The sequence below is a fragment of the Ambystoma mexicanum genome, chromosome 3p (genome assembly GCF_040938575.1).
Source record: "Ambystoma mexicanum isolate Mex_15411 chromosome 3p, UKY_AmexF1_1, whole genome shotgun sequence".
Classification (NCBI taxonomy): domain Eukaryota; kingdom Metazoa; phylum Chordata; class Amphibia; order Caudata; family Ambystomatidae; genus Ambystoma; species Ambystoma mexicanum.
The window spans coordinates 980,881,358-980,953,446 of NC_090925.1; positions in this window are offsets into that span (position 1 = coordinate 980,881,358).

Below are 72,089 nucleotides of genomic sequence, written 5' to 3' on the forward strand. Positions count from 1 at the left end.
CGTCCCCCACCAGAGTCTAGTGTATTTGTGGCCACGGCTAGTGAACCAGGTGTCAAGTCCTATGGTTCAGGGACCAAGGTGTTCGTGATTCCAAACCAGTGCCAAAGGTAAAGTCCTCCTGGTAGCTTGGAGGATCAACTGGTGGGAGTTGTATAGAGATCAATCCTAGGTCACAACCCAAACAGCTGGACCGATTTGGACAAGGTCCAAAACAACTTGGGCATGAAGCATTGACTTGCACGCCATGCGTGGTTTGGGGTTATTCCGTGCTGTGGTTATTTTAAAATTTGATGGAGAAGGGGGTGCCCCTTCCCCAAAAATGTAAGTTATATTCCCATGGTGTATTGCACAATCATGGTTTTCAGAAATGAAACAAAAACCATCTTGTTTTTCTCTCAATGCCAGAGATAATCGCGTCTGTAGATGAGGATATGCGAAAATAAAATGCAGTAAAAAGCTATTTGCAGGGAAAAAAATAATACAAATGCCATCAGGGTAGAGTTGGGGGGATGGTTAGAAATCAGTGAGTGAAATTTGGGAGTTGGAGGTGGTCCAGGGACCGAATTTGCAACACAATGCTTTCTGTAGCCTGGACTATACCCACAAATACCCGACGTCTGAAATTAAACTGCGTCACAGAAGCAGCGTGTGCTCTGGGGTGAAAAGGAGAGTGCCTGAGAGGCGAGGAGGCCATCTGTGGAGTGGGAGAGCTAGCACAGATGAGGGGGCACTTGGTGATGGCCTGGGGGGGCAGGGAAGTATTGTTTTTTTCAGCTGTCTTGACGATATTTGCGGCTATATCTGACGTTACAAAGGACTACAGATAACCACAGGTATCTGTAGTTCAGTACCCGCGGTTACTTTTTTTAACATTATTTTTTTGAAATATATTTGTTCATCTATAGTGATGTCAGGGGTAAAAAAACTCTGACCAAAGGACATGGGCAGTGACTCAATTGACATCCAGGTCTCCCATTCATGCAGTAACCAAGACAGATTCTGCTTAGTTTTAAAGTGCGGAATGCAGCCAGCCTACTCAGGCCATGTTGCTTGATAAATTAGTTATACTTACAAGACCACTTAGAGGAATGGGTCAGCCCTTTTCCTGCTTCGAAGCTAAGCAGGGTCAGCCATGCTTTGAAGCTAAGCAGGGTCAGTCCTGGTTACTGCATGGAAGAGTGACCGAATTGGCATCTGAATAATTCACTTTTTTTAAACTTTGCTGCTGATAGGTCCTTGAAGGTTTTGTCCTCAGACACCATTGTTTGCCTTTTGCTGAATTGCATTCTGGTATTTGTAGTCTCTCAGTAAATGATAAAAAAACAGATATTTTTACAGCAACAATGGGTTTCCCACCCCTGCAGTAACTGGGATGAACCCTACTTAGCTTCAAAGTGAGGAAGGGGTCAGCCCACTAAGGCCATGTTGCGTAATATATGAGCCCCCCCCTTAGAAGAAGACTTAGAGAAACATTGCATAAAGGTGCTTGATCCTTCCTCGCTTTGAAACTAAGCAGGGTCGGTCCCGGGTTACTGCATGTATGGCAGACAGTATCTCATAAAACACAACATCCTAATTTTTATAAAACAGAAAAAATGAAATCACTTTTATGCTGGACGATGCTATTAGAGAACTGTGGCTGGCCTAAATTAGTTTGAGACACAACCCATAACCATTATGCTACAATGATGTTACTTTTTGAATTTTCACAAGTTTCATACCTAGCCTTTTATCATTGTTCATACTACTAATACTAATTATAGGCTAAGTATGAAATGTATGCCTAATGAAGCACCAAGCCCTTGTGGCCTAGTGGTTAAATGCTTGTCCTCAAACACTAGCAGACCAAGGATACAGGCTGTATTTTTTTAAAAATTAAAATTTAATTAAAAGAAAAGCAATGCAAGTGGGAGGTGGCGAGGTTTGTTGCAGTGCAGTCCTGCAATCTTAGTTATCTCTAGCTGAACCCGGCCACGCGTTGCTGTGGCTCTGTATGGTTAAATGGAAAAGAAAGAAAAGAGAAAGTGCACATTTCTAATATGTTTAATTTCACAATTCATGTGGGTATGGAATATTTTTTGTTGTTCCATTGTCTGTGCAGATATAGAGATTGCCTGGTTTGCGGACCATAGAACTCGCAGCATATAAATGTCCATGTGAGAGGCAATTCTGTGTCTAGATCTAAACCGCACAATTCTAATGATTGGCCTTGAGCTTTGTTGATGGTGATTGCAAATGCAAGTTGGCATGAATTGAGCTGTTATGATTTCTGCGCCAAACAACGTCATTTGGAAGCATGAGTTCTATTTGTATTTTGTATTTATGAAGTTTATATAGCGCTTTACGCCAAAGCGCTTTACATTTCAACAGCAAGAATACATAGGATAATAGAAGCATAAAATTACAAGACATGATAAAAACCATCAAACACAGTAAACAGAACAATTGCGGATAATGTAAGAGATATAGATCATGGGAAGGAAAGAGGGATGAAGTAAGGGAGGTCGGGGTAGGGGAGGAAGAAGCGATTACAGGGGAGGGTAAGTATGAAGGAGGAAGAAGGGAAGTTGTAGGAAGAAAGGATGGAAAGAGTGATTAAGGGGGGGTTAGGAGAAATTAAAGAGGGATGTATTCCCTGATGTTAGATAGGAAATGGTTGATTCGGCGGTATATCCGGCAAGCAACGTTTTTAATGGCTCTGGCGGTTCTCCAAGTTGAGGCAGTTTAATTTTCCCGGCGGCGCAACACATTCCTTTAGTTTCTCCATTAAATTTCAGAGCCTTGCAATAAGGATACACTTCAGTCATGGTGCCGTTGAGAACATGCCGGCTCGAACTATAATCATCAGCTTGGTTGTACCGGAATACAAAGCGATTGTAATCATGTGATTGCTGAGCACGAAGTTGTGTTAGACATTGATCTGCTGTTTCTCGTTGACGTCTTTCAGCCACTCTCAGCCTGTCACGTTCATTCTGTTGAGAACAAAGCAGATCTGAAGCTGCAGAACATCATTGACGTGTTCGCAACCGTGCATCCTGAAGTCTGGCTGCACGTCACTCTGCTGCTTTGCAAAATATTCAGTATAGCGTGTGTTGCTTTTACATCCAAAAGATGGCGCTGTTTTTCAGTAAAATATTTAGTATAGCATGTGCTGTTTTTAGATGGCACTGTTTTTCAGAAAAAGCATGTTTTTACCTGTCACAGGTGTGACATCTATGTATAGTAGGTATATAAAAACACGTGCCTATTCGAATGCAATGTTGTGTCAAAAATTCAAAGCAATCAGTGAAGAACTTTCTGCGATTTAAGATTTTGAACAAACAAACATTTACATTTTTATTTATATCGATGAGGACATTTAGAGATGGCTGCCTTGTCATCAAAATAACGGTGCTCAAATGGTTTTGCGTCAAAAAGGGGGTGCCGAAATGGACACTGTGGCGGAATGGGCGTACCAAATTGGCCCGTGCCAAAATGATGTTGGCGAAAATGGGTGTACCGCCTGGAGAACGCTGCTTAACCAAAGTGTGTGCTCCATGGCAAATCATTAAATCTCACTGCGCATTGTCTCAAAACATTGTGAGTTCTCAAAGCCTGCAATCCGATAGCCATGGCTGGTGGTCTGGTAGCATTTTAAAATGGACAGTGAAGACGGCCAAAGGCCATGCCCACTGACCATGGCCGAAGACCATGCTAGTGTTCTGGAAGCGTTCTAAAATCCATGGAATAACAAAACCCTTGAAATTCAAAGTAAAAACTTTAGTTGCAGGCACGTTAAGGTGATAACTTAATGCAGCACAACACATGGAATTCAGCTAAAGTCACCTTAACGTTGCACACCCTGTTGCACAGCCTATGACCACAATGATGACATCACTGATGACTTCACTAATTACACGTTGTATGAGAACACTGATGACATTACAAATCACATCACTGATGCCATCACTGGTGACATGGCTACTTACATTACAACAATAACTGGACTTAAGCATGGCCTTCAGCCATGGTCAGTGTGCATGGCCAAATATATTTTAACAAATGAATAGGTACTAGTCATGGGCTTCAGTTATGGACAGTGGTGGCAACCTTCACCCATGTGTACTAAATATTTTAAAACACTAACGGTCTACCAACTATAGATTTTGGTATTTACCAGTGGTACAGCTTTCAACCGTTTGTACTATATATTATACACTGGTCAGGCACTATCTATGGGCATTAGCACAATACAGGCCAGTGGCCACTATCTTTGGCTGTGCCTACTATATATTCTAACATATAAATGGGCCACTAGCCATGGCTTTTGACCTTGAGCAGTTTGTACATCTTTTGGCCATGTCCACTGTATATTTTACAATAATAAAATGCAATAAGTGATGGCCTTCGGCCGTGCCCACTGTGCATTATACAATAATAACCAGCCACTAGCTATGCCTTCAGCCGTGCCCACTGTAAATTGTATGCACAAACCAGCAGGTAGCCATGGTTTTCAACACAATACTAGCCAGTGGGTCACTGTTTTGCGCTATGCGGATGGTATTTTCTGACATATTAATGGGCACTAGCTATGGCCTTTAGCCATGGTCACTGACTACAGTGTTGAATGTTGCCCTCTGTATATTTGAAAACAGTGATGGGATACTAGGAATGGCTTTCACCATGCGCATTGGTATTTTTGAACAGTAACCAACCACTGGCTATGGTCTTTGGTACTGCCAGTGAACCCAGCCTTTGTTATGGCCAGGTCAACGGCCTAAATTGTTATTAAGGTAATTAAACTTTTCATGAGCTAACTTATAAATGATGTTATGTGTAATTCCATTTTGATTTAATCAGTTATATTCAATGTAATTAGTGTTGGCATCAGTGATGTGATTTGTAATTTCATCAGTGTTCTCATAAAACACATAATTAGTGATATAATTAGTGATTTTATCTGTGATGTCATTATTGTGGTCATAGGCTGTGTAACGGGGGGCACAAAGTTAATTCTATAGTTAAGCCTATTGTTACCAGGTTCACTGTAACCACAAACCTGAGTCATGTCAATTTGCTATTTTTTTCCTCTGCTCCCTCCCCAGTAGGTCTCTTTTATGTAACTAAGTAAGCTTGCTTGTACCAGCGCCACAATGCCCTTGGGCTGCATTTGTGGGGTTTATAAATGTAAAGTGTTTTCCTTGAATTTCAAAGGTTTTGTTACAATGTAATGCCCACTCTTAACGTCCCTGCAACTAATGTTTTTTCCATGAATATATATATTTATATATTCTGTGAGAAAAAAAAAACTTGGTAAAGGGACGTTATGGTTAAGGTGCACAAATAAAAAACATGAAATTCAGTGAAAATCTTTGTTAAAGGGACGTTATGGTTAAAAGTAAAACAGAAACCCGCCAGAAAAGTTATGATAAACTTAGCAACCATAATAATAATAATGTGCATTTATATAGCGCTATGAACTTGAGCAATGCTTATCACCCACACTGTGTGGTGCTCATTTGTCGGCCTTGGAAAGGCTGAGTTTGGCATCGTGGTATTTGAACCTGCATCAGCAGGTTCTGCACGTATTTCAAAGTGAGTGCTCTACTCTCTGAGCTATGTGACCGGCTATCTGACCATAACTCGTAACACCATACTGCACTTCTAAGACTAACACCCAAGACATCAAATATGACATCACAAATGTCATTGATAACATCACATGTGTGGGCCACTTGTTTTTGTTTACTGACATATTTAAGCTAGGCTATTGCATTCACTGACAGTCAGAATATGAACATTGAAAAGGTGCTATATATCTAGATGTTAACCTTTTTGTATGTTCTTAAAGTACTTTCCATAGGGTTTGGTCTCAGCTCATGGTGCACATATATGGGGCAATAAGCAGGCCTCAAACACACAATTCATTTGTATACATGGTGATGAACGTCTGGTGATCTTTCTTTATTTCTTATTTTAGTTTCCTTGTATGATCCTCTGATTTGTATGCATTGTGGGTCTCCATGTGTATTGTTCGTACTAACACAAGTATATACTAAGTCTTGAATTATTAGCTATTTATTCCATGTTTAACATTACTTAAAACTCTAAGAAGGTAGCATTCGTTATTTTACTATCTCAATTACCAGTTTAAAAATATTGTACTTTCATGGTGCATGCTGCAGCCATTGCCTATCTGAATGCATGTTTAGGTTCCTGTATTAACAACACTTCCATATAGGACTCGATTCATGGAATTGTATGTACGGGTCAAAAATAAACTTTGCACAGTTCCATGACTCAGGTTTGTGTCAGCACTGCTGAAAAGTGACTTTTCACTGATGACACAAACCTGAGTCATGGAACTGCGCAAAGTGTATTTTTGCCATGCAAAATCAGTACAAAGTTGTGTCGGCAGTGCAAAGTCACTTTTCAGCAGTCCAACATCACTTTGAACCGTGCAAAACATTCCATGATTCGGGCACAAAATATTGAACTGAACCCGTTGTAAAATTTACAGAGCAATTATAAAAATATGCCTTTGCATAACACATTTATTTATGTATCAATGTTCATTTGTGCAGCGCAAATTGAGCACTAGCTATGTCATGGGACCATTTAGGGGCATTGGCGGTAAGATAAGACAACAAAGGGGTTACGCCGAGCTGCTCATTCACACTCCATGGTACATCCAGGCCACTATAAGAGCAATAGGAATACCAGGGGAGCCGAACGCCAGTGCACATACGTAGCAGCAGCTAAGGTAGGGAAGTACTGAAAAACGAATGGGTAAGCGGGTTGTAGAAGAAAAATCGCTCTTCATTAGTCAAATCTAACAACCTATATGGCCAGAAAGAAAGTCTGCCAGGCAGGAACCTATAGTGGAATGTACCAATACCTCGCATTCTCTGCAGCAGCAGAAGGAAGCATCTCTTCTGCTCTGGTAGATGCCATTCAGAGGGTAACATTTCTTCTCAGAAGGTTTTCTTCCCGCTGAGTATAGAGTGGAAGTAAGTTTCACAGGCAGGCACCTATACATTGAACTGTACATTCCTGAAGCACCAAGAAAATCAGTAGACCGACACAAGTCTACTTTTCACAACATCGCTGCAGACATTTCAGGAATAATCTCTTTAATTACTGCATACGGGTGCATATTGTTCTCAGTGTCCAGTGCAGTTGTTGCACAAATCATTGCTCCTTTCGTCTGTGTAGCACACATCTTTAGAATTGCACCATGTCTGCGCTTGTCCTGTGTTTGCACTGATTATCCGTTCTGGCGCCTGCCGTCGTGTGCACATATGTGATGTAGATAAGGGGCACATGCACCTCACCCACACTGTTGTGAGTTTTAAATCTGGCTCACTTATTTATATCTATGGCCATGTCATGGATTAGCACTTTCATAGAGATTGTAGGTATTCTTGTTACCAGGTCGAGCACTTGCTCTGGCTTGTTTATTTAACTCCCACAGGAGGGAGAACTTGGGCAGCACTTTAGTCGTGCGTGCGGCTGCACATGCATGTCTCACATAAACAACACAATACTGCGTAGGAAATATATAGCAGAGTTGAGATAACCAGGTTCTCAGCGTATTGCTAACAGTATTACTATCGTCCCTAGCACCGGTGTGCATTTTATGCATTGAATGTATGTGTCCACAATGTAACTTAAATATTAATTATTTGTGTGTCTATGTGTTGAATTACTTATTTTCTAATGTGTAACCATGCATGTATGATTATATGTTTTCCAGTAATATATTTAAATACATATATTTTCTGCTAGATCCAGTTGTGATGTATATCTACCTCTGGTTGCCATCAGGTACATTTTTAGCTATTTAAGCCTAGGTTTCACTATTTATTTCCCTTTTTAAAGCACTTTCCAATAAATAGTCACCCATACAGCGAGTGCGTGGTTTAACACATGTCCCGGATCTAGGTACTGAATGTTCTACTTTTTTAATACGTAGTTCCAATAATACTTGCTTTTTATTTGACTGACAAGAAGCTTTAATCAAGTCTAAGCATAAACGACGAGCACACTCGTCCTTAGCACTTAAAGAGTTAAATTCCATATCGTTTCAACACAGCATCCTTTAATCTCGAAATTATCCCTTTAACCCATGCACCTCAATCCCAATATGTTTTTATTGCACCACGAAAGTATCTACGAAAGAGCAGTGAAATTCATCAGGTACATAAACAATGGAAATATAAATTCTTCCTCTCCAGGAAGTCCACTAATGACTAACTAACGGCAGGCTTCAACAAAGCCCTTAGCCCTGTAGCATGTTCATTTTGAGTCTGGCAGCTTCATTAGTAGTATGGTGCTAGCAGTAAAAATGAAAGATTTTAAATAGTTCCCTTAAAAATGAAACCTAATTATGAGTTGGGATAACATGCAGAATTTCCAGTCTGGGGTGCGCAGGAATTACTCCATGATGAAAATAAGCAAATGATAATGGTCAAAGGATCAACAACTAAAAATGCCCCATTTGGAGTTATTATAGATTTTGCATCTGCTGCTTTATTGGCATATAGGCAGTTACCCAGGGGCCCCTAGTTATTCAAGTTCCCCTTTCAAGGAATATGTGATATCTTAGTAAGTTGTAGCAGATGCTAGAGTCGTATGTCTCTAATGTGCAGACCATTGTTTCTAGTCCAATCACCCTCTGGAAAATGTGCGGGGCTAATTTGCACACATATTCCTCTACTCAATGCACAGCATCCGCACAGACCTGTGTACTCTGGGTCGACACAGTCTACAAGCATTGTCCACCCAGTAATATTTTGTTGGGATATATGATATGATATGATGTGGCATTTATAACGCGCCTGTACACAAGTGTTTATAGGCGTGACAAGACAAGGAGGGGGAAACAAATGGCGGACAAAATAACGATTTTACTAGGCCATGTGTCATTCAGATAACGCAAGTGCAGGGAAGAGGGAAGGCGAGAAGTGCCAAGGGGGAGTGGAAGGGGTGTGAGAAATTCGACAATCCACACAGGGAGTGTACGCTCGCCTGGACTTTAAAAGAAAATTTGGCAAAAAAAATGAATGATGGGATATCAACCTCCGAAAGTGTGTGCAGCCATTCTGAACACATTTTCCCTGCTCACTGCATGAAATGCATAGTCATGTGTACTCTGGGAGGACACAACCTACAGGTGCCGTCCTCCCCTGTCATGTTCAGCTGGCATGTGACAGCCCCGGGTACATGAAAGCATCTCAAGACGGAGAAGCCACACCTTTTTCCAGCCATGGGCAGCCCAATCAAAATATAAAAGGCCCCATGGATCTCTATTGTCTAGTTCGGCTGGTGGCAATGCATACTAATGAGAAATAATTAAGGCAAACCTGAAAGGACTTGGTCACAGGACGCACAAGAGGAAGGCAGAGCTAACACTGCTTTGGTATGCAATGTGTCAACTTGAAGCTACCTCCCACCCCTCTGTAAGAAAGGCAGCGAATGGCATGTCTGCATCCATTATTTACCATAGCAACCCCTGCAGAGCGGACCCCTTTCAGAGGGAAAAGTATGTGATGTAAGGGAGACAGGAAGTCTGCTCTCATCAAAAACTTCAAGTGAGACCTGCGCTTCGATCAAGAGTCACAGAGTGCTCACATATCCATAGAGACTCTTTGATCTACAACAGACAGGAATATGGGTGGAACTTAATGGTATATGTTGTCACCACTTACCTTTCCTGTTGCAGAGCACTCTGGTTCTGACCTTACACATAACAGAAGATTGTTGGTGGGGACCCAGGATTGGATCATTAAGGTAAACTCAGCCTGCACTAATCACTGGGGCCCATTTCACTTTAAAAGAGGGCTGAACCCCTCACTTAGGAGATCACCTGACAACTTCACAAGGAGTAACAAGAAAGACTCATTTGGACCCTGGCTGAAGGCACAGCCTACCTTACAGCTTGCACGAGTGAAGGAAGGCTAGGATTTCGCGCCTTGAAACAGTTGTGTATAGGCGCGTTATAAATGCCATATCATATCATATCAAATCAGAGGGAAGCACGATCCCTCGCCTAAACATCCCCCATGGACCAGAAGGAGGTACCAGACTCAGAGGACCCATTCAGCAGCTCCAGAACCGGTACCCAGCCAGCACATAGCTTGCCCTTCTAGGTTCTGCCAGCAAGCTTCCAAGGTGGGAAGTGCCAGATAGTCTCTACCCCAAAACCAGTGGCTCGAAGTGAGCGGGAGCGGTCGGGAGCGGTGCTCCTCTACTTTTTTAAATTAGGTTTTACAGTTCCTATACTTTTATTTTAAAAGGAAACTGTTCCGGAATGGTTTCGTTTTAAAATAAAAGTGTAGGAAGACGTTGCAGCACTGCACTGAATGTTCCCTTAAACAGCAGGTACAAGTGTTTGGGGGTTTGTATTGTGTGTGGGGGGAGTGGCAATGGGGTATGTGGCGAGCAGGGGCAGGCCAGCAGGGAACATAGCTCCACTACCTCTTTCCGTACCACTTCGACCACTGCCCAAAACCAAGAACAAGGCAGCTGCTGCCTGCAAACACTCTCCTCAGCTTTGGCCGTCTGCCTTGAAAGGATGCCACAAGCCATGTGAAGAAGCTAGGAAGAGTGGCACACAAGCATTAACCATCGTCTATCGTCTATCTTTTAAGGACATGATCGAGGCAGTTGAGCCCACGAACTGCGACCAGTTGCACCACTGACTGTTGTCAGGATGCAGACACTAAAGCCATCCGAGATGCCTCGACTGGCATTCCTGATCTGTCAACCAGCACAGAGACAACGATTCTTGACACCGAGATGCGGTGTAGGCCAGCCTGCAGCTGCCCATCCAGCCTTGCTTGCTGAACTGCATGCTGCCTGATACCTGCAGCTGCCACCCATGTTGAACTCTGTTGCAGGAGCTGCAAAGCATCCTGGCACTGACTCGATGCTGTTAAGCATCAACAACATCTCAAGCACCAGGTACATTGAGGTTCTGTCACCCTGGTCCTTCTTCGCAGGCCCCTAGTGACATGTATGACCCCTTGCTCCCTCAGTGCTGAAACCAAATCACCTTGAACAGTTAAGACTGATTGCTTTACCGCCTACCTTCCTGTCAGTATCCAGAGTGCTTCCCTTTCCTTTGTGAAATTGTCTGTCTTCCGAGTTCCTTTGCAGTGTGAGATGTATTTTGTAGTGGGCTAGAACCAGAGGTCGAAGTGTACGAAAAGGAGTAATAGAACTATGTTCCCTGCTGGCCTGCACCCTCTTCACACAAATCCCATTGCCACGCCCCCTTCCACTCACAATACAAACACCCAAACACATGCCCCTGCTGTTTAAGGGAACGTTCAGTGTAGGACACTGAAAGTGCAGGTTTCAATTTCATCCTATAGTTTTATTTTAAAACAAACCTATTCCAGAACAGTTTCTTTTTAAAATAGAAGTATATGAACAATAAAACTTAATTTAAAAAAGTAGAGGGGCACGCTCACTTCCACCACTGGATATAACTGTTTGTTGTAATAATAATAAAGTAGATATTTTTATACAACCTTGATTGGACAGTCCCTTTTATCCTTGGGTAATAATTGCAGTTTCGCTGTGTTGCAACTAACCAATGATCTTCAACCTTGCAGAGATAAGCCTGCCGTTCTGTTCACGTTACCAAAATTGGACAAGGAGGATTACAATTTACTTGTGTTCCAATTTGTTTGGATCCCTTCTGGTGTGCTAGAGGTGTGGGACTGATTGATGGTTTAGAAACCAATATTCATCCCTGGACCACTGGTGCCCCGGAAGTTGATTCATCACAAGGGAGAAGTGCAGTTAACTCACAAGTGCACCAAGCAGGTGGCTCATAAGTACAGGGAGAACACACTGTAGGGTTACAGATACAGATACCTTAAGTGCTGGGGAGCCAAAAGGTCGTGGGAGGGCAACTGGACACACAGGAGCCTAAATCCGAATTCAGGGGGTGACCAGGTGAACATTGTGCAGAGCAGTCAGGTGTATCAGCAGGTGAGAGGAAGAAAGAAAGCAGAAGAGAAAAGGAAGGTCTTGAGTTGCTTCCAGAACCAGAGGTGGTTATGCTCAAGTTTGAGAGAGGCAGGGAGGCTTTTCCAGAGGGAGGCCCAAGCTGAGGAGATAGATCTGCCTGCAACTCTCTGCTTGGAGAAGCGGCTGGCCTTTAGAGAGTTGGAGGTGGATGAGCAGCAAACCCGAGAAGGTAGATGTTTTGAAAGAGAAAGTTGGAGCTAGAGCAGTCGCAGGCCCCAGAAAGCCTTTTGGATGATGCAGAGGGTCTTGAAGTGTATCCTTGCAGCCATGGGGAGCTAGTTAAGAGATTTCAGAGCTGGAGAGATATGATCCCTGGGCTTGAGGCCAAGGACAAGACTTGCAGTCTTGTTGTGGATAAGTTGTTAACGTCAAAGAGTATAGGCAGGAAGATTTAGAAAGAGGCTGTTGCAATAGTCCAGCCTAGGGAAGACCAGGGCTCTGGAGATGGTGAGCTTCTGGGGTAAAGTGAGAAAAGGATGAATACCTCTGAGGAGGTGCATCTGATAGTTTGACTGCTTAGAAACGTCAGAGATGTAAGGAGAGAAGGAGAGGATGGAGTCAAAAATGACACCAAGGTTCTTAGCCTCACAGGAAGGAGCAGGAAGAGGGCCCAGAGTGGGTGGCCAGAGGGATAGAGAGGAAAGGAGGGAGCAGGTGTCCCAATGATGAGGATCTCAGTCTTACTGGCATTAAGGCAGAGATCATTGGCAGCACACCATTCCTGAATTGCGGCCAGACAGTCTGATATGAGAGAAGAAGCAGAGGTGGCTGAGGGGTGCCTGAAAGAGAGCTGAGTGGCATCTCCATAACGTTGAAAATTCAAGTATAAAGTAGCAATGCAGTGGGCAAGAGGTTCCAGGTAGAGGTTGAAGAGCCAGGGAGAGAGGTTAGACCCTTGGGGAAAACCACATGTAGAGAGCGAGAGAGAGAGATAGAAGAGAAGAAAGACCCCAGTTGGACCTGAGAGGGTCGTTCGGTGAGAAAGGAGGTCAACCAGGCCAGGATTTTATCAGTAATGCCAATGTTGAGGAGCAGCTGCATGCCTCTGCAGGAAACCCTGCACCCCTACCTCCCATATGTTGTAGACCTCAGATCATGCCGTGTTTGACACAAGCAGTTGTGCTGATACCGCAGCTTGTGTTTGAAAGATGATATGCATTGAGACAACTGTACTGAATATATCCCGGAGCAATAACAACCTAAAGGAGGAACTCCCTGAAGGAATATGAAAAAGAGCAAATAAAGAAGCTAGAGACATCACAAGGGGCATATACAACGTCCCGAGATACTGGCTGAAGAGGATTTATGGATCCTACAGAAACTAATGATGAAGTAAAGAAACAAGTGAACTTTTAAATACGAAAAAGAAGATTACACCTGCACGAAGTGCTGTAGAGAATCAACTGTTCAATAATTGTACAGACGCTGAAACGCAAGTAGACTAAGTCATCATAGAAGCTGGATATAAGTAGTGAATAGAATGCAGGCAAAGCCGCCATTGTCTAGAAGCTGTACATCAGTATAATGCATTTAGTAAGCCAGGACTCATGAAGAGGAAAGGGAAAACTGTGTTGCAGCTAGAAAACGCTGAATCGTGGAGCAGCATGGTCAGGTTGTCCGGCCTGGATTCAATACCGAAGCCGCCAAGGTCAAAAATCTTTGTGCGAAGGATGAATCATCCCTTGTTAAAGTGCAAAGAAAGAATAGCAAGAGTGCCACGTTTAATTCATTTGAGGCATTTAAAATCTGCAAAATGGACCAAATCCTGGTCCCCTGCCACGTGAGCCAAGTATGAAAATAGAGTTCGCACTCCCATGTATTCTGAAGACAAACGTACTTTTGCAAGGGCAAGTTCAAAGACAATCTTCATGGCAGACAGCATGGGTTATGAGAGATGGTGGGCTAATTGGGTGGGGAGGTCTTACGTGCTGCTAAGTGAACCGAATGTTCCAGACATGACACAAGCGTGCCAACCAATTGCAGTGGTCCATATAACAAAGGACCTTATAGTTTGAAAACCAATATGAAACTATTTATCTAATGTTTCTGAAGATGACATGTTTCAGAGGTAGTCATATATTGTCCACCTGACAGTGGGCAGCCAATCACAATCTGAGTTCCTATAGAGAATATACTTAGATGTTCCCCTTAAGCCAATCCCGACCCTTAGTAGGTTTTTCATTATTTGCCGCATAGTATGGCGTCACCCCTGACGTATTTTTAATATATAAACTATATTTTGTGAAAATGAAAAGATTGTTGAGAGAACCTGAGCATGCGTCCGTTGATGTTGGTTGTAAACTCCCTGTTTTAGATAATTGTTAATAAAACAGTACTTTGCCATCTTCCTAAGTTGGTTCGGTTATTTGGACTCAAAGTTATTCTGTGTGATCCTATCCATTATATGCACATTCCGAAAGGGCCCTAAGCTCATGTGGTAGCGGTGCAGAGAGTTCAAATGATCCAAACTAATTCAGCTCCAGATTTTCAGACGATCAGGCATCCTCTGCCATTAGCAGGAAGATTGCACAGTTTCCTGTGGAGAGCAGCTGAATATAAATAAACTTGCAAGAAGAACCAAGACGGTGGGCAGGTCCCCCTTTGAAGAAATCCCTGTCCAGTTTCCAGAGGTGTTCTGCCGATGGAAGGCAAAGTGGTCGGATTGGAGGAGGAGTTGATACTGAAGGCCTCAAGTAGATTAACGCATTGTGAGTCGACTAAGGGGAATGGAAAATAAAGAGACAGGATTGTGGTAATTTTGAGTAACAGGGAAATATTGTAAAGATAAAGAGATACTGCCTAGAAATCCTAACTCAAGGGAATTAGAAGGAAACATTTCAAACTCCAGTGGGAGTAGGGTGAAATATAACATGCACAGTCAGGACGGTGTAAGATAATGTTTCAAACCCTGTACAGGGTAAAAAAGGAAAGGCTAGGGTGATCATAGTGTTTTATAAAGTGTAAATGTCTGGCTAGTCTAAATGTTGTCTGTTGAGTAAAATATCGAGGAGTGATAGAAATTGTGAAGAGTTGACAAAGTAACAGTGAGTAAAGATAAAGTGTATTAAAATGATTGGTGCCAGTCAAAATAATATTTACAGTCAAAATTATAGTTAGGCCATTGAAACAAGAGGTTTGTGCAGCAATTGATGGTTCTTGCTCATGTTTATTGTTTTAAAAACGTTGAAAAGTGGTTATGTAAGCCAAAGTAAAAGGTTTATTTAATAATCTGGTAACCACTGACAGTCAATTGAGACTTGTCATTATGGGGATACTCCTCTCATGCACCTATGCAAGAAACTCCCAAAACATAAGCTCAAGCTCAAATAGTACAGTGCAGAACGGGTAAAGGGCACAACAGATGAAGGGCCTGATTCATGGAACGTTTTCCTATGTGATTGTGCCATTACAAAACACTTCCATAAATCAGGCCCTCAATGTTCATGCCTGTCCACAAGGGGGGTCATTGTCAAGAGCAGTATTGTAACACATTAATACATACTTGCATGCTGCGTACACAGGGGAGAAACTAGAGAAAAGATGTGCGATTTTAGAGCTGTGGAATATTTATCAAGAGGAAAGAGAAGACCCACCACCTGAGGAGTGGATGCTTAATCAGCATAAGGGGGAAGGTGTTGAGCCCTCAGCTCCCCTTACCTTGCCTGAAGCAAAGATTGTTGCTAAAGAAGAGATAGGAGTGTATCTTTTTTTAAAGGAATTAAGAGCAGCAACGGGGTACAGTAATCTGATATATGAACCCCCGCTTACAGTAGCGATGATAATCTAGAAGAGAATAAAATAAAGGAAGAGATTTAGAAGTTCATACAAGACAAGGAATAAAAAAGTGAACGGATGAATTTGTCGACAGAAATAGACAGGGCGATTAAGAGATGGAAAGGAGAAAAGAAAAAGGCTGTGAGGTAGCACTCATGCAAAATGAATGGATGGGAGGACAGATATTCCTCAAGATAGATGGGAAAAGTATCAAGGAAGTTAGGCAAAGAAAATATAAGGACGAACAAGAAAGGAAGGATAAGGCACAAGAGACAAGATTGAAAGAAGATGAGCAAAAAGTAAAAATAGGGAGCGACAAGAGCAGATATATATAAGGAGGAGCACACAAAAAATGGAGAATGGGCAAAAGAACAAAGAAAGTATGACAATAGACACAAATCGATAAAAGAAAGGGACAGAAAGGAAAGAAAGAGATAGGAAGAAGCACAAAGGCTAAGGGACAAAAGATTACAGAGATGAAGAGAAGAAGAGGAAAGGAGGGAAGGAATAAGGAGAGAAGAAGAATAAAGGCAAGAGAAAGTAAAAATGAGAAGGGATGCAAGAAAGCAAAGGGAAGTAGATGAAGAAATAGAATTCCAGTTGTATCCAAAAGGAACAAATGCGGCTGATCCCAGAAATACAATGGGACAGAGTATATTAGATTCTTTCCGATAGAGGTAGTAATGCCAGCAGTACCTAAAGTAGCGCTAGAAGAAGAAAGATTTGAGGCAGAAAGCATTGGAGAAAGGATCAATAAGGTCTATCCCCAGTTAAAACAAGGTAGCAAGTATGGAACTCGAGGGAATGGTGATTGATGCCCATTACCACAATCATGAAGTGAGGAGGGAAACCTGTTCAATGATAAATGTCGGGCATATTCTTTGAGCAGACTGAACTTAGACAAGGGTGAGGGGGATGATAGTCAAGCTAGTTGTGGCCTAGACATATTGGATGAAGAAAGAGAGTTTGGTCTTGGGGCAGAAGGAGGGAGTATGTGGAAAAGGAATTGAGATGGTCAGATATGGAACAGCCTAAAGATAGAACACCAGATCCATAGCATATCCTGAGCGTCCCTGAGAATAATCACATATTGAGAAGGGAGAGTCTCCCCCATATGTAAGCAGGTTAAGGTCATTACCGACAAGGAGACAGGTAGGGACGATTATCCCTGCCATGCATAGACTAATAGTGGGATCCGACTATGGGATAGGGTTCACACAGTTCCCCTTGTTAGAGAAGGGCCGACCAAGACTGCAATACCTTCCATGGCCAGAGATTGAAAAGGATAACTTAAAATGCAAGCTCCCTAGTTTGACTTTGGGTACTGGGAAATGGATATACGAATTAGAGAAAATGACAGTCGGAAATACACTGGCCAAAGGGGACATAAAAGTTCTCCTCATAGCCATTCTTGGAGATAGGGCCGATGACATATGGAATAGAACGGGATATTGAAGTGTGACTGCACAAAGCACAGTGGATGATGGAGCGCCATTTAATAATTGTAAAGTAGATGTTTGGAGGGCTCTCAGGGTACAATATCCTGACACATCAGATATGTGTGCAATTATGACACGTAAAATGAAGGAAGATGAAGACCATAATGCTTACATTCAGGATATTCAGAAGAAATGGCAACTTGAAACTTGCGAGCTGTGGGAAGAGACAGTGGCATTGTTCTACCACACTTTATGTCAGGTTTTGCCTGAACCGGTACAGAGGCAGATGAAATAACAAAACAAGTAGGTATAGAAGCGAAGCCATGGGCTGAGATATAGCTGATGATAGTGCACCATTGTTGGTTATTTCAAGAGAAAAACAAGAAGAAAGATGAGAATAGGAAGATCGAGAAACCCAAGTAAGTTCAGAAAACGTTGTCAAAATTTGCCATAGAAGGGGCAGTACTGACAAGCGAAGAAGGGTTGGGAATGCAGGAAGCAATAGGTACATCGCAGGTGGATACTCCGCACCAGATGTACCAAGGTGGTATGGGTTTACGCCACGAGGCAGAGGTATGGGCTATAGGGGAAGAGGATGCAGATTTCAGAATAACCAAGGTGTGTGTCAAAATACACAGAATGGGAAACAGAGTGCTCAGGGAGTATCTAACCAAGGAGGGATAACCGGAGGGTTCCCCTAGTATGTTGGAATTGTTTAATGATAGGACATATTGCATGCATATGTGGGAGCCAAGGAATGTACAAAATTGCCAATTTTCCAGAGGGGGAATAGCTTATCCTCTGCCATACAGTATACAGACCAGAGAGGGCTTTGGTCAAGATCACACATCTTATCAGGCACAAGCACCGCAAGACATATAGAAATGGGTACTCCCTTATTTTTGTTAACGGGGGTAAAATCTGTACAAAAGGGAGTGTATACAATGTAATGAAGTAACAAACAGATTGACTGCCCCTCTCTGAGTAGTCCCTTCCATACAGCAAGGTAGGGTAATGTGGGTCAAATTGACCATAAAGGGAATTTAATGTGCTTTTCCCATGTCTATTGATTGTTATGCTCAAAGATAAACAAATTTAATTTACCACATTATTGTATAAGTATATGTCGGATGGAAGTGGTGAATGATGATCAAAGGATCACATGTTTAAATGTTTTTTAACATGTTTTTATGAAAAGTAAATAAAGATAATTGTTTTGTTTTTTTTGTAATGGAAGCTGTCTGACAAAATATTTAAGTCTATCCTGTTGATCCTTCTACCCATTAATAAGGTAGACCCACATTACCCTACCTTGCTGTATAGAAGGGACTATTCAGAGAGGGGTAGTCAATCTGTTTGTTCCTTCATTACACAAGCACCGCAAGTACAGCAGGTGCAACAGCAGGGACCAGCACAAATGTATCCGCCATAAGGGCAGTCACAACAAGCCCCTATCCAAACACAGGAGTATGCAAATACAGGACAAGTATTGACACCTATAATAGGAGGTGTCACTGTGGTAGGAGGAAATCCTTTCACAGGGCCCTGGGATGAGCTTGTCTGTACAATAAGACAGCTCACAGGGTGACTTGATGTGTTCAGTACTGTTTACACCTGCTTACCCCCCTGCTGTATTTGACTGCATTGAAGACATTAGTGACTGGGAGAAAGATTTTATCACAGCCTACCAAATGTTAGGATTACTTCTGTCACAGGAAGGCTGCCTTGCATAGACATTGGTGGCTTGCATATTGAGTCTCACCTGCCCACCATAAAGAACCAAAACCTTCCGTAGGAAGTCATTAAAGCTGCCATGCCCCTTGTCAACCTTTGGGAAACTCTTATTTCGTCCGGTGCTGAAACGCTAGCATCCTATAGTGTGGTTATGAATATTCCTCTACACGTTCAAAAAGACTTTGAAAAATCAACTGAATACGCCCTGAAAATCCTGTTCCAGTCCTCTAATGTATTCATTCCGCCTTGCCTAAAACAGCCTTCCTGAATCTGAAACTTTGTTTGGATCACCTCTGAAAATCATGTAATTGCCTGGCACCTGCCCCCATGAAATGCCATCGTAGGAGCCCCTTCATGATTGGTGAACCTACCAAGGTACTTTAACAGTGGCGTAACACAAAATGTGGGGGCCCCCCTGCGAGCCATGCTGAGGGGGCCCCCCAACTCGGCAACAAATCACGGGTTGCACCACACTCTGGGCCGGCCTAGACTGTCACGCTTGCACAATACGCATGAACGTGCTGCTGAAGGGGTATGCCGCACACTGCACTAGGAAAAAGATATAAATATGTGTTTTAATGCAATATACAGCACACTTTCTGAGATAAATTGGCTATAAAGCCAGAGTGTTTGCAATTGTTTTGTAGGGTAACACAATCCAATACATGCAAGTCACCAACAGTGCACAGGAACATTAATGCTTCCAACTGGCTGCACAATGTAGACCAGTGTAAACACGTAATAACATTATAGTACAGAATGCCAGGCCACATTTAGACATACCTAGACTGTTTTCAGCAAAATGCCAGTCAAAGCAATAACACTCATCAAGAAGAGAGCACACAATAAAGCATGTGTCTCCATGGCCTCGCACAACACGGCCAAACTCTTTAAAATCTGCAAGGAACTGGTCAATCCTGTTGTGGTCTATACCTCTTCTGTTCCCTCCCATGGCCTCTGTACAGCTCTGGCCTCTCATTTCTCTGCTAAATCTCAGGACATCCTGTCCTCTATGTGCTCTTCCTCTCTCGGCCCATTTTGGCCATCTCTTCTCTCCTCCTCCTTTTTCCTCTTTCTCTCTGACAACACCTGACGAGGTTTCTAGACAAGTCCGATCTATGAAAGTGTCGTCCAAACAGGTGCTCCGCTGCTCCTCCAGAACCATCAAAGCCCATATTGACACCCTCGCTCCAGCCTTGACTGATTTCTGTAATCACTCTTTCGCCACTGCAATGTTCCCCTCTCCCTTTGAGCACTCCCTTGTGCACCCACTCCTCAAGAAAGCAGTCTGCTGATCCTACCTGCTGGAAAACTATCGCTCAATCTCCACCTTTCCTGAGCAAACTCTTGGAAAAGCTTGCCATCTCCCAGCTTACTCTCCACACTGAATCTGTTGGTTGTCTCCATGACCATCAGTCTGGCTTCAGAGCTGCCAGAGGCATGGAAACTGCTCTCCTTAACACCTGTGCTGCTCTCTAACCTTGATTCTAGCATTCCTTCTATTCTCATCCTTCATCTTTCCTCTGCTTTCGACAGGGTCAACATCGCCATCCTTATCAATCGACTCTGTGAGAACCTGGGCATCACAGATCAGACCCTAGAGTGACTGACCTACTTCCACTTGGACCGCCACTCCGCTCCCAGGTCGATCGTGGTCCCATTCCTCTGCCACCTCTCTCTACCTGTGGCATTCCCCAGGGCTCTATCCTCTCACGCTGGATTTTCAACCTCTACTTGGCCACTTTGGCCTCCCTGATCTCTACCTTATCCTCTAACGTTCAGTGTTGTGCGGATGACTCAGCTTTCCTTCAGGCTCCCCTCATCCTCCTCTCCTCTCTTGCTCATTCCTGACTGTCTATCCACGATTCAGGATTGGTGCGCCTCCAACAATCTCTGCCTTAATGCCAGTAAGACAGAGATCCTTCTCATTGGGACCCTTGCCACTGTGTTTCCTCTCTCACTATAGCAGACCACCTTGGGCCCTCTTCCTTTGCCTTCCTGCGAGGCAAAAAACCTTGGTGTCATCTTCAACGCCACACTCTCTTTCTCTCCTAACATCTCGGACATCACCAAGAAGTCCCACTACCAGCTGCTCCTCCTCAAAGGGACTCTTCCCTTTCTCACTCTCCACCAGAAGCTCACTGTCTCTAAGCTGGACTACTGCAACAGCCACTTTCTCAATCTGTCTTCCTCTAGTCTCCTTCATATGCAAATAATCCAGAACAGGACTGCAAGACTTAGCCTTGGCCTCAAGCCCTGGGATTGTATTTCTCCAGCCCTGAAATCTCTCCACTGGCTGCAAGGATCAAGTTCAAGAACCTTTGCATTGCCCACAAGGCTTTCTGGGGCCAGTGCCAACACTAAATCCAATGCCCTCTTCCAAAAAAACCTTCTTTCTCTAACCCTTCACTCAGCTACCTCCAACTCTCTAAGGCTTAGACATTTCTCCAGGCAGAGAGTGGGGGTAGACCTCTCTCCTCTGCTGGTGCCTCCAACTGGAATGGCCTCCCTGCCCCTCTCAAACTTGAGGCGGACAACCTGAAGTTTCGGAAGCAGCTAAAAGCTTTCCTCTTCTCTGCTGTTTTCGCTCTCTCTCCCCCCCCCTGCTGACCTACCTGACCTACATGTCTGCTGTACTGACTGGCTGCTTGGCTACCCTCAGAGTCTCTCTGAGTCCAGGCTCTTTCTTGATTGGTCACCCTTGCACTGCCTCCGGGCCTACCATGCACTTAGGGGCTGTAACTGTAACCCTGCAGTCCATTGTTCTCCTTGCACAACCAATAGCTGCTCTGCCCTGGCTGCACTTACTGAGAGAATTGCTGCCCTGTTTTCCCCTCCCCTCTCACTTGCACTTCCCTGCTCCCTTTTCCCTTGCACTTCTCGTTCTCACAATGACACAAGGCCTAGTGAGATTGTTTGTCTTGTCCTCCCTCTATCATCCCTCCCTTGTGTACACTTGTGTACAGGCGCATTATAAATGACTTCAATCACATCATATCATTTTATCACAGATGCCCAGAAAAATATACAATGCCGCAGTAAGAAATGGCTAGACTGGCAGCACCCAAATGCCAATCTAGCCAGGTAATTAAAGTTAGCAGGACTACTTTATCAGAAATGTCCAGTTAAAAGAAAGTCATACCAAACTGAGGAATGACTAGACTGGCTAAATCAAAATGCCTCTCTAGCCACTAATACCACATATCATGCCTGCTTAGCCTGGACATGGACAACCATTATGATTTATCACACAATCCTGCCCCCCCACACATCCACTCTCCCTCCCACCCACCACCCCAACCTCCACAATCAGCTCCTTGGCCCAGAATTACCTCTGCGTCCCTCTTCCTTGTCCCAGAGCTTTCGTATGAGGCTCCTTGCCTCATAGGTAAGTACTGGGATGAGGAACAGTGGGACTAGGAGTGATGAAGATTACAGGTAGCTAAATCAGGCATTACCTCCATGTACCTCTACCTCTTCCCAGTACTTTTGTATGAGGCAGAGTGCCTCGAACACACGTACTGCCTCGTATATAAGTACTGGGACGAGGAAGAATAGGGCTAGGAGTAAGCAAGGCATTAAACACAAGTAGTAGCGCAACACCATTGAGTTGACTGGGCTTCAGCACTACCCCCCCTGACATTTTGGGCTATATTGACTCAACTTGGCTAACCTTTAGAGCAGTTGCCAGACAGAACAGGACACAGATTTTAAACGGCACCTGGTTTTTGCTGTTAACAAGAACCCAGCAATTACCAACGTAAAGCATTTCACTGTTAGTACCTGCATTCAAATTCCACATTGTTTAGGCGATTGAAATCGTGATGTGGGTTTAGTACTTGCATGCCAGGGGAGTGATTGGAAGGGTAGAGAGGGAACAGGAGACTTATAGGAGAGAGCTAACTGCTTGTAACGTTGAATCTGCACTAGAATAGTCTCATTAAAATGCGTAAATAATTTGGATGCGCCCACACAAACAAGTTTCCCCCTCCCCACCGCATGTGAAGTTAGCGCCTCTCCCAACATTTGAAGGGTTAGCCCCCCCGAAATGAAGGTTTTCTTGTGCCCCTGTACACAAGCACACACACCATTCACCTTATACACACCCAGTCATCCACACATTTAAGTGTGCACCCTTTCACCATACACTCACACAGGTAGCCACCTATACATTTATGTGTGCAACCTTTCACCATGCAGGCACACCCCCACAGCCACCCATACATTTAAGTGTGCACCCTTTCACCATACACACACAGGCAGCCGGCTATACATTTGAGTGTGCACCCTTTCACCATAGACTCATACACGCACACCTCATGGAGTTGAGGGGGGGCCCTATTACTTAAAAAAGAAATTGGGGCTCATTACGGGTCCAGCGGTAACCGTGCCGGTGCTACCGGCGGGTTGCCGCCAGACCCATAAAAAATTACTATGGCCTGACTTCCCGGTGCCACCGTGCTATTTCAAGTCCGGCGGCTGGGAAATCAGGTGCCGGTAATTTCGTTAAACCCCAGACTCCACGGGAATGGGGACACAGAAGCACCTGCACCATTGTTAACGGTGCCGGTGCTTCCGTGACAGGTCTGCCTACCGTGGCTGCTGTGTCTGGCAGGGTCAGACCTGTCGGGCACGGCAGCCCCACCAGGCAGACCTGTAATATGCCGGTCCGGAAAAAACAGTGCCTGTAAGCTTACCAGCACCGTTGTTTCCGGACCGGCATGGTCAGAATGCGCCCCATTGTTTCTTTTTTAAGTCACTATAACTTCATTAAGAAATTATTTCAGTTAAGGACCGAACCATAATCAAAATAATTTCTTTATGATGGCTGAGTGGCTTCAAAAACAAACAATTTCTTTTTGAAGGCATAGGGTTCCCCACCCCCCCCCACCCCATGACATGGAGGGCTCCAGCCTAGGGTCTTCCATGTCATGGGGTACGGGGGCCCTCAGACTTCAAAAAGAAAGTGTCTTTTTGTAGTCACTCTGCCTTCATAAAGAAATTATTTTTGTTACAGAAATGTTCTTTATGAATGCAGAGTGAATTTCAAAAGAAACTTTTTTTTTTTTTAGAAAAAAATATTTTTTTTTTTATTTTTTTTTTTTACTGGGGCCCCCTCCCAGCCATGTGCTGGTGGGGCCCCCCACACCGCGGGGCCCCCCGCACCGCGGGGGCTGCGGGGGCCCCTGTTACACCACTTTAAAGAGATGTCTTCCTTGCTGAGCCCTTTATGTTGCTTTGTCTCCTAGTGCATCACAGTGCTTGAGGGGATTTCCCCTCACCCTTACTGTTGCGTAAAGTGTGATCCACCCACATTGAACACTGCCTTTCATGACAATGACATTTCTGTTGTCAAAACACTAGGCACTAGTCATACATTTCTAACACATCTCTTATAAACAGGGGTCGACTGGGAACCAAAAGAGGCCCTGGAAATAATGTTCAAAGTGGCCCCATGTGCACATTTTCAGCAAGCCCAACCTTTTTCCTATGAGAAAATGTGGAAATAAAATAAATTACCAAACAAAAGAGGCGCAGGGTGCAGAGATTTCCTACTGGGAAATCTCCAGAGTTCCCTTTAGGCCGGCCCACTGCTGCTTGTAAAGCTGGATATGTAAGATCTTTAAGGAAGTCCAGGTTTGTTAGGCATTGTCTGGACTTTGCAGAACTTGTTGCAGATTCAGAAACTGCCCAGTCAATGGCCCAAAGCAATGTGCACAAAAGTCAATACAATGTATGGGCCATGCACAATACTATTAGGGTCTCCTCGAGACACCAGCCATCAGACCATATGGCATGACCTACATCAGCTTGAGTAACACTAACTTGACTATCCTAAATATCCTTGGGCCCGATTCATGAAATTAGTTGCACGGTTCAAAGTGACTTTGCACTGCCGACATTAGTCTCCAGCTTTACTAGAGATTTTTTACAAACGAATAACTGCCTAGAGAGATCAGGAGAAGCTATTCGCACATGCTTTGCTTGATTGCATTGGCTCTTGCATTTTTATAGTTTTAACCTCATTTGTTCTCTTGCTAGGCGATCAGTCAAAGCGTTCCTCTTGTAAAGTCTTTTGAATATATTGTGAATATCCACAGCTTTGTTAAAGCGTTCTTTTGAGCATTTTATATATGTATTTGCATGATGGCCCTATCTTTTCATAAAGATTTCTTCTTTGTTCTGTGCTTGGTCAGCCTCGCTACCAAACAGTGAACCAGTACTTCATGTAAATGCATTGTTTAACTGTAGATTAAGCTGCGCGTATGCTCGGGCATCAGGGGGTTTAATGAAACACTGCCCCCTCCCCGCCCCCTTTCAATCTCTGCTCATCTCCTTGAGCTTACAGAACAAATGCTATTCTCCAATACCGTCAATGTGAACCAACGATATATAGCAGTTCAAAGGACAGATGGTGCTCTCGTGGGGACGGTAGTTGCAAGTGGACACTGCTTACTGAAGAGGTTACCTCTCCCTGTCGCAAAATTGATGTCTTTGGTCTGTGCAAAGGATGTTTATTTAATTACCTTGTTGGTACCCAAATAATGAATAATTGCTTCTCAGATGAGTACACTGCTGCATATGTAGTATACATGATGACACTGCACTGATTATTGTTTGTGTGGTGCCTGTTGGGAGGGCTTGGTGTGTCTATATTTCTTTAGCAATTCCCCTGCCTAGATCCCACTTCATTTTACTTGGTCATTCTCTCCCAGGTCCGTCTGGCGAAAGATGTGAGGCACACACTGACCCCCTCACACACTGGAGCAAGGTGCCCTGCTCCAACAGCTCACTGTGTCTGCTATTGACTCACCATCCACTGCTGTAGACCCAAGGTCGCCCATCTATCTTTGGGGTCACTAAACTCGCTGAGGGCAGCCAATGAAGGTCCTCTGCTCAACTCTCTAGAAGAATAAAACTGTCAAAGCCACTGCCCCACAGATGTCACTGACAACTTTCTAAGATCAGAATAACACATCCTCTAAAAGGTTCAATGGTTGAAGAAATTGAGTATTTGAGGAAAGAGTTTCCCTTCTGGAAGGTTAGAAAGTTAGGAATACTTTCTACCTTTGCTAAGGCATTTAAGGAGGTGGAAATTCATGTCCCAGCAGGAATAAGGAATGTCATCGCTTTTTTCGATTGATCTTTTGTAGGCAGCAAGGGGCTGTTATACCTCCGTTTAAATGTGTCCTTACTTGTCAAGTAAATTGGGGTCCACCAGGCTCTTCCACACAAATCACAAGACCACACGTCCTTGGCTATATCTCGCGTGCCCAGGGCACCCCGACATGTACTTGATGTAGAAATACGTAACAATGATGATGACTTGGATTAGCAAAAGAACTGAGTCTTCAGGTTGAGAAGTCGCTCAACGCAAACCTGTTGCACATCAAATGGAAATATAGGGGAATCCTGTGGTTGACAATTTCTAGCTGTACCCTGCCTTTTAAATTGGTGTATTTTATTTCCTTCTAGAAAAAATAAAAATAAATAGGCAGCGGAGTCGCTTTTCCCTCCAAAACATGACATTATTAACACTAGGGCGGCAGAACCATTTCTTTTTGGAAAATGTTTTTGTATTGTTTGTCTACTGCCACCAAGGCTTTCTTTCTGGTGGAAATTACCAAATTCCTTTCGATGACTCCCTCCGCCGCAATCTAAATTAGGTCACACAAAGGAATACAGCACGCGGGGAGCATCGGGGGTCGCGCAGTTATTTGTGGAATGAATATGAGCCGGTTCTTTGCAAACCGCATGATGTATGAACTGTATACTTTCCGTTGATAAATTGTTTTTAAATATTTCCTCCTTTTCATTAATTGACTAAGCAGGCCATGTATCACTGCCACGCGCAGCCGCCTCGCCCATAAATTACTTTCCTGGCTTCTTCGTTTTTATTATTATTGGCGATATTATGGCAAATACATATCTTTTTTTTGTGCCTTGCAAACAAGATTTTGCTTACAGCTAAATGAAAGGGAGTAAAGTTAATCACATTGAAATAATAGGTTTAAGAAGGTAATTCAGCGCTCTTAGGGTGCTGTTTAATCTTCGCCAATAGAAGCCACGCTGAGAGCCGTGACAGAAAACTCTTGTTCCGTAATTAAAGGGGATTCATCATCGAAGAGGACAAAGCAGCGGGATGAAAAGAAACAGCCAGGCCAGGCGCTCCTCGCCAGCGCCAGGCGCGTCTCTTTCTATTAGCGCCCTGTGGTGATTGGGAGAAGCACAGGGGTTTGACTGCACCAGAACCTCCTCTCCTGGAGGAATGCATTTTACTCAGGTGTACCCTCTGCTGTACCAGGCAAGAAAATATCGGATGAGTGAAATCTTCCAAGAGTTAATGGGGAAAGAGGTGAAGGGTTGGGTTCCAGATCCTACTCCCCAGTAGGGTTACACAATACATCTAACTTCTAGAATTGGGAAAAACAAAGTACTGAAAGAGTCATGTTCAGAAAACCTAATTTGAAAATGGGAAATATATTTTTTTAAAGAGTGATAATTGCTGTCTCAATGATTCAACATTATAACCTCCTAGCGCTCCTCTTATGCGTAATCCAAATGAAACTTCAACCTTCTCAGCTTCATTCCTGAATCCCTTTACAATTGGACCATGAAGATCCAAACCAAGAAAATTTCTCAGTATTGAAGAGGTAGCCTATTGCTGACCATGGCAAATCATGGTGTGCACCCACAGAGAGGGATCAACTTGGATCAACATGATCACTATCTGTAGATTTTCGGGATGCAATATGGCTGGAGCTGTCGGTGACATCTGTCATGCCCTATTGGACTTTCAGATGCAGTCATATGTCGGGAAACTTTGGATCTCCCTATTGGCCAGGATTATGTTTTGGTGAAGGAACCCTTTTTTGTGGCAGGAAAAGGATACTTTTGCAATGTCAATGGGATTCACTTTTTGTGAGCTACCACTGCATTCTGGTCTTAGACCCTGTCAAGGAGTATGATACTCATGTAGCCCAATATTCTGTAACCTTAACCTGCTTGGCGATATTTCATATCCGGGTGCTGCATTTTTTATTCACAGTGAATGGCTGTTCTGGACAATGTTATCATTCTCCCCATCACACTTAAAAATATTTTGCAAGACAAAAGAAAATTAAATTAACGTTGTGAATATGGTGGGAAGAAAACATAAATGCTGGGGGTGGTTCTTCGCTTTCATTAGTACAAATTGAGTAAAGTGAGTAAAAATTGGAGAAAAAAGTTTGATGGATAAAAAGTGAAAACATAGCTGCATTGCCATTGTACCCGTTTTAGCAATACTGCATGATGCCATATGTCTGTCATGTATTTATTTAGCTTTTTTGCTTTTTTTTTTATAGCGCAGCCATATAACTAGATTATGATTTCAGAGAGCGGGAGCCAGAAAAAAACTGCAGCCGAAGAGTGGAGGTTACAAGATTCCACCAGCATGTTGATCTGGTTTGTGCAAGATAATTTTTCCATTAAAGTGCAAGTTGAGGTGTTGCATTGATTTGGAGGTTGAAGTCAGTGGGCCTATGTCAGAAGGTCAGGAGAGGGGAAAATGATGTGGGTTGGAAAAGGATATTGATTTGTATTCGTTGAGTGTGAGTTTGCAGAAGTGTACCGGTTTCAGACAGGTGTGGAGAGAGAAGAGGGCACGATCTGGGCAGTAAGAATTTGTTCAGTGTGGCATTTAGCCCTTAAGACTAGTTAGGTGCAGGTGAATTTAGGATATAGTAGGTTAAGCCATTTGAGACAAGTCACATATAGCACAGCGCCACCTAGTGACCATTGCTGGAAGTTCACCTCCAGTTCAGAGCCATATTGGTAATGCATTGTGTGTATGCCAATTAGCTCAAATGCCAAGCCTTTGCTGCAGGAAAATGTATTTTTCTGTAGGGCACTGCTATATTAAAGATACCATTTTTCATCCTAAAATAGACAGTTCTCAAGGCTGCAGACTACTGCATACCAGTTTCACCCTTATTATATATAGCTCACCAGTGCAGTGCAGTTGAACAGCCTCTGAACTGGAGGTGAACGTCCAGAGATCGCCACTGTGTGGTGCCGTGCTGTATGTGACTTGGCCTTAAATGGCTTAATCTACTTTCACATTTCAAGTGGAAGGGGTTTGTTCATGCCTTTTTTTAAACCCACTATAACTTTCCTGTAATATTAGGTTGATAGATCTGGTGATACGTTTGAGAGGTTTCATGTAAGCATTGAAAAGGAGGGGAAGTGTCATTAAGGTGTGTTTCAGTTAGTGCCGAAAGCAGTCGACTTGCCATGACTTGTTGACAGTGATTGAGTGGTTGTGCATCAGATGTTCTACTAAAATAATGGAAACAAAATCAGGGCAGGGGTTTGAGGGGGGTCCTGAATTGACAGCAGCCCTGATGGTGCTTAGATCTTCAGATGGGAATGATCTAAAATTGGGGAATTGATTCATAAAAAGTGAGGGGGAGGTAGTGGGGAATAGCTAAGGGGCAGGGACAAAGACATTTTAATTTTTACATTTTGAATGTTGGAGGTGAAGACATATTGTAATTGATTTCAATTTCATAGATCTTGAGAAGGGGACACAGTCTATGGCAGAAATGGGCTTTATGAGATTATGGAAGGTACTCAACTTTTTGGTTGAAAGTGAAATGGTCAATTTTCTTTACCTAATATTTTACTGCTTTTTTAACTGTAAAATGGCAGATGTTAGGCTGGGAATAGCTATGCAGTAAGGGGGTGGGGGTATGTGAGGGGGTTACACTAAATTCTAACTTTTTGGGGGAATATGCATTTTTCTAACATAGAACCTGATGGAAGACTTTTAACAGTTTTGGTATGCTGATCTTTGGGTAATGGATGGTGTTGGAGAAAAATGCTTTTTTGCTTTGTCAATTTCCCAATGAAGTCCTCTAAGGTGTATTCGAAAGGGATTTTGTCTACCAGAGAACCACATTTCTCCGACCTTTTTACTTTCGAGCAATAAAATGCGTTTCTCTAACGTAGAACCCTTGAACAAGGTTGGTATGTTGTTCTTGGGGGTTATTGATGGCGTTGGAGAAAAAAGCTTTGTTTGCCCTGTCACTAGCCAAATTAAGCACTCTAAGGTGGATTTGACAGGGGTTTTTGTCTACCAGGGAACCACATTTCTTGCAGAGTCATTTCAGCCACCAACAGTGCCTTCTAATTTGAATGAGATCAGTGGAAAACTACTTGTTCTAGGTTCGAGAGGGGCTTTTCAGGAGTTTTGTGTAGGGGCAGTGTAAGAAGATTGAGCGAATCTTTGAAGGATTATAAGTGTTTTTTCATGCAGGTGTTTGGAATTCAGAGTAATGACGAATCGAGGGGGGACGTGAGAAGCAAATGCAGCTGTTCATAAAATGGTCATTAGCATCTGGAGGAAGTAAGTAAGCTCAGTAAAGTGAAAAACGGACACATGGTCAGCGCCATTCAGAGTGGTGATGCAGTCCCCTGTGACGACTTCTCATGGAGACTCATTTCCCGCTCCTGAGCAAAAAACGTTTGAGGGTAACCACTCCAAACATGTGGGCCTTCTATTGGTTCAGTCTGTGACGGCCTTCACACCCACAATTGGCAGTTCAGAAGATACTCAGGGCCTGATTCATGGACCGTTTTCCTATGGGATTGCACCATTATAAAACACTTCCATGAATCAGACCCTCAGTGTCCGACTTTAAAGCCTCTCTAGTGATCCATTCACCTCTGACTGAGTAGTGGCGCTTCTGGTGGAACCTTCATTGATAAAATCGAAATCACAACAGATTAGCGGACAGCACTTGTCATGAATCCCAACCAGTTTTCTCCCTATAACAGTATCCCTCCTCACTATCTAGCAGTGTCTCATTTAGAATAACCTGTAATGCTACTAATTTCACTTACACAAACAATCACTGTAACTAATAGCAAATCACTTGCTCAGAATGCTCCCCATGACCAATCATACAGAGGTGGTGCTAGACATATCTTCCTTCATGGGGACGCAATATCACATGTTTACATACATTTAACATTCATTGGCAAATGTTGCACCCTTTTGCCGGTACGTCTTGTGCATCTTAGATTAGAACATTCAGCTGTCCTTTTCCACCCCTGTGTGTAATTGAGCAAATCTGGGGGCTGACGGGGTTTTCCGGGAATTATAATAACAGCGTATTCACAAACGGATACATATGTTGTTGTCTAGGGAACACAGGCATTATTATGTGCTTCGTCAGAGCAGGGCAGGGAAGTCACAATGCATACAGGGGTGGACAGGGAACCAAAAAGGGCCTGGAAACAATGCTCAAAGCGACCCCATATTAAACATTTTCAGCAAGCCCAACACGTTTCCTATGAGAACATTTGGAAATAAAATAGGTCAACACACAAGAGGCCCATGATACAGAGGCCTACCGGGAAATCTCCAGAGTACCCCATAGGCCTGTCCAGCCCTGAATGCACAGCAGGGTTTCTATGTATTTTAATTACGCAGGACGTCACATATGTGATAGCTATCCCACATGTATTTCCATTCATTTTACAGAAATAGAAATGCCTTTTATATATATTTTAAAAAATATGGACATAGTGTTAAAACAAACCAAAGCAGTAGTGTTTTTCCCGCCTATGTTGGATCTAGCAGCTGATTTTTGGAGAATGAAGACTGATTGTAATTTCTTATTAACTTATGACTGCTTCCATCAGAAGCCCCTGAGGGACAACCTGCCCTTTAGAAATTTTCTATGATTACACATCAACAACTCAGCCAATGTCACTTCCAGAAAGCAACAGATCTTGTCCAGAGGAAACTGATTAAATATGTCTTCCTTATCACCTACTAAAAAGAGAACAAAACAATAACCTTGGTGCATTACTGGAAACGTGGACAAGCAAAGGAGCAGATAATAACTTAGTGTGTGTTACTATGTTAGGTAAACTAAACCCGTTAGGCACTAACAGGTGATCCAATGATGCACTCCTGTGAGGAAAGTACCCCAATACAATGTTGTCAAAAGTTTTGTGAATGTTGAAAATGATCCATCTCTTTTAGTCACACATGCGTTGTTAACTTTCCAAACTGACCGCCATATGGACAGACCCAGGAATGCAGCACTCTACTAGAGATACGTAATCCCTCCTGACCATGGTTTAAATTAATGAGATTCCTTGAAGGTTGAACAATAATGCATATTTGTTATTGGTGACTATCCGCATGGTGGGTTAGGCATGTCTTGGCCTTCCTTAGGAATTTATGTGCAGACAGATTTGAACGGGTTTTACATGTATTCTTTTCAATGCACCGATGCTAATTTGGATTTGTGTGTATCGCTTTTAGGACTTTTTTCTTGCATACAATGTACTTTGAGCAGCTTATTCCCTCGGCTCCTCATACGTTAGCTCTGGAGTGACGGATATAATGTTTCATATTCCCCCCTCTATACAATAGGGAGTGAGCACTTGAGCAGTAATATCTGGCTCAGGGCCAATACACCTAGCACCCACACAGACTATAGCGGTCTCCAAACAAATGTGTTGGTATACTTTCCAGTACTCAGCACAAACATAACAGGGAAGGGGCACCCGACTGACTTGGTTCGGAACAATGCCACTCCCCCTGTTAGTCCCAATCCCATACACCCCTGGATGACTGCTCCACAGTCCCAGTGGGATGACTTCGGCATTGTCTGTGAGCCATTTGACTCCTGCAGCAAATGTAGCAAGTTGCCTCTAGCGTAGGACGTCGCCATTGAAGACGTTCCCACACCAAGATGGCAACCCTCGGTACCTCTGCGCATGCGTGTGATTTACCAAGCAACCAGACCAAATACCCAGCATCATCCGACAGAGCGCCTTCAGAGCATATCTCAGTCACCTGCAGCCACCGTGTATGGAGGCAAGATGTGTTTCCCTAACCTGTACTAAGGCCCGCCACCTTCACGATTATCTTCACATCCCTGGAGATTTTTACCCTACCTGCTGTATTTTTTGTGTTACGGTTTAGGTAGCTTACATTCCCTGCACGCGGGACTGTTCTCACTATCTTACTATCATGCCATAACTTATACATAGACTATGTAAACACATCACGCCCCACCTAGACTGGGGAATGCAACACATGAGATATTCCGTGGGGCTATTGTCTCAGTATGACTTTGGATTTAGATCCTCAGCGCGCCAGCTATTGTGCTGACATACCCTCTCTACTTTATGTCTCCTACAGATCACCTCCGCCTTACAGCAGGGGCTAGAGACATACACGGATTTCTGGCGAACGAACAGCATAACTATCAAGTAGGTACTTTCCTTAACGGACTTCTGAAAGTCTGCAAATATTATGCAACCCTGAGAAACGTATCCAACCTCTTTTGTGGCCCTGAGGTTAGTTAATTTAATATCTCTCTCATCAAAATTGTCATTTAATTATGATTCACATTGTTACATTAAAACTGCAGGTCTATCTCCTGACACTAAGCTTTAAAAATATATTACCTCTAGGTCCTTTCCTCGGACCATGCCATGGAAACCTGAATCATTATAGCTTATGAAATAATAGGCATCCAAGCCCTGAAGACGGATTCTTGTAAATCCGAAATGTGTCAGCAAAACATTTTTATCACCCAAGGAGCCTATTAGATTTGTACGAAGTCATGTTCTTGACACAACAATTCTGTAAATTTTGTTTTGCATATGAGAAGGACTGTGGAGTGTGAAATGTTAACACAACTTTTTTTGTTGATTAAAATTGAATATTCTTTTACGAATTTACTTGTATTAAGTACAACTTTATGAACCAGAACAGTAATATGGTATCAGATGAGCCTTAATTGGTTCACAAAGCAACGTTTGAATTGTACCTATTGAATATTTATGCACTAGGAGTTCACAATCCTGTATCTAATATTCACAACACTTGTGACAAAATTGTATTGGGGTACTTTCTCCACAGGAATGCATCACTTGGTCACCTGTTAGTGTCTAACGGGTTTAGTTTGCCTTTTCCTCTTTTCACAGTCTTGGGTGGCCTTAAGACTGTTCAGCCCATTTGCACCTGAAATATATTTTCACTCTTTTGTACATACAGTTAAATACATTTATTGACATAACATATACAATCACTCAGCAGCGCCTCCCTAACTCCCCCATCCATGTTACTATGTTAGGTAACCTTTCACTCAAAGACATAGAATGTCACCATGCAACACCAGAGATACCCTGCAACTTCATCAGCAAGCACACACCATTCCCCTTTCTTTTACCTTGGCTTTCATCAACCCCACGATTGATTTCACATGACCACTTTTGATGCAGAATTGTAAACCTCCTCATAAATGGGGTTGAGGGGGGATAAAAAAAGGCATATGTGTATAAATATATTTACTGTAGCGAAAAAGGGAAAGGATTTCTTGTTTGCTCTATCTATTGGTACAGCTACTGTGGACTGTAGATAATGAGGTAGCCCATGTCTCATAGAGCCTTGAGCTGACCAACTCAGATGCTCTATCACTGTTGAGATGTCTGTGCTGGTCATAGCTAATGGGATACTCATGAACAATTTCAAGTATAAACATTACGAGGAGAACAAGAGCTTCAGAGTGGCACGCTATTGAATCAGTTGTTTGTCGACGCTCCTTTCAGGAGGGTCATTCAACTCAGCACTCCACTGCCACATAAGTAAATCTCCGACACCAAGGACATCCAATATGCAAACAAAATACCTTACTGTGCCTTTCAGTTTTCCTCTGCAATGCAGTGCTTACTGTGCCTGCGGAATTGCTGCGCTCAGTCACTTCCATAGCCTGTACTCAATGCACATCCAGACATCACAATTCTTCTTCAGGGCGATAATGATGGGAGAAGAGTACAGATCATACAGGTCATACAGATGACAGTGTACAGCTCAACATCTCCTGGGGACTGAAGTCATGATCTCACTATGAAAGGCAACTCATCGCTAACACTGATCCAGTATTCCACTCAATGGGTTTAGGTCCTATCCCAAGACTTGGTAGTGAATACTTTGGTCCACTGGGCAAACTATTCCCTCAGTAGTTACTTGCATCTCTCTGAGAGAGGGTAATCCCCAATGTTCATGGTCTTTGGGTTAAACCATGTCCTGGGCTGACTGGTGGTGACACTTGGTGGAGCTACAATAATGGTCAGTTGAAAATATACAATGATGATGCGTGCTTGGTCCAGTTTGTTACATTGCAAACTCCCTGAATGAAAAAAGGGTGGGCAACACACAACCCGGGCAGGCTTGCATTTACCATGGGAAGAAGCATGCACCAGCTCCCTGCAATGTGCCTCCTTCCCTTCTCTCTCCCTTTCCAGCCCCCTTGATGTCACACAGTCCCTTGGGACCATGCAACCCCCACAGTCTAAATACAGGTGAGTTCCAACCACACCTGAGGTGAAACCACCCCAGGAACACCCCAGCTCTCCCTACTGGTGGACCATACCATATTACTCCATTTTAAGATACCTGAAAAATAAACAATAACAACCCGACCATGACGCCAAAATAGATGAATAAATGTGGGATATTTATTTGTATAAAAGTTGTGAGGGTTTATTATTCATATTCTTTTAGCTGGGAAACACGTAGAACACAGAGTTACACTAACATGGCTAAAATACAGTTGGCGTAAAGCCACGGAAAACCGAACACACATTTTGACGTTTATAAAACTTGTTGATCTTGACTAAATGCAGAGGTCAATGGTGAGAAAAATAAATACCAAACAATCCGCTTATTCCATTAATACTGTGTCAAGGGTTGAAATGTTAAACCAGGAATTTTATGGAGGGTTACTCACTCCCCGGTTATGTAAAAACCCTTGTCGCTACGGGTTTTATTTTGTCCTCGAGGTACAGACAACACCAAATGAAAAGCCTCATTCCATACCAAAGGGATATCCCACCATGGCTGTATAGTGAGAACCTGCGTGGGTGTGTTTGAGCTTGCACATAAGGAAACCTTTTGAGGAATTCCTCCTCTAGTAGTTTCATATTGTTCTCCAGAAGCAATATAGCTCAATACATGGACAGGCTTGACTTCTCGGTGAGAACTCCTGGGTTCACATTCTGTCGCTGAATTAGGTTTGAATACCAATTCTGGCCCTTCCACTGCACCTCTAGGTCCAGTCATATCTCCAGCGACTGAACTCTGCATATCATCCCTGAGGTTAGAACAAAAGGTTCTGCGTTAACAGTAGCAGGTATTTCTCTGTGCTCTCGGCAAGCTCTCTGGGACCAGAGGACTCAGGAGTTGTGTTTTCACTTTCATGATAGAATGCTATGTTCAAGCTCTCAGAATAACCCTGACTTATATCCTCTTCTTCTTCTTAGTTGACTTGGCTCCCTGAGGGATTCATAGCCACTTCTTGGTTCAGTGACTCTCAATTCCCATCATCTTCTTTCTTCTTTGGGCCGGAGACTACAGACGGCACAGTACTCAGTGCTGGGGGGTGTGAGACGTCCTCATGAACTGCCCCATGTTGCCTACTTCTGGTGCTCCTCTTACTGGGAGAATGAGGAACTTCGGCTGCTGCCTGATCCATTTCCACATCATCCCCTATAGGTAGGAGGTGATTCCGATGAAGAGTATTCACATAATGGGGATTTCCTCCAATTCTCTCAACCTGAACACAGGCAATTCCTGGTGATCAATAATATAGGACTGTGACTCCCAATGAACCCAACTTGTTACGTCCTTTTTTCCCTAAACTTCTGAAGAGCACCGGATCACCTAACTGCAGGTTTTGGAACCTGACTTTGCCATCAGACCTTCTCTTGGTTTCCCTAGCATTTTGTTCAGCAGCGACTTTCGCCAACTGGAAAGCTTGATTCAGTTGATCTTGAAGGTCTTTGATGTACTTAGTAGTTTTTCTCACCTGTACCATCTGCAGGACCCCACAATCGAAGTCTCTGGGCAACCTGGCATCTCTCACAAACATCAGCTGATAGGGGTGAAACCAGTGCTGTCATTTTTCATACAATTGTAGGCATGAACCAATGTCGACACATGCAGACTCCACTGGGATTTCTCTTTGTCAGTCAGAGTGCCCAGCATACTCAGTAATGTACGATTGAAATGTTCAGCTTGCGCATCACCTGGAGTCGATACAGGGAGGTCCTTGGCTTCCTTACCCCAGTCAAGTGCATACATTCTTTAATCAGCCTGTATTCAAAGTCTGGCCCTTGATCTGTATGCAGCCGTGCTGGCCAACCATAATGAACAAATTAATTTGTCCTACAGTGCTATTGTGGTGGCCTTCTGGTCTTTTGTTGGGTTTGCTTGGGCATACCGGTTAAAGTGATCAGTCACCAATAATATATTTTGCGTCCCGGTGCTGTCTTACTCAAGGCTCAGGAAGTCAACACAGACTAAACCCATCGGTCCAGAGCTTTGCAAGTGTTGCAATACTGCAGCCAGATGGATGAGCATCTTCCTGCCGATGCAACAGGCACATGCTCGGCAGTGGTCCTCTACCTCAGGGCCTAATCATGGCCCGCAGAAACGACTTTGGATTAAATCCAGTCTGTGTTCACTTCCCAGATGCCCATGTTGCTCATGCAGTGTGCCTAGCACCACAGAGCAGAGCGAGTGTGGAAGCACGAGTCGATGGAGAAGTCATCCATGAACTTGGCTCTCTTTGAACAACACTCCACCCTTCAACACAAGAGTTTTCCATTCTTTGTCGTAACTCTTGTGGCTTGCCATGTTGAGATTATCTGGTGGACCTTCTGCCCCATTTACTTTGACTTTGAGAACCTCTAGTAGCTCAGTGTTCCCCACTTGGGCTTGTCTTAACTCAGTGCTGGTCATATGAGGCAGTTATGGAGCCATCAGACTGGTGTCATCACAGAAGCTCACATGTACTCATTGGCTGTCCCTCAAAGGCAATCAATAAGATGAGTCAGTTCAGCATCTCAGAAGGTTTAGTTCAGACAAATAGCCTTCACAGTAGCCTCAGATGTGTACACCACCTCAGGGTGTATAAATCCTGCTCTTTCTCTGGAAGGTGGTCTCTTGTATAGGGCAGCAGCATCAATATTGTTAACTTCATGGTGGTACTCTAACTGGACCTGGTAGTCTAGCCAACAATGACCCATGGCATACAATTTGGCAGATTTTAGTGTGTAGGTCAGTGCGTTGTCCGTCCTTATGGTGACTGTTGCTCTGTAAACGTAATCATGCAGCATTTCGGTCACCTCCCATTTTAGGGCCATAAATTCCAGCTTGGGAGTGGGATAGTGTATTTCTGTTGGGTTTAATCGATGGCTGGTGAATGCCACAGGTCTGACAATGCCCTGTTGCTCCTGATCTAATACGCCACCCAACCGATCATAACAGGCATCTATATGTAGAATGTATGGCAGTTGAGGATCTGCATAGGCCAAAGCGGGTGCTTCTGAGAGAGTCTTCTTCAGCTGGACGAATGCTCGGTCATATTACTCACTCCACCATAAGCCAAAACGTTCTTTTGGATTATATAGGGCTTTGCTAGTGTTTATCCCACTAGCCGCTGTCTTCTGTGGATCAGGATAGCCTTTTGTCCGGTCAGTTAGCGGCTGGGTTATGTTGGCAAAACCTGGCACAAAACCTCTGTAATAGTTGCAAAACCCCAGGAAATTCCTTATCTCCCATGGGTTCTGTGGTATGGGCCAGTTCCGGAGAGCTTCCATCTTGACAGGGTCCACACTAACTCCATTTGCTGATACCACATGGTCGATGAACTGCACGCTGGTTCTGCAAAATGGACACTTCTCCAATGACACCTTCAGGCTTTGCTGTTGAAATTGATCCAGAACCTTTAAGAGTTGTTGATGATGCTCTTCCAATGTCTTTCCAAAAACAATGACATCATCAAGGAAGACCAGTACCTCCAACAAATTCATGTCACCCACAGTTTGTTCCATCAGGCACTGAAAAGTGGATGTAGCTCCTGATATCCCTTGAGGCATACGAGTGAATTGGTAAAATCCCAGCAGACAGATAAACGCAGTCTTTTCCTTGTCTTCAGGCAGCATAGGAATCTGATAACTTCTACTCCTTAAATCAAATCAAGGACCAAGAACCACTTCTTCCAGCCAGACAATACAAAGCCTTGTCTACTCAGGTGTGGTATACTGGTCAGGAACTGTTCTACTGTTCAACACCTATAGTCGATGCAGAGTCTCACATCATTATTCTTCTTCTTGTCCACCGCTATTGGCGAGGGATAAGCACTTCGGGACTCTTGAATGACTCCAGCATTTAACAGTTCCTCGAGATGACTTTGAACATCCTCCATATCGGCAAGTGCTAATCTCTGTGATGTCTCTCGGAATGGGGTGTCATCATTCAGCCGGATATTCTGCTCTACTCCCCGAGCTTCACCCAGATCCCTGTCGTTTGTAGAAAATAAGTTAGCTTTGCATGAACAACTGGTTTCGTTGATGTTATTTTTTCATTCTGACAAAGACGAGTCCCCAAAGTTTCTTTTCCGGACATCAAACATAGGATGAATGCCCTGTGGTGCATTATCCTAGGCCAATGAGTCAATGAAATAGAACTATGCAATTTTCATGCCCCTGGGATGTATATGATCTTGTTGGTAATATTGGTAATAGGAATTCTGATGTTCTTCAGCCCCTTGCCATTGTCATTTACTAGAGTATGCTGCACCAACAGACCTTCAGGCATGCCTTCACCCTCGGGAGCCTCCATCACCAACCTTCTATAGCTGTTATGTTCACATAACCTTACATAGCCAGGCACCATCACATTCTTGTCAGGTGGTATTATTAGCATGACCATGATTGGTGGTGGTCACGCCTCCCATAGGATGTTTAGGTCAGTCATGCTTCTCCATGCCTCTCTTGAGGAAAGCCTGTTGGCAGGCTGAATGCATCTTCAGCATTCTGCCGAACTGTGCACCAGCCATCTCTGTACACAGTTTTGCTAACAGACCAAGCAGTGCAGAGTTGGTGCCAATGACCAGCGGAACCACAGGGTTCTAATTCTTTGTGGTGCACACCAATGCCAATGTGTTCATTGTGGTGTTCATTCCAGCCACTTCCTGTGTTCGATGGATTTTAACATGGACGTATCCCGGGCATCTACAGGCTGCATCTCCATCACCCATCAGATTCAGCCCTTCCAAAGGTTCCAACAGTAGATGCAACATATGCTGGCGATAGTAAGGCTCATACACAATAGTGACTTGAGAGCCACTGTCCAATAATGCTGTGGTTCTTTGACCTTCAAGGTCGACTGCGATGGTCATTGTGGGCCCAATGAGGCTAGTGGGGAAACCACAGTGCAGGTGCTTGAGTTCTCAGCCAGGAACAGTTCATTCTTCTATCTGCCTCTGCTGAGAGGTTGGCCAATTGGGTGTAAGTATCCAGCCTTGTACGGGATGACTCTGCCGAGGATGTCACTGGTTTCCTCTTCTATGGCTCAGAAGGACATTAACAGTTCCTCATAGGAGGGGGGGGTTCTCCAGTTTCTCCCGCAGTATCCACTGCACGTACACGTATAGATGCTTCCTTAAATCCTCGTTTCAATCGACAATGGTTCAGTCTTGAAGTCTCCACCTCTCCTCTCTGCTGTGCCAGGCGCAGAATGTGCTCATCCTTACCAAATATTCAGACAGCTTCTATTCAGGCTTCAAGGTGGTGGTATGGAACCTCCTCATTATATCCTCTCCTGGCTCAGTAGATGCAAAACTCCCTCCAAATCTATCATCACTTGCTGGGAAGTAGGGTTGAGACACAAAGCTCGAAGTGACTGTACCATCTGCAATGCTGGCCCCCTTAGAGCCTCGACTTCTCACCCCCTTTTTTCCTGATGCAACACTTTACAGTCTTGAAACATTAAGTTGGTGAGGTCTGACCACAGCTCATATGCCTCCTCACCCTTTGGAACAGGCTTTTCTTGTGAAAATGGCTCTTGCCAGGAGTAAGTTCCATGTTCTGTCATGAAAGATGGTGTAGGTTGCCGCTCAGTTGTCACTCAAACTGCCTTGGCCACAGCAGCAGCAATGACTACGGCGTCTTTGGTCATGGAAGTAGATTCAGGGCGCAGCGGTATTCCGGTCAAGACATGCAACGTCGAGACGGGGCAAATAATCAAAGGTTCCCCACCTTGAATCTCAGAGGGCATGGTTTTATCTGTTAGAGAATTACAACCATAACACAGCATATAACATTTAGGGCCTGATTCATGGAACGTTTTACTATGGATTGTGCCATTATAAAACACTTCCATGAATCAGGCCCTTAGTGTCCTGACCAGGAATGTGCCCCACACTTTTTACCTTTCAAGTGAAGGGTTCCAATGAACCGGTCATAGCCAGGATTTCATCAGTAGTGAGATTTAAGGGTACCTCTGTCACTATAAAACAAACTTTAGGACTGAGTCCTTCAGCGTGCACCCAAAGTAGCACATAGATATGCACCATATTGCCCACGTGGTATAGAGTAAAAAGGAGATCTGTAAGAGACTGCTGTACCCCCCCCCCATTTCTCAGCAGTGCCTCCAAAGTGTAAGGTGACTCTGCCTTTGCTATGCAGTGTCGTAAATAAAGGGAAGTGGGTAATTAGAGAGGAATGAAAATCAACCTATGAGTAAATTAATAAAATACATATACCTGACAGCGCGCATTCACAAGTTGTGGATCTGGGATCACAACCACGTCTGCTCATTAGCCCAATATCTATACCATGAAAATGAGTCCATCCATCAGGCAAACTGTGGAGATAGCCCTTGGCCACCCTTGTACCTGGGAAACAAATGAAAACAACCACGAACCTGTGTTGAATAACGGAGCTGCACCAATGACGTTTTGAGCCCAACAATGGGCAGCTTTATATGATGGACATAAATAAATAATGTAACATATAAAACAAAGTACTGAGTACAATGAAGCAAATACATATTACTGTATGCAGTTATCTTTATATCAAAATGTCCTCTCAGCTAATACCTGTCTTATTCCTGTGGTATCAGGGTGCTTGAGCACCAGTATAGCGATACATCCAGAGCCTACTTACATAATGGGACGGGCAGTGTTAGCAGATGCCTTGGGGAAATAAATACATACATACACATTAGTGAGTTCATTGCACTAGATCTTTCATTAGAACCCTAAGTAACCCACTGTGTGGGTGAACATAAGCCCAACACTTTTTTTTTTTTTTTTTTTTGAAATTTTTATTTTAATTTTTCAAAATTACAATAAGATGAACAATAACATATTAGATGATTACAACAAAATACACATAATCTCTAACCTACATACTCAACTATATACAAACCCCCCCAGAGTCAAATCTGATCTAAAATCAGGCCTAATACAATAAAAGAAATTTACTCCATATCTTATTGAACAATGTACTCTTTTTCTCCCTCAGGTACAAAACCCTTTCGATATCAGCCAAAATATGCATCTCAGCAATCCACATTTCAATTGTAACAGGAGTAGATGTTTTCCAGTTTCTCAATATCAATTTCTTTCCCACCATTGCTCCCCGAAAGATCCACTTTCTCTGGGAGGTACTCAAATCTTCCAACACATCAGTGCTGCCCAGCACAATGGTCTTAAAGTCCAAGTGGATTCTCTCTTCGAGAACTCTCTCACAAATCTGATCAAATTCGAACCACATACCCCTCACTCTTGGACATTCCCACAGCATATGTTCAAAGGTGCCCCTCTCCTGAATACACGCCCAACAGTCAGAGTTATCACTCATTCCTCTTTCCATCAAACGCTCCGGTGTCCAATAAGTTCTATGTAGAATCTTAATCTGCCGCGATCTTTCAACCAGACTCAAAGAACACAGTTTCACATTCTCACAGATTCGAGACCAATGCTCTTCCGCAATGTCCTCACCAATCCTTCGGTTCCAATCCAGTCTCACAGCATCATTTATCTTGTAGTTGGACACAATTTGTTTATAAACATAGCTGACCAAGCCACAACCACTCACCCCAGGTATCCAACCAAGCAAATCCAAATTGACTCCTTTCTCCATATTTACGTCACCTACTGCTCTCCGGATCTTCCGATAGTCCGCCATACAAAAGGTAGGGATATCAAACTTCAACTTGACCTCTCTGGCAGTCATCCAAGTCATACCATTAAAAAGGTCCCCAATCCACTGAACCCCAGCAAGGAACCATTCATGCCAGAACATAACTTTCCCTTCATATGTAACACTCGGATTCAGCCAAAGTGAAGCATTCGGGTCTCTCAATGCATCGAAACCCAAACACTCATTCAAAGTCAACCACGAAGTCCGTAGACTCTTAGTCAATGGATTCTCCAACCTCCGTCTGCATGGCTGACTCGTTAATAAAGCCCGGGGTGACAACGGACTCACATGACTAGATTCCGCACCAAACCAATCCGTACCATCTGATTTAATACATGCAAATAAGGTACGGGCCATGAAGGCCAGATGATATGCCCTGAAGTCTGGCACCCCTAGCCCGCCTTTCGACAAGGGCAACTGCAGTTTACTTATCCTCAGGCGCGGAGGTTTATGATCCCACAAGAAACCCTGCATAAGCCTATCCAGTTCCCGCCAATACCTTTTCTCAATTTCCAACGGAACCATACTTAAAACATAGTTTACTCTGGGAGTTGACACCATCTTTAAAGCATTCACCTTCCCCCAAAGGGAAAGTCGAAGCAAGGACCATCTATCCAGATCTGATTTGAAAGCAGCACAGACCACATTCATATTCACTCTCACAAAGTCTGCAATTGTTGGCAAAATCCAAACACCCAGGTACATTAACCTCTCCGCACACCACTTGAAGCCCAACCCAGTAACCAATTGTTTGTCACATAGTGGGACAAGGGGTAGAACTTCCGATTTCGCCCAATTAATCTTGTACCCAGAGCACCGATGAAAGACCTCCAGAATATTCATAAGCACAGGTAACGATTCAGCAAGATTCCTAAGGACCAACAGCAAGTCATCAGCATATAGCCAAGCTTTTTGTTTCAAACCCCAACCATCAATACCCTGCAGGCCATCCTCAGTTCTCAGCTTAATGGCTAAAGGTTCAACACTGAGTACAAACAAAAGAGGAGACAACGGGCATCCTTGTCTCGTTCCACGTTCCAAATCAAAAAATTGGGACCTCCAACCATTAGTTTTGACATCCGCCGTGGGCTTGGTATATAGTAGTCTGACCCAAGAACAAAAATGATGACCAAAACCCATTTTTTCCAAAACACTAAACATAAATTGCCAATTGACCCTATCAAATGCTTTTTCGGCATCCAATGAGAGAACCGCCGAGTCTTCTGAAAGTTCTGACGCTCTAGCGATGGTACACAGTAAAGTCCTCATATTGCTGGACGTCGTCCTACCCTTAATAAAACCTGACTGATTCTGATCTATCAGTTTAGGTAGAAGATTTTCCAGCCTTAATGCCAGAACCTTGGCTAGGATCTTGTTGTCCACATTAATTCATACACACTGTAATAACTAGAGGTCAGTGACAGCAGAATCCCGGGCATTCATGTAACAAATGTTTATACAATGTCTTGCATAAGCTGTATGGGTGCTCAGAAGTTTCCCGACAAATACAAGGTCCAGTTCTGTTACTAACAAACCATACCTTAGCAGAAAGCATATGTTACTTAGAGCGCAGTTTGACAATATTACAGTATCTCTTGGTTCACTGAACTACAGCGGGACATATACTTGTTACTGACTCCCCAGTGAAACCAATCAATTACGCCTATGGTAGCAGCAGTCTACCACACCACTGAACATATGATGCACATAGATACCCAACAAGACCAAGGGCAGAGAAACCCCCTATTAGGGCAATTATATACCTACCACACGGTTTTTCACATGTACTCTCTCCCACAATGGTACACTCTAAACACAATATGGAACAGGACGACCTAAAAATAAGCTACACCACCTCACTGACGGACTAAGACGCCCAAGCTAGTCTGCTACTAGTTTCCATGCTGGACTGATTCCAAGGTGTTCTATCTCATCCCTCGAAATGTGACTTAACAGAGATCAGCCCCATTTTATTTTCTTCACAAACCAACAAAGACCCATGTCGGTTAATAACAGAATTACACATACAGCATCCATAAACTGAACTTAGACCTCTGATCTGCCTGCTTCTCAAGAATACTACCTTCTGTATATGGGGAGCATAAGGGGCAGGGGCCGGGCCACAGCAGTCTCCAAAAAGTGGCCCCCCAGTCGCACCACAACTTTGGCAGGACACATTATCCCACCGCGGCTGCAGCCGCAACGGGTGATGTGCCCACCATTAAGTCAGGGTGACACTGTATCTTCCTCTGGTGACCCCTTGCAAGAGAGGGGACACCAGAGAAAGTTACTGGCCCTTTGTTTCCCTAGGTCGCCGATGCGTCTTTAACCCTCGGCGAACCTGGGGATTCCTTGACATATTTCAAGGTTTATTAAAATCGCTCGAAAAGTATACAATTCAAGCCATCTTTTATAAAGCTTTGCCGACAGACAAAGACACCTCAGGCTTTGTCCGTCAGGAAAGCTTTATGAAAGATGGATTGAATTGTGTACTTTTCAAGCAATCTTTTGTAAACATAGAAATGTTGTAAAAAGTTGGCTTCAAAAGCACGCACACCGTAAGGTATGTGCACAAGTATATATAAATGTTATATATTTGTGTGCGTACCTTACTGTGTTTTGTTTACTTTTCAAGCCATCTTAAAGTACACAAACCATAGTAAAGCACGTAAATATATAAGTGTAAGCATGTATATATTTCTGTGAGTACCTTATTATGGTTTTTGTACTCTTTAAGCCATCTTTTATAAACATAGAAATATGTTACATATTTCTATGTTTAGAAAATACGGCTTGCATAGTAATCAAACCATCTTAAGGTACGCACATAAATATATAAACGCTTGCATTTATATATTTGTTTGTGTGCCTTACTATGGTTTGTGTACTCCATGATGGCTTGCAAAGTACACAAACCATAGTAAGGTACGCACACAAATATATAACATTTATATATATTTGTGTGCATACATTACAGTTTGCATACTTTTTTAGGCAACGCCCATGCCACAAGCAACGCCTCCAAATGAGCCCCCCCTCGATTTCTTACCCCACTTAAAGCCCTGATAAGGGATGACCTTTAATCAGCCTTTATATCCGAGGTCCGTGGATTCACGGTGTGATAGGAGCCGGGTAATAACCACAGTGTTACCGGACCCCTAATGCTTTGAGCAGTCATCTAATTAGAGCCGGCACCTCGATAATTGCAGCTGCATAGAACGCAGGGATTTCTTTAGTGCGGTTTACTGACAAGTTTGTTTTACTCTCTCTTTCTTCTTTTTTAATAATCTCTCGAACATGAAATACAGAAGGAGAAAGCCTCAGTTGTAAAAATGCAAACACAGCATGGACCTCAGAACACCCTTACATTGTCCCCTAGCAGAATATGGGCAGTGGTCCTGTACAGAAAACCCCAATTGGCGACCTAGCACGTACCTCGCTCTCCTTATCCGACACCAAACACTTGTGAGCAACAACTCCCCCAAGCTGGGGCTGGAATTATGCTGGCTAGCGAGAGGCCTAGTTTTTTTTTTTTTTTCCTATGATTTCTGACTCCACCCTTATCCTACCTCTCGGATGCCTCAAATCGAAATGGGAAACTTGCCAGGAACACCACGACCCCCTGACAGGAGCGCCGCTGCAGCCCTGAAAGAGTGTGTTGAGATAAAGGCACTCCTGGACTAACATGCCAAAGGGCCCCTGCAAACTCCCCGGATGGAGATAGGGCCGTAACTCAGGCAGGCCTGCATTAAGCATGCACAAGCTTCCTGCCCTGCACCTCCTTCCATCGTCTCTCCCTTTACAGCCGCCTCATACGTCCCACAGTCCCCTGGGACCGTCCAACCCCCTAGTCTAAATGTGAAACCACCCCATGAACACCCCAGAGGCCCCTGCTGGCAGACCATGCAAAATTCCTCCATTTTATGATACCTGAAAAATAAACAATAACCTGACCATGAGGCCAAAATGAATGAATGAAGGAATGTGTGATATTCATTTGCATAAGGGTTGTCAGTTTTTTTGTATTTTTGTTTTGTAGATGGGAAACACATAGAGCACGGAGTTACACAAAGATGACTGACATACAGTTGGCGTAACGCCACGGCAAACCAAACACACATTTTCACTTTCAAAATATGTATACTGCATGTCTAACTATAGGTGCTACACACTTGTCGCTCTTGACTAAATGTGAGAAGAATAAACACCAAACAATCACCTTTTTCCATTAATCCTGTGTCCAGGGTTGAAATGGTTTATAGTAGTGCAGACCCTCTGCTGTACTCTGATGGAATGGGTGTTACACTCTGCAGCTGCATGGCTCAGATGGCCTGCTGCAACTCTTCAACCTGATGTTTCAGCTCCACCTGTAGGGCTATATATGAGGTTTCTAGCAGGCTGGGATGACTGTATGCTTTGTCCTCAACCTCTCCCTCCAGAATACGCACTTCTCGGACCAACTCTTGGAAGGATGGTGTCTTCGGGGTCTGTTCTCCAAGTCTTGCTCGATGGGCAACTTGTTGCAGTCTGATCAAGTTCAGGCTGTGTGACCAGCTGAGGTTTTCACTCTGTCCTGGCTAGGTTCTTGGATAGCTTCCTACTCTGTTGAAAGTGGGAGGCTTGGTAATTGACCATCAACTCCACACTTGAGCCAGGGTCTCCAAATCAGTAAATCAAGGGTGTATATTATGTTAATAGTGGCAAGGTCTGGATGTGTGGCTTGCTCATCTTTGGTGGGAAATGCCTGCACATACTAAGTGAAGTTGTCTGTCACCACCAGGATGTCTGGCACTCTTTGCTGATCCATCTATAAGCAGAGGAAGTCAAAGCAGGTGAGTCCATGGGCCCAGTAATGAGGATAGAATGGAAGACGAGTTGCTGTCATCTTTGTTACACGCCTGGCACAGTGCTGGCAGCAGTGCTCTACTTCAGTGGATATTCGTGGCCAGTACAACCTTGAGCCAACCAACTCAAATGTTCCATTAATGCTGAGATGCCTTATGCCGATCATGGCTCATGGGCCACATGTGAACACTTTCAAATCTACAGTAAGGACTATGAAGTGGAGAGCCGTTGAAGCAGCTGCTTGTTAACCTTCCTTTAAGGAGGTGCTTTCTGCTCAGCGCTCCACTCCTGCATGATTAGGTCCACAACCAAGGCCATAGTAAGGTAATACCTATTTGAGCCTGCCTTCTTTCTCTCTCCAGTGCTACATATGCTGGGACTGCAGGAGTGCCACACTCAGTTACAGCAGTGGCTTAGGGCCTGGACATCCTCACTCCTATGCTGCTTAACCCGGGCACTCCTGGTATACAGTGGTTGGGTACCACAAACTTTTCTGCTTGTGCCCAGGTGCTCATAATTAATCAGGTTGCTGATATACGCAGAACAGGGCTTAGCAGTGAGTACTCCCAGAAGATCCCACCTTTGGGCCAAACAGCCAATTGGAGGCTGGGTCTTTCACGAGCTATACAGAGCCTCCTCCATCACTTTCTGCACTGGCAGCTCAAACACAGGGGCAGGTAAGAGCTGCCAGAACATGAATCAGAAGTCACTTATGAGGACATCTGTGACTGGTAGCACCAGAAAGTAGAGTAAGTCATCATTTTAAACCACCTTTTAAAGTGCACACTTATCACTGTAGTGATATATGTAGCAGATGCTTAGGTAGATTACAGTTGGTAAATACATTGTGATAGGGATAGTTATGCTTAGGTAAGAACTACTGGGCTGTTAAGGGCACTGTGGAAACCTGGATTATGTATTGGGACTGCATCCTCGGTTGTTACTTGTAAATAATTGTCTGTGTACTGGGAAAGGCTTTACTCTGCCTTCATCCGTGGGCAAAGCTTCAGACTAACCCACAAGATCGTTAAACAAGCAGTGCACCAGAGTTAAAATGCTCCATGTGGTTATGGTATGGTATGGTACTGTTTATTTATAAAGTGCCTGTACAAAGGCAAGTGTTTCAAAGCACTCAAGGAGGGTGGGAACACGGGAAGAAACAACAGTGCTGAGAGCCCTAGACTTTCTGAGACGATAACTGTCTGCACAGACAGATCAAGTGAATATGATACATTTAACAGTTTACATACAGCAAATAGGCCTTACAGCGATTCTGCGGTTTTTTTCAAGTGCACATTAAGGGGTGAAGACAAGGGAGAACAGACAGAATGATCTTCCGGCAGGGATGTATACAGATCGTGCAAGTGCGGGCAGGGCAAGGGAGGGAGGGGACCAAGTGCGCCCAGTCGGTAGAGACTGGTGAAGTGTGGTGAGCGAAGCTCTCAAGGATTTATCACAAGTGCAGTGGAAGGTGGGGGGCAGGGCCCTGAGCCCAGTGCATGGGACTGGCAGGGGTGCCTGGGACCTGTGAGACTCTGAGGTGCACTAAAGGGCCAGTCAGTAAACTGAATGGGAAGGAGGGAGAGAGGAGGAGTAGAAGGCTAAGTTAGCATGGTAGGGTGACAGGGAAGGAAGAGGAGAAGGGTGCTCTACATTTTTATTTTATTTTATATATATATATTTGCAAACAAAACAAGAGAAGTGGCAGGGGCCCTACTCTATGGTCACAGCTGCAGTGAGCTCCAACAGTCCAAAGATGTTCTCCTCCTAGCGCGCTTTCATGCCTCAGCAATCTTCAGGGAGGCTGATTGAATGCATGTGTGCAGGGTTGAATCCCTTTGGTATGTACCAGGCAGTGGCAGCAAGAAATTGTAGTAACTGTAGTGTAGAGCCATCCAGGATCCACTTCTCCCCCATTTCCAATGTTAGCCCTCAGTGGGGAGGCGGAGGGAGTTACCAGCAGTATGATACTCCAAAGTTAGGCAAGAGTAGCCCAGGAGCAGCCCCTATATTGTGTTTCATCATATGTTGCATTTGACACTGTAGATCATGCCTCCCTCCTTCAAACTCTTTCCGTCTATGGCTTCAAGGGCACTGTACTCGAAGGGGTGTCCTTCTATTTCTTGGCCTGCTCTTTCCTTTCTCCATCTCATGGGACCCCAGCATCTCCTCTGTGACACCAATCCTGATCAGCATTCCTCAAAGGTATGTCCAAGGCCCATTTTACTTCATTGTATACACCTCCTCCTCCTTTTTTTTCTTGTTTATTATGAATTAGCCAAACAAGTCAGCATAACATAAAAACATTAAACATCAACATAGTTCATTACATTATTCATTTCAACCATAAAATCACAATAAAGCATTAAAACAAATAAAGCCAAACTAAGTAAACTGAACTCCAAGAGTAGATCCAAATTGGGTCCAACTCCAAACTTGATAAATCAGTTTAATTTAAACTCCCAAAAAAGTCTCCACAATAGTCTTCCACACAGACTCCAAAACAATACGTTCTTAATGTATCTCCAAAATCAAAATAAAAAACACATTAAATAACTACATTGAATAAGTACATTCCTGTGTACCCAATTAGAGGTAATATTAATTAGCCCAATTCCACTTCGAACCAGTCTGCGCCCTTTAATCTATACATTAATCCTTCTCTATTGTTCTTTAATTGGAGAAAGTGCCACTGCACCAAGGAATTTTAACACAGCAATAGTCAGTCCCACTTCTTGGCCACTAACCACTCTGAGTACAAACTCCTCTGTTTGGGTCCTAGATTCGTTGTTCACAAATTTACCAAAATACATGCAAGGCTTTGTATCCTATAATCAGATGTAGTCTGAATTGTTTAGTACTTGTTACATGACAGAAATCGCAGACCTCAAAAGTTGAAGCCACTCCTGCCCGAATTAATCAGGAACTTATCTTGCTCACGAATTGCCACTATTTCTCAGTTCAAGACTAGATTCAACAGGAACCACAAGAATTGCTGACGCCAGAAAGGATTGGGAAATTGTGCAAGATATTTTGGAAGCATGATCGCTAGTTTACCAATCCAAGTTAAACTCTTGTACATGGTGTATGTTCTCATTTTCTGGATCATTTATATCAAATCCCTTCTAAAGAGTAATTTCTTAACCAGGAGGTGAGTAGTGATGAGCAACTCAATGTTCACCTGAATTTTTTGCAAGATGCCAAATACATAACAGACAAATCGCCCAATTGGATTTGACACATTTATTTCCTGTACATCCCTCTGAAACTCTGTACATTTTAGCTCTGAAGCACCAGTTATTGCCTTGGTTTTAAGGCGCTCTGCAGCATCAGTCTTCTTCCGTTTAGCTCTGAAAATCATACCTAGGTATTTAATTCAGTGGAATGGGGGATGGCAATCCAATCAACCATCCACGTGAATTAAATAAAGGCATATTTGGGTGGGAAGAGAACATCACTATAATGGTCTTATTAGTATTGATCAAAAGATTGTTCTCTTTAGCGTCCATAACCTTAATCAACCTTCCAGACCAGCCTGTATGCGATCTGCAAGGATAATGTCATCCACGTAGGACATCCAGCAAACCCTCAAGTCTCCCACTTTTAGCATGGTGAAAGCTGCACCTTCCAGGGAAGTGTGGAAATCAGCCGGGTAAAGGTTAAATAGGCAGGTGCCCATACGCAACCTTGATGCAGGCCTTGGGAGGCCTTAAAATCATCTGTAAAATGTCCCAAGTCTACTCAAACTCACCTGGATTGAAGTACTATTGTGGATAGTCATCAGGATGACCAGTAGATGTTCCGGGATATACCACACATGCAATTTAGCCCACAGACAGTCTCCTCTAGTCCTGCCCTGAACTATGTCCACTCTTACTGCTTCACCACCATTATACATAGCCCATTCAAACACTGCTCTTATGTAAATGCAACTTACCTTAGGACTGCCTCTGTTCTCTACCACTGTCTACTTTGTAATTGATTCATTTTCAAAATTACACCCTGATGTGTTTCAAAAATACAATAAAGTACAATAATTGTGTTTCTTTCGTGAGTCTTACCCCACCATCCAACTTCCGGTCTTTGCTGCACACACCATCCATCTATACCTTAACATAAATCCTTTGGTGGTCTAGGAACATCAGGGCCAGTGGGAGTCAAGAGAGATAGGTAAGAGTTATGGCAAGGGTGATATGGGTTGATAAGGAAAGGCATTCCCATCATTACCCTGCCCGCCTTCTCATGTCTCTAGTTGGGCGTGCAAGAACCATATCCCACTGCAAAATATTTGTGGACAGAATGGAAGGGGGGTCTGTCCTCTCTTGGAGACAGCTGTGTTACCTTGGGCACAGTGCAACATCATCTCACGCTACTCACACAAGTGCATGCAAATAGTTCCTCCCATGTGAATATAAGATTATCAAGCTGCAGGATGGCCAGCAAACCTACAGTCATGTTTGTATTGTTACTCCTAAATGCTTGCTAGTAATACACTAAGGAACAGTGTTCTTGGGTGGACAGGCCACAGATGTGACAAGGTCAGAAATCAATGTGTGACCCACTCCTCTAATCTCCCCTAGCTCCCAACAATTCCCTTCGGGACACACCTAAGTTCATAACATTCACCATTGGGTATGATAGTTCTATTATCTGTGGTTGAAGCTTTCGAAATGTGCTACACGAGCAGACTAACGTTTTATTATCGATGTGCAAGAACATTTCAAAGCAGTGAATGAATGGATAACACCCAGGGCAGGCCGCGCGTACCAGGCACAACTATTTCGGAGCACCTGGAGTGCTATTTAGGGAGTAATGCTGGCAGAAAGCAAGTGGGCACTCAACTCTGAACCCTAGTGATTCCATTGATGGGTACATGCTACTAGAAAGCAATTAAAGGGACTCTAGCCCTGGCCGACTGAGCTTGGGTGCCTACTAGGAGACACGTATTGGGAGATGAGAAATCGCTGTGAGCAGGATCTATGAAATAAAGCTCTCAGAAGGTAACGGGTTCTGAGGATGTTCATTTCTAAGAGGTTCACAAATCCGCAGCTAATTCAATACAAAACTGATGCATAAATTCACATGTAATCAGCGGTGTGGGAGCTGCATGCATCTGCTGTTGACCCTGTGGCTGCCCACTCTTCTTTGTTCTTTGCCCGAAAAGATTCTAAGTGATCCGACCACGGCTGATTTTGCCGCAGCCGGAATGTTCGCATGAGAAAGGTGCGAACTACCAAAAGTTTGCACCTTTCTCATGCGAAAACACTGGGCCTCATTACAACTCTGGCATTTTGCATTTTTTCCGGTACCCGCAAATGGGCAAAAATCGGGTCATGCCAAGCTCGGCGGACCCGGTAATTGCCCATTTTCGGGTGCCGGAATGAAGGGCGTCCCGATCCCCATTCTGCCCCATAGGGCTGAATGGGGATGGGGACGTTGGATGCAGTGGCACATTTAGAGTTGTGCCGGTGCATCCGACGTGTTCTGCTCGCGGGTGCCGTTACACTAGCTAGGAAATACCTGGCGGGTGAAACGGCACCCACAAGCAGACCACATAGTATGGCGGTCCGGGAACTACGGTATCGGCATGCTTACCGGTACCATAGTTCCCGGACCGCCATGGTTGTAATGAGGCCCACTTACATACTACGGGGGCTGCAGGGGTTTCCCCCGCAACCCCCGCTCACTATACTATAAAGCCCTGTTTTTTTAGTCATTTTTTTTTTTTTTGCAGGTGTGCTGCAGGGGTGTCCCCGGCAACACCCCACTCACTATGTCACACAGTATAGTGAACGGGGTGTTTTAGGGAGCAGCCCCTGCATTGTGTTTTTATTTTTTATTTTTACTTACCTGCAATGCTACGACCAAAGGTTCAAACTTTTGGTGTTCGTTTGGTGTTGGTGGTAGCATTTTTCGCTCGTTTTGTACGGTCTGACCTTTTTTCCGGTCCGATCGTACAAAACCCCTGACAAAGCTCCACGCATGGGCAAACCTGTCCTCGTTCAGGGGATGATGTTAGGGTGTGTGTTCGTGCTGAGAAAAAGTAGGCTGCAGCATATACCTCTTTTATAAATAGAAAAGGTTAGTACATCTAATGGTCTTTATACTTGAATGTCAGCTTCCTCTGCCCATGGCCGGATCTGGTGCTGTGTTCTCTTTCAAGTATGACGCCCTTTCTTCCTCTTCCAATGGTCTGACTGTCCCACTTAACCCTCTTTGAGAATTGGCCTCAGTAGTGTCTTTGGGAACCAGTGCAGTCTCTGGTGAGGAGACACCCATGCCAGTGTCATGCAGATCATCCATTAAGAGGGTAGGTTCTTTTTTACTCTATTCACAGGAGCTCAGGTTCTTGTCTGGGGCCAATTCTGCATCAGCTCCTGCAGTCGCCTGCATTCCCCGTTGATACAGCACTGTTCTTTCTGCAGACCAGGCCCTCTCATCGTCCTTTGTTGCGCACATTTTTTGGGCATGGGCAACTTCCATGGGCGCACCCTATTTCAAGTTAGACCACTTTTCATTGAATGGCACCCTTATTCTTACCTGAATGGAAGTCTTTCCTGGTATTGTGTTTGTCATACTGGTCTTTGAAGTTATTCTGCGTTTGTTTGACTCTGTACAGAATGTCAGATGTAGCTTCAAGTTTCATTGTCAACAACCTTTGGAAGTCACAGTGATGCCGAGGTGCTAAGGTACATCTTCTCGTGCGTTTTCTCATCATATGGAATGGGCTAACGTTGGTGGAAGAAGTTGGAGTGGCTCCGTGGGCACTGATGGCTGCCAATGCCACTTCCTTTCCATTTGAGGCGGCAGCCACTTGAAGGCCCTCTTCTATTTATTAGCTGACTCTACTTGGCCATTGACCTGGGCTTGATATGAAGTCACTTTTGCGTGCTTAATGTTGCTTAATTTGAAGAGTGAGACCACTTGTTTGGATGTCAATTCTTCGTCATTGTCGGTGACATGTTCTAGAGGGAATCCTTTTCATCTGAAAATATTGCCAAGGGCTGAGATCGTATCATCTGTAGAACTACCATGCATATAATGTGGTTTTAGCGAATTGGTGAAGTAGTCAATGAGAAGGATTCCATATTACGTTTTGACTGGCATGTTTTCTGGTGTGACAATACAATCCAAACTCAACTTTTACCACACTGCTTTTGGGTAACCAACAGGATGTAGGAGTGCCTGCATTGTCACTAAACACTTAGCACTGTTCAAACTTTCAATGCAGTTCTGCCCCATGGTGTCAGCATCTGCATTCACGCCTGGTCACCAATACATTTCCTCCACACTCAAGTTTCGTGAGTTTACACCCGAACTACCTTCATGGCCAGAAGCAATGATATTGGGTCTGGAGGGGAGAAAAAATTGTAGAATTATTTGTCTTTGCTAAAAACTGTTTCTTGCTCAAAAATGCCAACAGCAATGTTTGTATAGCTCCGGAGTGTAAGTGTGAAACAATATTCCGGGGGCGAACATTGCTCTTGAACATTGCATGTGTATTAATGGGTTATGATCAATATATAAAGTACAATATCTGACCCCAATTGTGTGATCTGACAAGGGCTGTCCCCCAGGCACAGGCTAGGATTTCCTTCTCATCAAAGTGCAATGTGTCTCAGACCTGGGCATAATCTTGGAAGGAAAATCCAATACATATCAATTTTTCACTATTTTGTGTGAGAATTGCACCAGGACCATATACATTGGCATCAACTGCAACCAAAGTATAGAGTTCAGGGTCAAATGGTCTCAAGCGTTACGCTTGAGCAATGTTCTGTTACCTTGCATTATATAGCGCCTACTGCCATAGGTTAGGGAGTCAAAGCGCTTTTTGTCTGTCCACGAGTCAATGAAGAAGTATGATAGAAGAAGATTCAGAAGTGTTAGAACAAAGCAAAGTCGAGTAGATAGTTGGGATGAGGGTGAGGGATAGATGAAATGCATAAGAAGGAATGAGAAGCAAAGGTTGAGGGGCTATGTGTAGAACTGGACCAAATTCATCATGAGACCCACATGTATTCTATGGTGCGCAACACCAAGAAGAGTGCTAGCCAAAGAGGAGGTGTTTACTGTGCCAGAGGGGTATGTCTGGAATGTACTAATTGCATGGTGAGCCTTGGCATGTTGAAGCCATGCCGATGAAAACACAAATGCATAAAGCCCCTCCGCTTATTTCCCAAGGCTCTAAACAACATTTGGGAGGGGTTGTAAGTAAGAAATCCACATTTGCCATGTTTGCAAAATCTCCCTGAAAAGCAAGCAAAATGTATTCCTCAAATTTGGCAGCAGAAGCTCAGTCCGAGCATCCTGGAGGTTCCTTTGTCCTGCTAGTCCCGTTAAGGTAATGATTATATTTAGGCAATATGACTCGAGGAAGGGGGCATTATCTGTCTGGTAATGCCCCTGGGCAAGAGTTAGAAGCCCGAGCCAAACCTGTGATCACAGCCCAGGTTCCACGTAACTTGCAGGCTGCCATCGACCCCGATCCTCCCGTCACTTTTTAAAAAACAATACCAGCTCCCCACCCCCCACTTACATGACTGTTGCGGCAGGGGCTTCGCCTGCCACAGCTTCCCTTTTCTGGCCACCATGGTCATAGAAAATGGTCTCCGTATGGTGCCCCACCTTCTATAACCAATTGGGCCATCTTGGTAAAGTATTTTTTCTTGATTTAATGGAATGCACGTGGCGTCCCGTTGAATCAAGGAAAATACTTATTTTTTTTTAGCACCCCGGTTTACTACTTTCACAACCTGGAAGGCCAAGGGCTGGGACGGGGCTAACAGCCCGGTCCACTCGTTATAGGCCATTGCTTCGCTTCGATCAGGCTAATGACTTGGGCTGCCAGGCCTTTACCTCCCATTCCAGCCCTTGGAACAGAGATTAATGCCATTTTGCTTCCTAGCTCAAGGTCTTCAAATGAAAGCAAAAGTGAAAGTTTTCTACAATGCAATTCACACAGTATCTCGTTTGAAGAAATATCTCACACCTTCATCACTCACATACAACAATCCACTCTCCCCAATGAATGCAAGCAATGAAAATAAAATCTGTTAGTGTTCAGACAGAATAGTCCTTTTGGTTTTGCTGCATCTTCCTGGATAAAATCATCTACTGCAAAAGGGAAAAATATTGGAATGATACACACAGAATACAGAAAAGCAGACTAGGGGGTAAGTAAGTTGAACAATGCACACAAGATATCCAAATGAATCCCCCTGTATCTGTCTATACAGCTAAATACATAACTCCCAGGAACTTTGCCTCAAACCATTACATAAACAGGCAGTGATTGCGGGGTGTCATGATACAAAGCAGAATTGGTGTTCTTACACTGTGAATTGTGAGGGGTGACACATTCTCACCTTGCTTAGCATGTAAATACCTAACGTTCACCTCCAACCCCCCCAACTGACTTTCAGAAAACAGATCAACCAACGCCCCCCACCTTCTCACTCCCACAAGTCCTAAAGCCATCACTAATTACAATGCACCTAAACGACCAGCAACACTCTAAATAGTATACCTGCATCATAGTTCTGGCCATTGCAAACTGAATAGAGAAGCAAAAACAGAAATGATCTACTCGAAGAAGCCATAGATCTGGTATATTCATGAATTCTAGAGCTCAGTCAATTCCACATAGATACATACTAACACAAACATACAACATTCGTATACAAACTCTCTTTCCACTACCGTGTGCATTGACTATAAACCCTTTGCCTTCTCTGGCACCATATCCTGGATCCTTGGAGGTTTTTACAACTCCAAACTCACCTCAGTGGCCACAGCCACCTGAACTCACAGCTGTCCAACTTTCAAAGGGGATACACAGTCTTAACGTCTCTACCCAAAACCTGCTTGGGCTCCTTAGAAGTAGCTAATGTGTATGATGTCATTTCCAGGGTACCTCCATCTCAGCACAGTTACTGACATGAAATCTGCCTTTGCTGCCTGTCTATAGTATTAGGAGTTAAAGATCTCTCCATCTCTTAGTTTGACTACTTCCTATACTGGCAGACAATATCAGGAATCATCTACTGAGAAGGAACACAAGCTGAAATTGCTTGTTCCAAGGGCAGTACCCTATTGACACAGCCCTTAATAGCCTTTGAGTTCCCTGTGGCATATGAGAAGAGAATATCCCTTGCGCGTCAGTCTCATCCTGTCTGTATGGGCAGCGCAGCCCAGCCCGAAGTGCCAGGAAAATGACTGTTGAGCCGGAGTGCCACCAGTCACCCCATATCCATGTTTCTGCCTTCTTGTGTTGCTTCAACTGTCAAATAGAGCAAGGGGTCCATGTCTAGGGTTCCGAACTCAGCTATGGGGAAAAGCCCAAGATGTATGCATGAAATATATCTAAGGTGGACCAATACAAAGGAGTGTCTTCTCTCTTACAACGTGTTTTGACTATGTTAATATCATATATGAAACTATCTAATCCAGAAGGATGCTTGACAGTCCAACAGTTCATTTTCTGGATAAAAGCATGCATTTGAAGCACAATAAAATGCACTTATATATAGTTCATAAAAACAGGGGCAGAAGCAGTTTTATCCCTGGGTTCAAGTACCATCCACCTGGATTACTAAAAGCATTACCAGGCACTCAGTAATAGAGATAAATCATTCTCGGAGATGAAATATTTTAACACACATCAGGATAGATAACAGCCAGATGGATAGCTAGAGTCAATACAGTGAAGCAGCTCACTGGACACGCCCACCTGGCGGCCATATTGCAGAGAAAGCACTCAATGCAATGCAAACAGAAAACCAAAAAAGCAACATTGGCCTTTGTGCTCAAATGCACAATACAAAGTTGAGAGGTTTTGATTAATATGTGCATGGATACATTCTCCTCCAATAAGGCCCAGTGGTCTAAACATGATTGTGCACCCTCCTGAGGGGCCGTTTGCCCATCAAACAGGATATTTAAGCTGTGTTCATTCTCAGAAGAAGGGCTGCCACCTTTTATTCAGTTTTTGAAACACTTAGGGGTCCACCCTAAATTTTTCAGGCTTATCCAGGCATGAACCCCATGCTTTCAGTGCCTATAGAGTCACTCAGCTGCACCTACTGAGGATGTCAAACACAGTAAAAACATATTTCAGGGTTTTCGGTGGGTGCTCTTATTCAGAGGAGATCCGCCTAGCATTTTATGGTGCAAGTCTTTCCATGTTGTTCGGACCGGGTGAAATGCAAAAGAAATGTCTCCTATTGAGAGGCACGGTGGGCTACAAGAGTTTAGATCCTTCTAAGTGGGCACCTTCCTATGTAACATTTAAGTTGTTTGCTCTGAGGAGGTGGGCTCCCACATTTATTTCGATTTTTGAAAGAATTGGAGTATCAACCACAGCTATTTAAGGTAATCCAGACATGGACCCCCTGCTCTCTTTCTCTAGTGAGACTCAGTGACACCTCTCCGATGAAGGCCAAGATGTCAATAGCTGGAATATGGGGTTTCTGATGAGACTTTTGTTCATAACTGAGTTTTCTCGCAGTTTCATGTTGTACTGGCCTTGTGGGTGGTACCTAACTTATACGCAAATCGTTCTTTTCTAACCCTTAAAGCAGAATGAGCTCCCGCGTGATTTTATATCAGCCTCAGTGACCGTTTTCCCGTAAAACATAAAATAAGCTACGTTTGTTCACAACAGGGGCCTCACATTTTTGCCAAATATTGAAATATTGTGGGTTCATTTTGGGTTTGATCGTAAGTAATTAAGGCTAATTCGAATGTGAACACCTTGCTCTCCGTCCATGGAGGGACACACCCACACTTCACTGATCACCACCAACACAGCAGGAACACGTTGGTTCTCTTGTTCAAGGGAGAATTGGCTAGCATTTTGCAGCTCTACTACCCTGGTGGGTTGAACCAGATGTATAGGCAAATACATATCTCTTCTCCGGTAATACTCAGTGGGCTCAAATAATCTAGACCCTCCTAGGCCATGTAAACTATGTTCATTCTCAGAAGTGGGGCTTTCTATTTTTTTAACATGCTATTGTGAAATGGTTTATATTAGAAAGTCTTTATTTCCTTTTCACTTACAACAGTGCACTTAGAGCACAATGAACAGGAACATTACACATGAGTATAGAACATAAATTGAGACATATTGCGGTGGTCGGTCATCATTTCGAGAAAAAAAAAATGTCGAAAGACAAAAATGTCGAAACAATAATGTAAAAAAAAAAGTCTAATTCCGTTTTTTTAAATTATATATTTATTTTGGGGTCCGGGAGTAAAAAAAAAAGGGTTAAACAAAAAAAATTGAAAAAGGAGGGTTGGTGGGGGGGGGAACCCCCCATTTCGAATAAAAAACGTATTAAAAAAATCGACTTTTTTTATTTCTACATTATTTTTTCAAAAAAATGGCTTTAGACATTTTTGCATTCGAAAAAATGACTATAAAGCACATATTGCATCATGAAGGTCTAGCACTCCTACAGATAATAACCAATACAGATAATAACCAATAATTTCCTGCATAGAGACATCGCTCCGAACTCATGGAACTCTTTTCCATATTGTGTGTCACCTATGCCCGCCGCCAACAGAGCCACGTTTCCGCCACACCAACATGACCTTTTCAGGTGGTAAACAAATGCATTCAAGGAGGCCTACGATCAGAGAGCACATTCAAAAGTTCCCACATTTCATGCCTGGCACAATATCTATCTACCTCAGGGGTCAGAGCGCAAACCGATATGTCCATCTCTGCCTTGACCCACTTGCCCGCAACCAGGATCCAAAACAGCTACCCACTCAGACTCTCCCATGGCATGTTAAGCAATCTGTTCATCCTCCCACATTTGCCAGGGCGTAATCCCAGTAATCACTATTGCACTGTAGCACAAATCCTTACACATGTGAGTCCCAGTAGTTTGTCAATTACTCATCCCCAAAAGGTCTGGACCTGCTACCATCCCCGCCGCATATGTAAATACATCCCATCTGCTCTACGTCACCTCCAGCAAGCAAGGTCCAATCCTGGAACCATCCTAGCCACACGTGATATATGCACGGACAGCACATTTATGTGGAACCCAATAGAATCTTGCATTTCTAGATACCTGTTTCGTGTGCAGCAACACCCTAGCCCACTCCCCATCCTTGATTAGTTGACCTAGATCTTCCTCCCATTTACTGCGCTGTCTAGCTCTATAATTTTCACTGGTGCTGCACAACGCGATATGTAACTCAGTTATGTGCCTACCCCCTTCAAACAATCCCCTCAGTTCAAAATTGAGAATATACATTCCTGGGCACACCAGAAAACCCTCACACAGACCTCTCACCACAGGCATGAATACTCCAGCAAATTAAGTGTTCAGGATGTAACACATGGAAAATATGATAGAGCCCTATCACCTGCGTACATATCATCAACCCAGCCGAGCCACCATAACGTCCTTTCTCACGCCCATAATATAACCCAGCCTGCCACATAACAACCTCATCTCATGTAAGAACAGAAGCTTCTGTCCTGGAAGTCTTGTCGCCCAACCCCATACCTTTATCAATGTCACCACCCGCAAGGGGAGTGTACCAAGCTCTCGATCCCTTGCACCAATCACCTCAAACAACTGCAGTAGCTTACACTCGGCTGCTATCATACAGGTAATCACCTCCTCCCATTCGTGTGCTCTGAAACACGTATGTATGAGTGTGATACAAAGAAAAGATCATACATAATTGCAATGCAGACCAATCTACCATATGTTGGAGTTCAGCCACCCCGTAGCACAAATGAAAATTAGGGGCAAACACTGTCCTCAGAGCAACCTTAGGGCTTCCCCCTTCGACAACTACTTCCACAATATCATATGCATCCTGCAAAAGTACCCATTGGGTATCATCTCTGTATTTCAAAGTGGTACTTTTTACATGTTGCCAGTAAATTGTCATTAGAGTTTGAAATTAACTTGTTTATTAGCTAAGATATTGTTGGTGCCACTGCTCACTGCTCTGCTCATTTGCACGTTGCTTTTAAACTTTTAAAATCCAATAATTTACTGTTTTAACAATAATTGTATGAACTTTATTTTTAGTCATTTCTATGGTCGCTTTGTGCACTCTAGTATTTTAGAAATGAAACGAGGCCTCTGTGCCACTTTTTGCTGCTATTTCTCTGCCGGGTGCATTGTTGTAAGGCTCCACTTCCCAGTAGACTCTGCATCCCATGCCATACTTATTTAGGTTCAAGGCGTGTCGACGCTGGGCCATCAGGGACTAGCAAGTCTGCATGGGTTCTGCGTGGGGTGTGCCGGTGCTGACCTTTCTTCATGGTGTACCGCTTTGGGAGTAAGCTGTTTATTATATAATGGGCTCCAGGGAGGACAACTGTGATATTCCATTTGGCAGGCACAAGCTTCACAAATGGAATCATTTAGGGTGGGGTGTGAGGGCCACCATAAAAAGAGGGACAGCCCCCCAATGGATGGGGCAGTAGGTTTAGGGAACCCTGGGGGCAGATTGGAACACTAATGTGCCGATCTGCCCCAAGGAAAGTTGGCGATACAACAAAAGAAGTTGGAATCATTTTAGGTGTTGCTGAGGGGCACCCTAAACCACCAGTGAATATTGTCATGGAAAGGGGGTGGCGTCTTTTAAAGATGTAAATATACATTATTTAGTATAATGTGTTCCATTAGGATTTTTAAACACAGGTGCTGTTGCTAAGTCTATCTTCAATCATTCACATGAGCTGAAACAGTGGTATGCAAGAAGGTTGTTAGCCAAGCAGCAATAAAGAATAACCATTTACACAAACAATATAAAAAATATAGCTCAAGTGAGTGTATAATGTACTATTAAGGATCCGCAAACGATGCCTACCATCCAAAAAGAGAAACAGTGTGCTACATTTTCTACATGCCTTATGTGCTCTCATGGTAAATGGCGCAACTATAAGCCCACCTTTATTTTAAACAAAATGAAAATAAAAACAGATAACTCCATCAAGGACAGCATCGAGCTACATTAGAATGTCTGTGCTAACATGAACTTGCTGTATATCCAAACATTGATAAAGGACATGCGTTTCCCCACAATTAATGTGTTGCAAAAGATCGACAAACTATATGGACACATGAATATCCTGTATGTGGAAATGTGTCACGACATATGTAATTCTATTAACAACTTGCCACATCATTTGGCTTATAGTACCATTGGGTTGTATATTCTTATCGTGCCCTTCTTGCCACTATCACTTGTCCTCTGTGATATACCAAACGTTCTGGATGACCTGATACTACTGGGGTGAAAGCCTCAGTACCTTTTATGCAGTCTTGCCAGAGTAATGTTCAGTGCACTATAGTCTCACAGTAGATAGTCAGTGTATGAGCTAATTAGGCATGCAGGTGGCCGTGAATGATTACCCATGCTTTGGTGCTGAGTTTCTTAGTGCCACCCATTGCTTTAAGATTCGCGGGACCAATTGGCATAATTTTTACAGTATGTTTAGTCCTTAACAATCGTTGTAATTCGAAAATTGTCTGTTGATATAAACTAAGAAGTATTATGGCCCTTCTTTTTAAAGATCACATTGTATTGTATGTGCTTTATCAAAGACCCAAAGGAGTGCACTTACCCCCTTAAGTGGTGCTCCTGTATTCAACGTTTTCGGTCTTTGCCAGTGTACTTCCTTTTCTGCGTAACCAATGTGGTACACTAAAATTCCAATGAGAAAGAAATGTGTGCCATAAGGGCTACAACCCATATAAAAAGACTAACATTGTCATAGTAACTCAAGCATGGCAGGAATACGCTTACCTATTTGGGTCTTGCAACATTAATATTTGATCTGCGGTGTTCCTTCAAAGCAAGTTTATTGCATTGCGTGGTCACGTTCCTGTAATGGTGGTACCAGAGTAATATTGTTTAGTAAAATATGTCCACTTGCTCTAGTTGGGTACTGGGCAAGCAACATTATCAGTAGACAGTTAGGGTGACCAGATTTTCAAAACAAAAAACCGGGACGGCCAACAACATAAAAGAGGGACTACCCCATTGCAGCCAACCAATTACCGCCCCTCCCCCCAACACGCCCCCACAACCACCCCCCAACCATATTTCCAGCACCTCTCCTTTCTATAAACTGTATATTGTCGAGATGTGGAAAGATCTCTACACGCGCAGCTCACATTCAAATAACGGACGTACGCGGAGTCTTCGTTCAACACATCTTTATTCATATCCTCCTACTCAGGAACTGCCTGACACACGTCATATCCTATCCCTCCCCTTCCTGCGGCCCCGTGTTCCTCTCCACGTGACCAGGGAGCTATGTGACGACATCACACCCCCCGATACTAAACATAAAGCTCGGTATCAGGGCATCTCCTCAATGAGACGAGGTCGTCTTCTTCGAGTTCTTTGAGGTCTCCAGTTATTCCTTTCACTCGATTCCTGAGGTAGCCAACGGGGCTCGTCAGTGTCAGAATCTTCCTGGTCTCCTTCATAGGGTGCATCCCGCACCACAGTGTCTCTTGGCATGTAAGGTTCGACTAGGGGTATGATCCCTGGCATTTTTTTGAAGTGAGAGCTGTTTCTTGTCATTACATGCGTAGTTCCTTCAGCGGTGATGAGAGAGCCTTTCCTCTGTGTGATGGTGAGGGGTTCTTCATTGAAAGCTGCCATGTTCTTGCGATTTTGTGGCTGTCTCGCAATGACGATGTCTCCCGGTTCCAAATCATTCTCTTCGGCCCTTCTTTTCTTATCCGCGGTATCTTTCATGTTCGTTTTCCGGGACGCATCTTGCTGTCTCATTTCAGCGTCACCTTTGTACTTCTCTTCCTCTAGTTCTATGTGGGGTAGTCTGGTTCTCACATTTCTTCCAAACATGACTTCTGATGGTGATTTGCCAGTGGTGCTGTGTGGGGTATTGCGATAGTCTCTCATTAACTTACACAGTAACTTCTCCACCGGTTCTCCCGTCAGGCGAGCTATCTGCGTGGTGCGTTTAACATTGCCCATGAATCGTTCAACTGTACCGTTCGCCTGGGGCCACAACGGCGTTACCTTTCGGTGATGGAAACCCATGTATTCTGCAAAGGTTCTGAAATCTTGTCCTGTAAATGGGGGTCCATTATCTGATTACAATTCTTTTGGAATTCCGTATGTAGCAAACATTCTATCCAATGCAGGGATGGTATGATATGCCGCTGTTGACGGTACAATTTGTACATCTGGGAATCTTGAATATTCGTCGATTGCTACAAGGACATATTCACCCCCTTCCAAAGGGCCATAGTGATCTACTGCAATTTCTTCCCAGGTTCCTTTAGGCAATTCAGTCATTCTGAGCGGTTCAGGTCTAGTTTGAGGGTTAAGAACCACACACGTGGGACAGTTTTTGAGCAGTTCTTCCACTTGTGTGTCCATTTGAGGGAACCATACTCTTTGTCGCAACATCCTCTTGGTGGACATTATTCCTCGGTGTCCTTCATGCGCAAGCTCAAGGACCCTTTTTCTCAACGAATGAAGAATCACTAGTTTTGTTCCTTTCAGTAATAGTTCTTCTCTTTCAGTGAGCTCTTCTTTTACTGTTAGTAGGCATGTGATGTCTTGTCTAGTTTCCTCTCCTACATCTTCTTTGAGTTGCTTTGCATGTTTCCAGTGACCTGTCTCAAGACATCTCATGATGACCTGCATTGCATGGTCCGAGTTGGTTTCTCTAGCTATTTGTTCCATGTCCAAACCTTGTGGGGTACTTTCTTGGACCACATACATGATGTATTGGTCTGCAATGGATGGATCGGGGTTGTAATCTTGACTGGGGTGACGCGAAAGGAAGTCCGCTGGATTTTGTTCTTTTCCCGGTCGATGAATTATGTTAAATTGGTAGTCTTGTAGCCTTAGAGCCCATCAAGCTATTCTAGGAGGCATTTTGGCTTGAGCATTGCCATAGATGAACAGTAATGCCTGGTGGTCTGTGACTATTGTGAAAGGTTTCCCATAAAGAAATAGATGGAAGTGCTTGCATGCCCACACAACAGCCAAACCTTCCCTCTCGGCTTGTGAGTACGCTTGTTCAGTTTTTGAGAGGCTGCGACTGGCATAGGATACTACATGTATGGCCTGACCATCTTTGCGATCAAGTTGAGTTAGAATGGCCCCTAGGCCAACTGGACTAGCATCCACTATTAATTCTGTGTGCTTCTGTGGGTCAAAATATGCCATATTCTTGGCATCCGCAATGCGATCTTTGATGACTTGGAATGCTTGTTGGCATTCATCTGTCCATCGGAATTCGTCGTTGAGTTTGGTGAGGGCTCTCAAGGGTGCACTGACCGATGCAAAATCCTTTATGTATCTTGTGCAATAACTTGCTAGGCCTAGTAATGATTGCAGATCGGTGACGGAGGTCGGTGGTGTGGTGTTCGTGAGTGCACTGACCTTCTCAGGATCCGGTGTCATTCCACTTTCAGAGAAAATGTGACTGAAAAATCGTAGGGTTGGTTTCCTAAATTCGCATTTGTCCTTGTTCAGGGTGAGGTGTGCTTCCTCCAGTGCCATGCACACACGCATGAGTGTGTCATCGTGTTGCTCTTGATTTTGCCCAAAGACTAAGATGTCGTCGCTATAGTTCAAGCAATTGGGCACGTGTTTGATTATGTTATGAATTTCCGATAGAAACATTTCTGCTGCTGAAGAAACTCCAAAACTGAGCCTCTTATATCTATAGAGACCCAGGTGAGCAGCAAAGGTGGTGATGTATCTGGACCTTTTGTGTAGTTCTAATTGATGGTACCCTTTATTGAGGTCCAGTTTTGAAAACACTGTGGCTCCATTGAGCAGATGTACCATGTCCGTTATCCTAGGAGATTGATGACGTTCCCTCAAGATTGCTTCATTTGGTCTTCGCATGTCCACACAAATGCGAATGTCAGCGGAGTCCCTTTTTGGAACTGGCACTATGGGGGATACCCAAGGAGTGGGGCCTTCAGCCGGTTCAATTATGTCTGCTTCTAAAAGTTTCATTAGTTCGTTTTCCACTTGCTTTTATATATTAATGGGAATACCGCGGTAATGCTGCGCTACAGGCGTGATGCTGTTGTCTATGTGTAGTTCAATTTGTCTGTCCTTCAATTTTCCTAGTCCTTTGAACAATGCAGGGAAATTTTTGTCACTGTTGGCAGTGGGGTCCAGATGCTTATGCATCATGAGTCTATACAGAACATGAATTAGCCCCATGTCGACCGCAGATTTGTAACTAAGAATGCATCCACTGTCTGTGGCAGCTTCAAGGACATGCATGGGTATTAATTTTACGTGATCTTTGTATCTACATGATGCCGTGAAAAAACCTTTACACGGTAGCAGCATCTTGCAGCCATACGGGAAAATGAGTGCTCTGGCTGGTTGCAAACGTGCTGCATTTGGCATGTTGTTGTATACTACCTCACTAACCACATTGACCGTGGCTCCCGTGTCCACCAGAAATTCGGCAGCCACTTGGTTGACTTGGATCATGAGAGTAGGGCTGTTTTCTTTTGCAGTGGGGTTTCTAAGTGCATATAGGTAGCCTTTTATTCGTGGTTCTCCTCTACGTAGATTTAATTCCTTCTTGGGTTTGTCCTCTGAGGAGGTGCTAGAGATGCTGTCAGAATGTGATTGTTCTACCAAACACCTGACATATCTCTGAGGACGTCTTCTTCGTCCTGAGGATGTAGATTTGTTGTCTCGCCATTCCTGTGAGGCCCTTGGTTGTCTTCGATCTGACGGTTCTTCTCGTTGCCTGCGGCGTGTCAAGTCATTCTGGTGGTGTGAGTCACGACTGGGACTCGGACGTCTCGGCTCTCTTTCTGGTGTGGAGCATCTATTTCTTCCACTTCCTCGCATTTTGCTACGGTATATGAAACATACAGCCTTGTAATGATTTTCTCCCCCGCAGGCAGAGCAAACTTGACCCATGGCGGGGCATATGCCTTCATGAGGATATTCATGTCCGCAACGATAGCAAAATGGATCTGTGTTTCCTTTGGTAGTGTTCTCAAGTTTATGTAGATTCTCATGCTTCCCATGAATGATGGTGATGCCATCAAGACCTTCTATCTGTGCTGTCAGCGCCGCATCGGATCGAGCCAGGCGTAGAATCTCTTCAAGGTTTCGAGGTTTTTGCAGAAGTCGTTTTCTGAAATCACCGCTTTCACACCCTACTATTATCTGTGAGCGAAGTGCTTCCTCATTTGAGTAATTGTTAAAATCGCAGTGTTTCATTTTTATTCTTAGTCTCATCACAAACGCAACCATTGTTTCAACTTTTAGTTGTTTTGTGGTGTGAAAGATGTGTCGTTCATAGTCCACATTTGTGTGTGGTGTGAAATAATCGGTAAGGGTTGTCTTTAATTTGGTGTAGGTGTCTATATCATCTTCAGGAATTTCATCTAGAATGTCTCTTACATTTGATCCTATGACATGGGTGAGTAAGCTGTGTTTTCTTTCATCCTCCAAAGGACCTACCGCCTTGAGAAACACTTCAAAATCCCTCACCCATTTCTTCCACCTTGGCCCCAGTGTGCTGGTGTCACTCAGGTCAAAATTGGGGGGTAGCTGTGTTATGAGGCCGTCCGTCATGCTTGTGCATGTTGCTCTAGCAGGAGTTACTTGTACGGTTAGTGATTCCTCAGATGAGTCATCAAGCATGACAAATATTATACAACTGTGCACTTACTGAGTGTGGTAGTAGATGGCAACAGCTATGTTTTCTTTTGATGCTTGACTTGAAAATGGTGGATGTTCTGTGCTCACTCCCTTTTCTGCAATGAGCAGGAGCATGGGTGGTTGTCTTGTATGTGACGTAATGGTGTGTGGGGAGCCGATGTGCTCCACCCACGTGGCTTTCCTAAATTATTTGGAAATGTTCCTCAATGTTTCACAAGGAGGAGAGAGAGAAAAAAAAAAGTTTTTTTTTTTTTTTTTTGAAGAGAGAAAAAAAATAAAATCTCTGTGGGGAGTCAATGTGCTCCACTCACGTGTGCTCCGCTTGTAGTGAGCGTACCTTCTTTAAGCGTGGGGAGCCGATGCGCTCCACCCACTGGTGCCACTTCCTTTTGGCGGGAACGCTGTGAGGAGCCGACGCGCTCCACTCACGCGCTTCTGCGTGAGGAGCCAATGCGCTCTACTCACGGGCAATCCACTTCTTGGGACATGAAAAGCTGCAGGGAGCCGACACGCTCCACCTGCGAAATGGACTGGTGCCACTTCCTTTTGGCGGGAACGCTGTGAGGAGCCGACGCGCTCCACTCACGCGCTTCTGCGTGAGGAGCCAATGCGCTCTACTCACGGGCAATCCACCTCTCGGGACGCGAACAGTCGCAGAGAGCCGATGCACTCCACCCGCGAAATGGACGTGAAGAACTGCAGGGAGCCGATGCGCTCCACCCGCAAATCTTCTTGTTGCCGTTGGCGGGTACTCGTGGTACCCCGCCCGGAATCCTAAGGAGAATTTCAGCTGGCGGGGAGTATACTCACTCCCACCCGCCATACACTGCCGTTGCGCCTGCCCTTTGATTAACACAAGATGTGTTGCCAATATGACGCGCCGGGAAAGTAGCTGTAATGCGTGAATTCACTCGTCGCCAGTGTCGAGATGTGGAAAGATCTCTACACGCGCAGCTTACATTCAAATAACGGACGTACGCGGAGTCTTCGTTCAACACATCTTTATTCATATCCTCCTACTCAGGAACTGCCTGACACACATCATATCCTATCCCTCCCCTTCCTGCGGCCCCGTGTTCCTCTCCACGTGACCAGGGAGCTATGTGACGACATCACATATATAATCTCATTTGTGCAGTTTTGTCTGTGAATCGTGGCATGTTAATTCAAAAAGAGCGTTAGCTCAAATTGATATTACATGGCTTGTTGTACAATGATTTTCACGCCAGACTCTGTGGCACAGTCAGTAAGTGTTCTGACTTGTTCCTGAGAGGTTGGGGGTTCGAGCCAAACCTCCAATTACAAAATTATGAAAGTGTTGTGAAAAATAATTATGGTTTAAATTACCGTCGCCCCCCAAACATGCAAACCCCAGACAGGGTTTCAAAAATGAAAAAACTCCCGGGACCCCTGGACGGAGGGTGATTTCCCCGGACTGTCCCTGGAAAACCCAGACGTCTGGTCACCCTACTGTTAGTGCATATATTATTCTTAAAAGTGACAACGATTCATTTAAAGATTGCCCATGAAGTAAGTTAGTGCTCCTTAAAGCTTACCTTGTTTGGCGACTCTAAATCCATAGGGAAAATTCCCTTGCATCGCATCTGTTTTTCGCATGCTGTGCCATTTTGGAAAATTGGTTTATTTATGGAAATTGCGTTGTAGCGTGTGATGTCACCATTTGTTTCCGCAAATCAGTGAAGTTTCTTATGGTTGAGGGATCTAATCTCTCTTAAAGTGCCCCATAAATTGTTCCAAAGGGCATACGAATGTCGCGGCCTCAGTGCCTTTGTAACCATTACTGTGCATCAGTAAAGGAATTTATGTTAAAAGGAGGACATAGTAACTCTCATGAGAAAGAGCGGCAGACAAGAAATTCCTGTGTGCTCTTAATTAGTTGTGATATGCATGGACATCTCGTACTTGGATCAATGCTGATTGAACCCAGAAGGTCCGTGGTAATCAGTAGTGGGCCCAATGGGGAATGTTTGGCGCTATTACCGATGCCGCCGGCGGTAATAGTGCTGAAAATCTGCAGAATCGCGGCAGAATTGCCCGCAGCTCAAAGGTTTACCATCAAACTCGTGATGAGGCAGCAAGTATTGTTGTTTTTACATCAAAAATATTGTGTGCTTCTTTTTTGAGTAGAGGACACTCTTGATTCTGCCCTATGCTTTGTACGTCTGTGGATTTCAATAATATGCCATAGATTTCTTCTTCATGGCCATGGTGTTCTTTCTCGTGCTGACCCAATGGTTAACTGTTATGCTGCATTCCAATAGTCCTCAGATCTTCTGTTATTCTTTCTTTTAATTTTCTGATTGTGCTTTCAATATACAATTTCTTACACACACATACTATTGCATAACCTATGCATTGTTGCAGTGTATGATTTGATTAATTCTGATCATATCAATAGGTACCTGGAAAGTCTTTTAAATCATTGTACAATGTTGTATATGCCACTCTTGTAAAGAAACATATTTTTCTTGATATTAGCATGTCCGATGATGCCCATCGAGGCAGAGGCATGTGGATGGGATTGCTAGTGGTCTTCTTGTTCATAGGAGGATTGCCTAGTATGTTGGTACTGGATTGCCTGGTTGGGACCAGGCTGATATGCCAATGGGATTTCTCCTCTAGTAAGACCCAGTGGGCGAAAGTGTGTTGTGAGTCCTCATTACAAGTTTGGAGGTAGCCATGCTCTTAATAAGGGCATGGCTACCGTCAAACTCGGGTTCGGCTCTGGGTCCCGCAAAAGGGGAATTACCGGGCCATTTCGACCTTGGCGGGCCCGGTAATTCCCCTTGCGCGGGACCCAGAGCCGGTATGTCCCCATTCCCATTTGAGCCCCCATAGGGCTCAATGGGAATGGGGAGGATGGTAGCAACAGTACCGTTCATAATGGTACCATTACTACCATCCAGTTCTGCTCTCGGGTGCAGCTCTGTGTTAGGAAAGATTTCGTTATTGTAGGGAATTTTCCTTCCATGTGGCAACCCCTAAACTTTTTGCTATTGTTTTTAACCTTGTTCTTGACTTTGCCAGAGAAGTACAGCCTTCTGCCGCACTTCTCTGGGCTTTCGCTCCTTTCTTACGGGGAAACTGACATGCCCTTAAGACAGTCAGTACCGGGGAACGTGGTTTCCCGTAGTTTCTTTTATCGTGTCGCAGCTTTAGTGCAACACGACACAAGAGGGCACTGTAAGCTAAGTTACAGCTCTCTTGGGTCTCTAGCCTTCTACAGGCCCTAGATACTCTTTTAGGATGGTATTTGATCGGTGCAAGTCATTCAGGGACTCGAATGGTGGCAGCGATCGTTTTGTTTATTTTGAGCTCCTTTTGGCGTTCTGAGCACGTTTTTGCACTGAACCCAAAATGGTGGCCTGGCTCCCAAAATGGCCAGGCCGCGAGGCTCCTTTGTCTTGTCCACTGACCGTCTTGCTCCCTTCACCTTCCCCAGGTCCGGCGACCCGGGGCCTTCCTTATTTGGGCATGTACTTTCCCGCAAAACGTGGTTGCTTT